The 72089-nt window shown below is 42.1% G+C and overlaps 1 protein-coding gene across 1 annotated transcript; it reads right to left on the bottom strand.

Annotated features, from left to right (window-relative positions):
• Positions 1-49874: 49874 nt before the first annotated feature.
• CACNG5 (calcium voltage-gated channel auxiliary subunit gamma 5) lies at positions 49875-70463 on the bottom strand. Its single transcript, XM_042452726.1, has 6 exons — positions 70445-70463; positions 67107-67345; positions 64523-64609; positions 57162-57302; positions 54597-54742; positions 49875-51443 (listed from the first exon to the last, which is right to left on the bottom strand). The coding sequence occupies exons 2-6, from the start codon at positions 67312-67314 to the stop codon at positions 51186-51188; spliced, it is 840 nt and encodes a 279-aa protein (XP_042308660.1). The 5' UTR covers positions 67315-67345; positions 70445-70463; the 3' UTR covers positions 49875-51185.
• Positions 70464-72089: the final 1626 nt, after the last annotated feature.

Here is a 72089-nt window from a genome sequence, read left to right as displayed (position 1 = left end):
ACCCAGACACAGTAGCATAATTCTGCACCTATAATGCCTAAAGACACATCCAAACAATTCAGTGGAAACCGTATGAGGATATGGAAGTTCCACTTCTGGTATGCAGCTTTCAGGTGTGGACTAGACTAGACTCGGGCTATTTGCTGTCTCTCCATACTCAAAACAAATAGCCCTAGTCTAAAATATGGCTAGTGGAGTGTGTGTGTATGTTTGTGTGCCTTCAAGTCACCTGCTTAATTATGGCGACCCCATGAATTTCACAGTTTTTTTGCAAAAAATAAGAGATGGTTTGCGATTTTCTGCCTCTGAAATATAGCCTACAGTACCTGGGATTCATTGGCCACTTCCCATCCAAATACTTACCAGACCTGACCCTACATAGCTTTCAAGATCAGACAAGATCTGATGCTTTTGGTCTAAAACACACTCCAGAAATAAACCAGTCTGAGACCACTTTAACTGCCCTGGCTCAGTGCTAGGAAATCCCAGGAATTGTAGTTTTATGAGACATTTGGCCTTCTCTGTCAGAGAGCTCTTGTGCCACAATGAACTACAGTTCCCAGGATTCCCTAGCACTGAGCCTGGGCAGTTAAAGTAGTCTCAAATTGGATTATTTCTGAAATATGATTTGGACCCTTAGGGTATTTAGGCCCTACTGGCTAACTTTTCATCATTGATACTTTTCATCATTGGGCAATCTTAGTGTCATGTGGTTTAGTGCTAGAGACAAACATTAAATTTGCATCTGAAACTTACAGGCCAAAGACTTACGTTGTCTTTTGTATTTGGATGCATGCTTTTCAGTTGTGTTTTTTTGCTGTCTTTCCATTTGAAACAGAGTGCACTTTAAAGTGAAAAGGATTGGACTGTCTACATATGGTCTCTACATAAATGAGCACTTTACAACTTTTGTACTCTTAAGTATTTTATAATTGGATATAATTCCCCATGTTTGAAAAGCAATGCCAGCAGCCACCCTGAGACACTTGTCATTTGAATGTACATTGAAAGCCAGTCACAACTACCTTTTGATCAATAATTATCAGGCTTTTTAAAAAAGAAAGTAAACATTACAGCTGGACATATGCCTCATCATAGACACCATGATAAAAAGACTACAGAGGACAACTGCTAAGTTGGCTGTTTCCCTCCTACACCTAAACCAGAGGCAATTGCTATTGGATTTACTATTTTTATTCACTATTATTCATTTATGACTCTGCTGTCACACATTTCTGCTCCATTGTCATATCTTCAATACAAAATTTATCTATTGATTTCCCCTGCATTTTTTCCAGCTTTAAATATATCAGCTTTCAAACTGCACAAACTTCCATCTGTACATTTTATGTCCACATACAAGCCAAGCCTCTCTGCAAACTTTGTAGTAAATGTATAGGGTAGATTAGTCGTTATTCACATGGACTTTCTAAATTTTGCATATCCAAGGACACAACAAAATATCATTCAAAGGCGCATTACAGATGCACCAAAGGGGTGTGCTAGGGTTAGGAAGGGGCGTATTAGCGCCCCTCAACCCTAGTACGGACCGAGTCCGTACAAAATGGCGGCATCCGTCCACACGGGGGGCGCCATTTTGATGTCGTGGACACGTAGCATCCAGACATCGCACGATGGAAGTGATGCTGCAAGTGCGCGATGAGCGCTTTGCGGCACCACTTCCAGAACACAGAAAGAAGCACCATTTCGGCACTTCTTTCGTGCTGCGCCTGGGAACCACGCTGTTTGGCCACTGCGGTTCCCAGATGTAGCAACTGGCGGCAGCAGCAGACCGCTGCTTTTAGGTGGTCTGTAACGAGCCATAATTACCCAAATATGGAACCCAGAAGCTTTGACAATAGAGCTATGCATTAAGTAAAACACCAGATTACCACAAAAAATAGCACTGAGGGATTAAGTTTTTTTTGCTCCATAACTTCCCATCAAATTTAACTGTTTCTCAATGTCATCATGTTATGCATTTTTCTGCCCCATTGTTGGTTACTGCTTCTTTTAGCCATTAGTTAAAACAAGAAGAGGTACAACATGATATGGGAGTGAGGGGAAAATCAACTATGTAGTCAATATGAAATAACTGAGGGGCAAACTCAACACACAACTGCCAGCCTAAGTGCCCCTCATTGCTTAAGGCTCCTTATTGTTACGTTCAATCAACTACTGTGTGTAAAATGATGGGCATTTATTTCAGGGTAACTGATTATGAACAAAAGATTTAAGTGAATGTCAATAGCAATAAAGAGTCTTGTAGCATTTTAAAGGCTAACAGGGTTAAGGGGTTTTTCTTTGTTTGCTTCTGCAGCAGAAGTATGTGGTGAGTAGCATGCCCCATCAAACACATAGAGAGTTCTCTTCAATTGGCATGTGCCCATGTATATAGGATACATATGGCCAAGTAATAATGGGACACAGTGTGTAATCGTACACAAAGTTTTGGACCAGGCAAGTCAGCATCCAACTGATAAGATGTCTTTGAATGTCACGCTCACCCAGGATCTTGGACAGATGCTTTTATGATTTTACGTTCCCATTAACATGAACACAAATTGTGCATCTGAAAGCACCCCCCCCGCAAAAAAAACCCACATCCAAGTCTGATGATTCAATGGTGGTAGACAATGTAACTGCTAAGCTACTGTGAATGTGCAATGTACGTGAGAAATTCTTCTCAGGTATTAATATTTAGAAGGAATTTATGCAAAAAGGCTCCAGCATTTTCTGTGTTGTGTGACTATTTCTGAGAAAATGAGTTTTGCCATAGTGTGTTGCAGTAAATGTATATTGATATGGTAGCTCTTAGCAAGATAAGCTCTGTGATGAACACTCATCCGGATTTATATTCTATCATCTTCAAAAGGGGGTTTATGACATATAAGTAGGGATCCTACGTTTTCTTAAGCAAGATATGTGGTCTCTTCCACATCAAACCTCAAGCTTTAATTTAAGCTGTTCTGCATATTCTCTCTCTTTTGCTCTCCAAAAATTATGCATGTGGCTTTTCTCTTGGCCTAATCAGCTACTTATGTAATGGGATGCAAGAGGAAATATATGGCTTTCTTCTGTGTGTAACTGGCATTTGAATTTAGTGAGTTTCATAAGCTGTTTTGTGTCTACATCACCTTGAAACAGGGATATGCTCATGAGTGTACATTTCTCTGTGTCATGTGCAACTTTGGCTGCTGAATTATGGTATAAAATGTAAGATGTGCATTTGAGGGTAGATTTCATGGCTCTCATATTGCATTTCTCTTACAGACATCCCCATTTAAAAGTCAATTAAGGTTGTATTTTCAAATAACTTCAGGATCCAAGACAAAATGAAAAGTTCCTATTTCTGTTCTTACTACCAGTTGCTTTGCCCAAGTTCATATAAAAAGCTGCATTAGGAGATGTGTGTGTTCTACTGTTATATACTTTGAAAAGTTGCAAATTCTAAAAGAGTCGATTTTTCTGCTTCTCAGTTATTTAATTGTGCCACTATATCATCAAATTATTACCTCCTGTCACCCTGAACCCCACCAGTCTTTTCCAATTTCAGAAGCTAAGTGGCATCAGCCCTGCTTAGTACTTGGATGGGAGGCCATTGGGGAAATCAGACCAGGGAAGAATCCTGCCTGCAATTTTGTAAAGAGTTGTTGCTGCCAATACTGGCGCTAAAGGAACCAATGGTCTGATGCAGTTAAGGGCAGTTCCCTAGATGTCTAATAAAAACTAGGGAAATTGTATCAGTATATTGTGTGTATATAGTGTGACAAAGGGCTATATAGAAATACGAAACCACATTCTTTCTTTTAAATAATGGCTACAAACTGGCCATATTTTCTATTGTTACTGCATTGTTTTTCCCCCTTACAAACACAAACACCCTTTGGGAAATGGGATGGTACAAAGAGTGACAGCCAGCCAGTGTGGCATAGCAGTTTGAGTATTGGACTATGACTCTGGAGACCATAGTTTGAATCTCCACTTGACTATGAAAGCCCACTAGGTGCCCTTGGGAAAGCCACAGCATAAGAGGAACAAAAAGAACAATCCCCTCTGAACAAATCTTGTCAAGAAAACCCATTAATAGACTTGCCTTGTTGCTGTTGTTGTGTGCCTTCTAGTCACTTCTAACTTATGGTGACCCTGTTACTGGGTTTTCCAGGCAAGATTTGTTCAGAAGGGGTTTGCTTTCACCTGAGTCTGAGAGTATGTGACTTGTCTATGGTCACATAATGAGTTTTTGTGGCTGAGTTGAAATTAGCACCCTGGTCTAACATTCACTGCACCACACTGGCTCTATATTTGCGTTAGGGTTACTCTAAGTTGGAAATGATTTGAAGGTACACAAAACCAACAAAGAATGGCAGGAGCTATGGAAAGCGAAATGTGACCAAGGAGCTATTGGTTCTGTTAGATAGACGTGATGGGATGGAGCCTTCTCTGTGCTACTCAACTACCTGAAGTTGGCGTGCCCCCCTCTCACCCATTTCTTAATAGTCAGCTGCTGACATCCTTTTTGTTTAAAATCCACAAATGGAAATGAAATATGTTTTAAGACACACAGATCTTCAGCAATCCAGAAGTTAAACTTGTTGTCTAGATCCCAAGCTAATGGAGTAGGCGTGCATACAGATGGCCAATGTAACATAACATGGGGTGCTAAATAAATATTTACACTAGTAACGATAGTAGGAGTAATATTAGTCACAGAAGAGAATCAGCTAAGGACTGTACACTATTCCTTGTCATTGGTGCAAGTTTCAGCTGTAAATCTGACTTGCTAAGTCTGTACCATGATGGACTCATAAAATGTATAGATTCTATCGACATGCTCTTTAAATTCATTATTACTCCACCACAGCAGTGGTAGAAAATTATGAAGCACAGTCCTAATAGCTACTACTCCAGGGAGCACTGAAAAACCAAAAACAAATAAAACAGGCAGTTGGATTGATCCACGTGAAGAAAGATACGCTTGACGAGAATAGGGGAACGTGGTGGGGATGGTTGATCGAAGCCCTGGCTCCACTACACCACCATTCAAAGGCTTTTTAAAAAAACAATCTGTTAATAATGAGCATTAGAATATTTTTTTTCTTTTGTCTGACCTGTGTTATCCCTAGGATCTAGTCCTCTGCACCCCTCCCCTGTGCCAATTTCAAATTGATATAAAAAAGGAATGACTGGAGCATGTAGCTGCAGGGATGCCCCAATGTGGGAAATTCCCTTGCCATATAAGGAAATCTGGCAGGGTCAGCATGGGGGAGCTCAAGATTGTGTAAACAGGATAGATTGATCAAGACCAGAATCTCTATAATCTCTGCACTGATAAGAGTGTTGATGGGTGATAGACTTTGTATTTTCATGTGAACAAAAATCCAAGCACACTCCCCATCTGGGAGCAATACTCTTTTGTCCAAGAACATTTGCACTGATAGTCCTAACTCATTCTTCCATCCTGGAAATCCTTTCACATCCCAAAGCCTGCCCCAGGATATGTTCTGCCCTACAAATATACCTGCCCAGGCATTCCCAATTTGGTGTTGTTTGAAGTCAGACAGTAACTCTGTCCACATCTCATCTGACTCCTCAGCATAAGCTGGCCATGCCAAGGCAGATAGAGAGCCATTTTCCATCTCACAGTGTACCCCTGATTGGAGCTACACGTCTGGAATCAGTACAGTATTTCCTTCTGCAAACACATTTAAGTCACTATTTGCTCCCACCATTTATATTGTTAGTTGTTGAATATGTGCAAGTGGGACTCTTGTGTGAACAGTGATTTCCTTTAATTATAAATAAAATTACATTGAACCTGCAGTCTGGAGTCCTGTTTCTTGAAACTTTATACACACGCTTTAGTTGCCTAAGCCCTCTTGGCTGCTGTCATTTGAGCTGATAAAATTCCTTCATTTGAATATTAAGTGTGGGTGCCCTCTCGGGACTCAGGCATTTGGGGTAAAATCTCTGTACCTCATCAAAAACAGAGAGGCACCTTAACAGCAACCTTAATATAAATGTACAGACTGGCCCAAAGCACCAGCCTGGGGCCGATTTTAGAGCTTGGGAGAGCAGAGCGTCTACCACACTGTCTGGGTACCATTTTGATGTTCATGCATTCACATGGTACACGCACCGATGACGTGCCTTGTGCGCTGCATCCATAGTTGCCGCACCATGTGGTCACCATGGCAATGATCCGTGGGAGAAAGGGGTGGCATCTTGCTGCCCCTTTCTGCTCATCTGTATCCCCCCTTAGTTAACTCAAATGGCCTGACTAATATGATAGCTAAAAGATAAGCCAACTGAAGAATTTTTGAAAGATTGGAAAACATTTGTGGACTTTCTGAGCAATAAGAAACCTAACAATGTAATAACCTGTGGCTATGGTTATTAGTAATTCTAGCAGGATGGTTTAATTGGATCTGTAACAGTAGAATAATAAATTTATTTTTCATCAATCTTTTCATTACAGTTAGAATTGGAGGGTCAGAGCCCTAATATCCTGTATATGTTTTGGGGTCATCTTTCTTTCTTCTTCCTCTCTTGGTTTTATTTATTTATTTATTTATTTATTTATTTATTTCATCTTTTATTTTTTATTTTTAATGTATTCTTTGAATGTATAGTATTTTGATTTTGACTGAAAATTAGATTGTCAGTGTTGCATGAATAAACAAACAAATACACCACACACACACACGCACGCACGCACAAACACACACACACCAGAGATACATGCAAGTAGATTTCACATGTCAAACAATAATAATTACTGTCAGCATGATCAACCTTCATGTGTTCAAAGTATTTTGTGAATTTGGTTTTAATAATTCCTAACACCTGTCTTGCAAGACAGGCCTGTGCTTATGTCCCCATTTTGCAGATGTAAGATTGAGGCCTAAGGCCTCTTACTGAGTTTATATGCTTTAGGCAAGATTAGAGGCAAGGATTTGCCAGCACCCAGTTTATCCTCTTAGCTACCTCAAGTTTTCAGACAGCGTCAGGTCCTTTTTGCCCATAGAGCATCAAAGGATGATCCATGTGTCAGAACTAAGAATGTTAAAAACGACAAGGATGAGAGCAATTGGTCAACTTCTTATGATACGTAACATATTGCTGTTGGCAGTCTAGTATATTTTGTATTTCTAATTTATGAGTTCCATGACATCTTCCCCCATATCCATGTTCCTTCCTATTCAGTTTTAAATCTCCCTTTGGTTTTTGATTGAAGGTTATTTTATTTGTATGGAATGCATGTTCTAGCCTTATTCCCAAAGACATTACCTTCTTACATCTTAACATTTCAGGTCTATCCACCCTATATGTGGTGTGGTGTGTGTATGTGCCATCAAGTCAACCCCATTAATTTGTAGGGTATTTTTTAAGCAAGTAGGCATTTAGTAGGGCCTGCAGCTCTGTGTGTGAAAGGAACTGTGATTTAAGACACTGAATCTTCCTAAAAAAATAAGGGTATCACACAAGTGAATGTCCTTCATTTTTATCTGTGGAATGCTATTTTGGCTGCCCTTTATGCGAAGGCAGTTTTTTCTTAGATGGCTGAACTGGAGACTGACAAAACATTTCATGCACTTGGAAGGTGTTTTTTTCCTTTCCAAAACAAAACCAGAAGCTTGATTTCCCAACACAGGCAAAGTTAGCTTAGCAGGAGGTCATTAGCTGTTTTGCAACAAAAAAAAAAAAAAAAGAAAGAAAAGAAAAGAAAAAGAAAAAGAAAAAAAAGAACAAATAGGGGCTGGCAGAGTAGAGATCTGTCCTCTTTCTGCTGACAGGGAAGCATGGCCTCTCCAAACCGCCATGACCCTCCTGCCTGCCAGCAGAGGAGGCACAGTTGGCAAAAAGCTTAGTATATTCCACTCCAATAATTAGTTCAGTGAAAAATTATTTTTGTGACTAGCTTAGTTTTTCACTAGAGAGTAGTCGCAGGCTTGTAAAAGAACGGCAACAATGAAAAAATTGAATAACAGCAACATTAGGCATTTTTAATGAAACTTCATGAGCTTTTCTCAACCAAGTTTAGAATCAGCCAGTACATGAGTAATTAGCAGCATCCAAACAGGGGCCAAAATATATTATTTAAAAAGGAAGTGCAGTTTGCTCACTCAAGTGAAAGATCCTATTAAAAACCTACAATATCTGCAAATGTCAAGGCCGCCTGGTTCAGTGCTGCATCAGGATATGGCAAATCTGCCTTAATGTCAGAGTTAGTGGCAATCACAACAGATTGAAGTGAGCTTGAACCATAGAACTGATGTGGCTTGGATCCAGAGTTCCCACAAATGGAATTCCACTCAAAAGATGTTTCTGATGGAGAAAAGAGGGCTGGGGTGGAAGGAATATTTGCTGATTTCTCCTGCTTCCTGCTTCCAGGAAAGCTGCTTTGGATAGATGGGAGGACCTTCTTGAACAGTGATGGAGTAGGGAGCCCACATGTCCTATGTTACAGTCCTCTACCTGAAGGGTTGACTCAGAACAGTCCTTTCATCAAAGACATCCTCTTAAAGCTGCCAAGTATAAGATAAAGGTCACTATCACATGGGAGGCAGGCATAATAAAAACATGATTAAAATGTGATAATAACATGATCAGGGGAAGATTATCACACACCCGTGTGCTTCTCCTGTTTGTGTCCTGTGTGTAAACTCTAATGGATGTGTTACTGAGTAATAATGGAAACTCCCATTATTACCCAATGACATGTTAATTATAGTTTACGCACAGGACACGAATGGGAAAAGCACCTGGGTGTGTGACAATCTTCTCCCTAATTGCTCTATTACCATGTTTTAACCATGTTTTCATGATGCTTGCCTCCTCCGTGTGATAGCATCCATAGGTACAGAAGAATAAGGTGGGAGACCAAGTATCCCAGGCTCCCTACCAGTTCTTAGCACACAGACAGCAGATACTAGTGGGCTCAGATATAGTCTCCTCCACTATGGCAAGTTTTGATTCTTTTCAAATTATGGTAATTCTTCCTCAATCTGCATCTCAATATAGGAATGGTCAGATGTAAACATAACGCAAGCCTGAGTCATCTTTTGCCATCATTTTCAAGAATGTGTGTCCTCTTTTTCCATCATGCTAATGGCCCCACATCTAGGGGTTGCTGGAGAGGAAAGGGAGAATCAACTAAAACAGCCTCCCTGCCTCATTTGGTGGAAATCTCCCCTGGCTTTGCCACTTTCACATGGGAAAGACAACTTGGTATTAGATCCTCCTTTTATTTTCATCCATCTGGCTTGATTAAAATTACCAAAAGGTAATTCACGTGGATCTTTTTCAGGCAATGGAAGTAGAAGGTGATCTCATTGGTGGAGTGGGAAGGATCTGTTGGGAAAAATACTTTAAAAGTCCCTATACAAAATACCATACTCTCCCATTTTCTGGATTGAATTCTACCTAGAGTAGTCCCTTTGAACCAACTGTTGAATGGTGAGTCAATATGAATCCCAGAAGATCTACTCCAAGGGTGGCTGGTAGTTTCCATGTCTGTGGGATGGTAAATAGCTCTGGGTTTTAATCTGAACTTTCAATGAACTAACCAATTTTTCAGGTGGGTTTGGCATGTTGGAGCATTCCTTTAAAATGCATCTTAAAACCCAGACTTGATTCACAGCCCCGCTGACATGGCAGACATCGGCTACTGACTGCTCTGTTGTAGATGGGGCTAACAGTGGGATTCAAGTCTGAAACTGAATGCAGGGTTTCACATAATGGCTCCTGAGAGTAGGAATGGGGTGGAGAAAGAAACAGCCAATCCCCCCCCCCCCCAAATCACCACTTGAAGATTCTATCCTTGGTAATTTCGTAGAATGACCTTTTGATCGGAAGTGACCTCAAAATGAAATATAGTGTTAGATGGTCACATGAATGGCCTTTGAGGAACCTGGGGCTGATGGCTGGCTGGCATAAAGAATGATCCTTTGCTAACAGTTTTCCTACTAAAGATGTCTAGAGGTAGCCGTGTTGACCATATAACAAAGTACAATGACATCCAAAAATCCACAAAAGAGAGATACCTCTTTTGGACCAACCAAAATGCTTAAAATACATGATGCAAGCTTTCAAAGCTCCTCTGGCTTTTTCATCAGGCAAAGGTTTTAAAAACATGCAAGAGAAAGAAATATATATATTTCCCTACTGACACCATTGGAAAGCAGATATTCCACATTGCTCTGCTGCAGCTTTCTGCCTTTCTTATTCAGACCAGAGCTTAAAAATTATTCACTGCGAACTGGGTGTGCTCAATTCAACCTTGCTTTCATAGTTCCCATACAAACACACCTTGATCTCTGAGTTGTCTCCATCTGTACAAAGCAAATTTACAACATAGCAGAGGTCTCTGTCTTGATTTATAATCTATCACAAACCCAAAGATAGGCTTCTAGGAGGTTTTCTGTAGCCATACATCAATCATATGCATTTACCTTCTGGCTCCATCAACAGATAAGTCAGTCAGTGTGCATTAAATATGACTAGTTTAATCATACACTCACAGACCCAAAAGGAGAACAACAAACTAGCTGGGTATGGGACATCAGATGCCTAGAAGTACTGGGAGCACAATTCAGGGACAAGCCTGCCACTTCTGCTTTTTCACTAAGCAGTTTACAGAGAAGCTGAGGATTCTGGGCAAAAATGATCAATTAGAAGAAAGCTGTCAATAACAACTCTGACAACTGCCTACCAGGGCCTGCATGAAGACATGCAATGTGAGCAGTAGCTGTTCTTGGTATTTCAATCTCTCTTTGGGGAAATGCACTCAAGAGTCCTATGCCTACAGGCAGCAAGTGCCAGGAGAGACAGGCTGTGGTAGGGAGAAGCAGTTACAGCTAAATCTAACCAATCCAGGCCATATACAGGCAGTCAAGAGAGTTTACCAAGGCTGCAAAGAGGTGTAGTAGCAATGTCTCAGCCATTCCAGAATCCAGCAGTTGTGATAACTGGTGCCACAAGGGAAAGACTAAGGAGATTATTGCATGTCATTTTTCACCTGCATGGGCTGGGCACGGGCTTGAATGGGTGAAAATGGGTATTATCACACACCCAAACGCTGCTGATGCTGCTAGGTGACTACAACCTGTCTCTAAGCCATGCTTAGCCCACCAGTTTTCAAGGACAGGGAGCTTCCATCCTTCAAAATTGAGGGGCTAAGCATGACTCAGAGATGGGTTCTAGTGGCCTGGTGGCATTGGTGGCATTTTGGTGTGTGATAACACCCATATTCACCCGTTCAAGCCCATGCCTAGCCCAAGCCTGGGTCAAGTGAAAAATGATGTGCAGTAATCTCCAAAGAGACATACAGAACAAGGAAGTCCAGCAGCCAAGAATCCAAAGAGATTTACAGTGTACCCTTGTTATATGCTGGGGTTTGGTTCCAAGATCCCCCCATGGATAACAAAATCCATGGATGCTCAAGTCCCATTAAATATAAAGACATAGCAAAATGGTGTCCCTTATAAAAAATGTAAAATCAAAATTTGATATTTGAAATTTGAAATTTATACTTTTTTTGAACATTTTCAAACTGTGGATTCTTGAATCCATGTATAAGAAATCCATGTATAAGAAGGGCCAACTGTACAAGCAGGAAGCACACAAAAAGACAACAAATAGTTGCAGGCAGCAAAAACTTTCAGCAGCAGCTTCAGGATTTATAGGTAATTGAACTTGAGATGCCAAGTGCTTGATTGCTCACCATTTCTTATTTAAGAGGCATTGGTTTATCTATCTCTGTTCCTTGTCATGATGATGTTTCAGAAATGATGGGGTGTCTCCTCAATGTCCCTCAACTCTGGCTCAGGTGAGAGTGCATCCCACTGAAGTTCCTGATCATTTGTATTGGTTATTAGCTGTTCATATATGGGGGTGGGCAGGCTTTTCTGTATCTGGCTGCTCGATATTAAATTCTTTGGATTCCATGGGATGAATTACGACATTTAGGGAGTATAATATACGACAAGGAGAGCCAGCATTGTGTAGTGGTTTGAGCATTGGACTACGACTCTGGAAATAAGGGTTCAGTTTCCCACTCAGCCATGGAAATCCTCTGGGTGGCTTGGATGAGTCACACACTCTCAGCCACAGAAAACCCCATTATAGGATCATCTTAGGGTTGCCATAAGTTGGAAATGACTTGAGGGCCCAAAACGACAACAGAAAGAGTAGGAAGCCAGAAATAATTCCAAATTGACCCAAGGAATCAGGAAACATTTTCATTTTGCATCACAGCAACCACATTTTCCTGTGACATAAATCTGTCTGCAGTCACTGCTCCGACTTACTTCCATTCGTTCTCATAAACAGTAATGTGGTTAAGAATCCCCATTCCACATGTGCTAAAAAATAATGCAGGAGAATCTACCATTCAACTATGTTTCATTATTATTTAATTATTCTTTATTGAAAATTTCTGATTTTTTAAAAAATGTCTTTGTTCTACCATCTCCCCATCACTCAGGCTTGCCACAGTTCTGCCATCTCTAATACAGAGAGTGAAAATTGTTAATAGAGGAGTGCTATGTCACCAAGTAGATTTGCCATATTTTAGTTCCTCAAATTTAGATAGCATAATTTCCATATTATACTGAGAAATAGTAAAGCACCCTATTAAAAAAACCTTTCCTCATAAGCAGGCCTGTTGAAGCAAAAAAAAAAAAAAAGTCTTCATCTGCCACTGTGAAGGGTCTAAGCCAAGGCATGCTAATCTCCTAAAGAAGCAAATCCCAGAGCCTGAGAGCAGCCACCAAGAAGGCCTTCTCCCAAATTCCCAACAGATGTGTCAGGACCCTGAGTGGCATGATCCAGAGAAGTGTCCAGCAACTGAAACACACACAACTATAAGGTTAATTCAAAATGACTGGTTGTTGTGTGCCTTCAAGTTGTTCCTGGCAGTCCTAAGGTAAACCTATAACAGAATTTTCTGAGGGCTGAGAATGTGTGACTTGCCTATGGTCACCTAGTGGCTTTCACAGCTGAGCAGGAATTCAAATTCTGGTCTCCAGAGTCTTAGTCCAACATTCAAACCACTACACCATGCTGACTCGAAAATGACTGGGCATGAATGAAATATGGTTGCATGGTGTACAGATGGCATGTAGAAGTGACGTGCCAAAGAGACCACAAGAGCCATCCAGTGTAACTCTCTGCCATCCAGGAACTCACAATCAAAGCACCTCCAACAGATGCCCATCCAGCCTCTGTTTAAAGACCTCCAAGGAAAGAGACCCCACCACTCTTCAAGGGTGTGTGTTCCACTCTCAAACAGTCAGGAAGTTCCTCCTAATGTTGAGGTGGTATCTCTTTTCCTGTAACTTGCATCCATTGCTCTGGATCCAATTCTCTGGAACAGCAAAAAACAAGCTTATTCCATCCTCAGTATGACATCCCTTCGAGCATTTAAACAAGGGTATCCAGGCTAGCCCTGTTGGAGCTGGACCTGCCTGGTCAACTCTCTCATAGGCCGGAAGATGACAGTTATGGAGGGAGGAGTCTCTTCTTCCAGGCTAGCCCTGATGGAGCTGGGCCTGCCTGGTCAACTCCCTCGCAAGCCGAAAGATGACAGTTATGGAGGGAGGAGTCTCTTCTTCCAGGCTAGCCCTGGTGGAGCTGGGCCTGCCTGGTCAACTCCCTCATAGGCCGGAAGATGACAGTTATGGAGGGAGGAGTCTCTTCCTCCAGGCTAGCCCTGATGGAGATGGGCCTGCCTGGTCAACTCTCTCACATGCCAGAGGTTGGCAGGTATACTTTGATTGAGAGTTCCTGCATGGCAGGATGCTGGACTGGATGGCCCTTGTGGTCTCTTCCAACTCTATGATTCTATGATTCTATGAAGATTCCCTGAATGCTGATATTCCAGACTAACACATCTTAACTCTGAATTTTGCTGCCAAGATAATGAGTTAGTTATAGTTTCAAAGATCCCAAAGTAGTTCATGGCCATTGCAATTAGTATTTTTAAAAGCAACTTTTTACCTACAAGGTTTTGAAAAGGAACTGAAATTGTTTCTTCAATTCCTTAACAATCTGAATGCTGCCAGTTTTGTGTCTGTAGCACAAACCAGTGTTCCCTCCCTCTCATCTCATTGTTGCCTCAACACCCACAACTGAGCATGATGCAGTGATAAGCACAGCAAAGCACAATCCAGCACTTGAACCATGTGATATTCCTCCTCAGACATTTAGGCAGGTTACAAACCGCCATATAGTACGTGACGAGCGCATACTAGGGTTAGGAAGGGGCGGTGCTTCCGCACCCCCCTAACCCTAGTCCACGCTCCGCGCCCACAAGATGGCGGCATCCACAGATATTTGCCCCTCAAAAAATATTCAAAAAGCAAACCTTGATTTTGCCATTTTATATAAGCTACACCACTGTACTATACTATTGTATATAATGGCACTTGAGCATCCACAGATTTTGGTATCCATCCAGGATAAGCCTGGGCTCTGAGGCCAGCTCAAAATGGACTGAGGCCAACTGGTGTTTCTTGGCCCATAGCTGGAGAAACCCTGCTCAAATCTGTCTTGCTGCAGTCCTCTGGAACCCTGCACTGAGCAATGCCTCCCTCCCCTAGATTGGTATAAAGGCATTACAAGGCTGGGTTTAAAAAATTTATATCTCCCTGCAAATAATTAATATCTAGCATGGAATTTGGTTTTTTTTCACTGCTGCAGAATATTGCACTGATACCTTCACTGGATCTGTCATGACCCCAAGATCACTTTCCTGGTTAGTCACTGTCACTTCAGTTCTATCAGTGTACATCTGAAATTAGGATTTTTAAAATAAAAACATTGTGCCAATATCCATCATTTTATACTTACTTAACATGGAGCCTCCTTTGCTCGCCTGTTCTCCATAGAATTTGAAAAAAATTGGGGGGAGGGGATTGGAATCTGATTACTGTACTACCATTCCAGCCTGGGCCCCTCCTTGCTCATTTCATATGACATTGTTTATGAAAGAGTCCCAATATACTGATCTTTGGAGACCTACATCTTCCTTCCCTCTGTTGTCAGAGGAACCTGTTTACTCTTGCTTTTGTTTTGCTTCCTGTTTAACCATAAGAAGTCCTGTCCCTTGATCCCATGCAAATTTTGTCTTGACACTTTTTGGTGAAAGTCTTGGTGAAAAGCATTTTAGAAGACCAAAGCTGTGACATCTCCTGGATCTCTCTATCTACTGGCCTGTTGGAACAGCTTCAAAGAACCCCAAATGACTGGTGAGGTAGGACTTCTGTGAAAGTGTTGTGGGCATGGGACATGCCTCTCTTCCCAAATATTTTATAATAGTAGGGTAACCTTGATTTCATCTGAGTCACTCCTGTAGTACCTCAGTGTAGTTAATAACTGAGGAAATAAGGAAAGTCCATTGTAATACAAGCCAATGTGATGATGAGAAATTTAAGTAAGTCACAGAATTAGTCCCAGTTCAATAGAGTTCAATGTGGATTTAGTTTTGTGTTATGTTTCTTTACTGCTACTTATACATCATTATCACTGTCAGCATCTCAACATCCATCACCATCACCACCATCATTAGCTTCAGCATGATGATGTAAAAGTGGTGGGCCATGTAGTGAAGTGTTGCTAAATACTTCAAGAAGGACCATCATCTGACAATATTACTTACCATACTCCAGATACTGGTAGTAGCTTCCACATCAGTGGGGTTGTGAATTTACTCTGAGTATTAGGCTACTCTATATCAACTCATTTAGTCATGGGATCAAACTCATTTGGTCAACTCATTTGAGATGTTGTGCTGGACATGAGTTCTGCAGATACCATGAACTGCTTCAAAAAAAGACCAATAAATGGGTCCTAGAGTAACTCAGGGCCAACTTCTCCCTGGAAGCAAAGATTATTAACCTGAGACTGTTGTACTTTGGACATATCATGAGGATACGACTCACTAGAAAAGACAGTCATTCTTGGTAAGACAGAAGGCAGTAGGAAAAGAGGAAGACCACGTTCCAGGTGGAAATCAAGGAACACAGCCCTAAGCAGGGCTGTTGATGACAGGGTGTCCAGGAAAGCTGCGAACTGACAGCTGATAAAAGTGTGCCAGGCAAAGATAAACAAAAGCAAGGCTTTACAGCAGCAAAGAAACAGTTCTGAAAGCATAAATCCAGTCCAGTGTCCAATAGAGCAAAACCAAAAGCCAGTCTAGGGTCCAGGGTTCCAGAGGGCAGTTCCACAAGTCCAGACCAGGGTCAAGAGTGCCAGAGAATAGGTCAATGAGCCCGGTCCAAGGCCTAGGTCTATCTGAGGTCTAGGAAGCAAGGAGTCCAGCAACAAAGTTTGAGGGAGTTAGAGAGAGCAGCTTTCACCAAACAAATGCAGATAGACTCTGACAAAGAGGCTCAGCGTCTGCCAAGTGTTTATATCAGGCCAGCTCCTTATCGCAGTTGCGGGGTGATTAATGAGCGTTTCTCAGCTAACCTTCAGGAACACTGAAGGCACACCCTTTCAATCCTTCTTTGGCTGAAGGTAGGTACCTCAGTATTGTGCTCCTCTATGTCTCCCAGGCCTGGAACCTCTACTAGAGACAGACTGGGCTGCTGAGCCACAGGGTCCACTGGAGGTGATACAACAGGGCTAGGGCCTTGCTGAGCCAAATCTGGGAGCTGGGAGAGCAGAGCTGGGACCTGGCAGGGCAGAGCTAGGGCCTGGCTCAGCCTCAGGTTATCCCTACACCTGAGGGGCCAAGTCCTCCTCCTCGTCCTCCTCGTCCTCCTCATGACTGGCGATGACACAGAGAGATATGGAGGTCTCTCTCTTATGGAGGTTGCCGTAAGTCATAGACTACTTGATGGCAGTTTACAGAAAGAGATTACTCTAAATGTTAAAGGAGCTATCCAACATGTTGTACCTATTTTGGGGAGAGGGCATAGCAATTTGAATAGCTCCTTTAATAATAATAATAATAATAAACTGTTTATTTCTATACCGCTTTTCCTCGAGATCAAAGCGGTTCACATCTGATAAAAATGACATGTGTCATAATACAATATAAAAACAATTATAACATTCAATTACAATTACAAACAATTCAATAAAATTATCTAAAAACAGCAAATTAAAAGAGTCAAAACTATAAACTATCAAAGTATCTTAATCTTTGAGGTTTAGGCTAAAACTTTGAGTAGATTTGTTGTCCCACTGACAAGGAAGCCTCCAGTTTCTACTGGGAATACCCATCACATGATGAGATAATTAACCAGCTCATCATTGTGGTGATATTGTACCATCTGAAAGTTCTGCAGTGTGTTGGTTCTGTTTTGTTTCCTTCTCTCCCCCTGAAAATTTCACTTCTGCTGGCCTAGAGAGAGGGAGTGTATGTTAACTGTTTGTGTGTATGTGTGCATGCATAGAACCAGCATGGTGTAGTGGTTTGAGCATCGGACTATGACTCTGGGGACAAGGGTTCAAATGCCCATTCACTCATGGAAATCCACTTAGTGATCTTGGGCACACTCTCTCAGCCCCAGGCAAACCCCCTCTGAACACTTTTTGGCAAGAAAACTCTCTGATAGGATTGTTATAAGTCAGAAGTAACTTGAAAGCACACCGCAACAATGTGCATGCTCACATATGGAGAGAGAGAGAGAGAGAGAAAAAAAAAAACAAGCACACAGATATACAACACAATTTAATATGAATCTCTGATTTTAATGTTTTCATGGTCTCAGGATGAGAAAGATGGGTACAATTCAGACATCTTTGTATGTGTATATGTATGTGAGTGGCTTTTGAAACTAGTGAGACAATTGCATTAGTGAAATGCCCACAACAACCTGACCTTGCAAAATTAGCAATATAAGTCATCTGTCTGTTCTGAGATAATCATCCTCACAAACCAAGGCCTTTGCACTCATTTTCTAGCTAGCCTCTTCAATAAGGAGTATCTCCTGCTGGGTATGCTAAGCCTGACAGAACAAGTTATTTATGTTTCCATTTAGAATCTGAGATCTTCGGTTCAGGCAGCACTTGGATTCAAACTGTAGCTGCTCAGTGCCAGAAAGTCTTCAAGTTAAACTAGTAATAACATCAAAATATGGCATAAAGAGGATGGCCTGGTTACTATACCAGCATTTTGTAAATGACATAGGAGATGGACATGAGGTTGCCTTTGCTGGTGCCACCTGTTTCTGAGATCATCCATCATCCATCATTGTGATGATCATCATAGGCATCGTTATCATCATCCTCACAATCGTCGTCAACCATCACTAAAAAGCCCAACAGGCAATAGGCAACAGCAAACCAACAAAGATCTGGAGTAATTACTGAAAATGTTCAAGGAGGAAATTGCCATGGTAGGCTGGATGTTGAAGATTAAGAATATAAAAATAATGACCATGGAAGATATGCAAGAATTCATCCTAGATAACAAGAAAATGGAAATACACATAGGAGATTATTGCACTGACAAATGCTGCCACGATAGACTCAGGTAAGACGAAACAGGGTTTTAATCACATGTGCCATCTGCATCTCGGACCTCAGCCATGCTTATCTGGCTGATTTTCAAAAACTGGAGTCTTCTGTTTTCAAAAAGAAACGGGATAAGCATGACTGACATCCAGGATGCAGACGGGTCGCACTTGCCCAGCAGCTGGCACATGCGATAAAACCTGCTTTCATCTTTACAATCCTGAGTCTATTGTGGCAGCGTTTGTCAATGCGATAACCTCGGTAGTCAAGGAGTTTCCTTACCATAGATCAAACATTGAATAGAATGGACACGACACTCAAGAAATTTGAAGAAGGCTACGATTGGAAAGGAAAGCTATGAAAAAACTGAAGAAGATACTAAAGTACAAAGATAAAACTATGAACACTAAAGTGAGGATCATCCAAACCATCATATTCCCCATCACCATGTATGGATGTGAGGGTTGGACAGTGAAGAAAGCTGAGAGAAAGAAAATAAACTCATTTCAGATATGGTGATGGAGAAGAATGCTGAGGATACCCTGGATGGCTAAAAAGACAAACAAATGGGTTTAAAACAGATCAAGTCTGAACTCCCTTTGGAAGCCAAGATGACTAAATTGAGGCTATCATACTTTGGCATGAACCATCAGAAAAGGCAATAATGCTAGGAAAGGTAGAGGTTAGCAGAAAGAGAGGAAGACCACATGTCTGATGGATATACACAATCAGGGAAAACACAAGCCTGTGTTTGCAGGACCTAAGCAGAGCAGTGGAGGATAGCAGAGCTTGGAGATGTCTCATCCACAGGGTCACTATGAGTTGAGGTTGACTTGAGGGCAGTTAATGACGAACAACAACAATCCTGTGGCCCCTAAGTGTTTTGGACCACAACTCCCAAAATCCCTGAGCATAAGCCATGCTGTCGGGAACTGTAGAAAGCTGCAATGTTTTAGAAGGATATAGATGAAGGGATTAGAGAATTAAGATACCTGAAACCCACTTTAAAGGCTTTTAAGATAGTGAAATGGGGCATCAGGAAAGAAAAAGATTGACAAAATTCTGAATAGAACACACGCACGCAAATAAAAATATTTTCTTTTTCCTCTTGAAGGGACAATGGAGTCACTGTCTAATAAGAACATTTTTCACATCCATTCACATGCACGCGCGCGCGCGCACACACACACACACACTACAGTAAAGAAGGAGCAGAAACTTAAGACCCCATGTGATCCAGTGCCAACCACCTCACCCCCACACTAAACAGAAACTATTTCTGACTGCTACAGAGCAATATAGTGAACTGAGAGGAAAGAAGGGGCTCTCAGGCATTTTACATAAGTCATATTCTTTCCTCAAAAGATTTCTGAGCCCCTCATAGAACATGGCCAAGGATTAGTCAATTAGTCAGTCCCCCAGCCTTCCTCCTTCCCTTCCCACCTTTCCCTTGCTTATGGAGTCTTCCACAGATAAGATGTTCACTTTGGTGATAGACTATCTCCTTTGTTTGAGTCAAAGTTAGGCGTGGTAAACTTTGTAGTAGAGCCTCTTTTGATTCAAGAAGCATCCAGTCCAGCCTAAAAGGTGCCCCGCTTCTGCCTAGATTTTGGATCTCAGCCAAATTGCTATTCTCCTATTATATATTCCCTAACTTATTTGAAGCATATGTTACAGTTAATACAGGAAGAGAAATATTATTTAGAAATGAAAATTTGCAAGCAAAGGAACAGGAAGCTTGAGTCAATAATGAACGTACAGTATACTGCATCTTCCTGAGATTTGACCTGATAGTGTCAAAAGGGAGGGGAGGATCTGCCTCTGTTGCTCTACTTTCTTGTAAAGTGGCGGCGGGGGAGGGGGAGGGGAGTGAGTAGGAATTATCTGTTTGCATAAAGAAAATGAAGTCACACTCAGATGCATCAGACAAATGTCTGAGAAGGGAAAAGGGCTGTGATGATTTTCCTGATTGTATGGCCAGACAGTTCATGTACCGGTGCACTCATGCATGAGCTTGCAAGCCCAGTCTTAAAATACATATATAATTATAGAGCAGAAAGGTTTATGAAATGGTGGCATGGCTGTCATTTCTGCTTCTTTGGTGTCTAACATCTTTTTAATGTTTGAACGCCTTATAATGAAGCCTGGCAGAATGTTGGTTCCCACTGTGCTTACAGCCCAGAGACTGCAATCTTCTGATAGAAATACACATCAATTGGTTATCTGCTAGCAGATGAGGAGTGGGAGGAGAAAAGCCTTTCACTTGAGGAAGACCAGAAATTTGCTCGGGTGTCATTCAACCTGTCAGTCTAAAAGTAGTAAATAGTGAAAATGGAGGCCTTTAGAGTTGCAGTCTGAGTGGTTTTTTATTTCGGTTGCTTGTGAGGCTTTGCCTTTAAGAAAACTAGGATAGATTGACAGAGAACCTGAAGAAGTTGTTCCACTAAGTAGTAATCCACCATATCGGGGAGTTTTCTTTGTATATTTAAGCTATATTTATTTTGGGCAAGATCCTAGCTAGAAGGATGGGGACCTAACACTTCACACATGCAGCTCTGTTTCTCTCTTCCCAAGCCCCAAGACAGCTTTTCAGCTCTTGAGTCCCAGCTATGGCCATTAACTGGCTGTAGAGAGGAGAGGAGAGGTGACCGGGCAGTCCTCAGCTGTGAGTTACTGACAATTCAGACAAGCCACCTCATTTCTATTCCCCTGGACTGCATCTGCACACTGCAGAAATAATGCCGTTTGACAAAATTTTGCCATAGTTCCATACTATGGGACTTGTAGTTTGTTGTGGCACCAGAGTTCTTTGACAAGTAAGGCTAAATATTCCCCAAATCCCAGAATTCCATAGTACTGAGACATGGCAGTTAGAGTGGTGTCAAAATGAATTATTTCTACAGTGCATATGCAGCCCTAGTTGTAAAACTGCAGCTAGGTCGGGGCCTGCTTGGTTGCCTCTTCTCTTCCTCTGGCTAATAACTGACCATGCCAATGCCCCCAAGTCTTGACAGCTGCCTTGGGAGAAGCCTTGGACACTGCACAAGGAGGTAGTGAATAGTGCCTTGAGCAACATCCAAAAACAGATATATACACATGTAACCCCCATTATGTGCCTGTCTATCACTGAGAGGATCCCAGAAATATTTTTTTCTGTTAGCAAATATAAAATGTAGTATCCACTTACTTCTAGGACCAAACACCATCTATTTCACAGAACAGTACTGTTTGACAGTGGAACACACTTCCTCGGAGAGTGGTGGAATTTCCCTCCTTGGAGACTCCCTTCTTTAAACAGAGGCTGGATGGCCATCTGTCGGCCATTTGATTAGGATTTCCTGCATGGCAGGGGGTTGGACTGGATAGCCCTTGTGGTCTCTTCCAACTCTATGATTCTATGATTCTATAATTCTGTCCATTCAAAGGTAAATTTCACTGAGTTCAATGCGATTTAATACTGCTTTTGTAGATGTAGGATTGCAGCCAAAAAAAATCATATAGAAGCCAGCAGTAAATCACAGGAAAGAGAGAGCTAGCTGATAAAAGAGGAGCCCATAATCACCTAATGAAAGGTGGAGGGTCAATCTAGTTGCTGCAATTAACAGGTTTTTACCTCTCACAATGAGATTTCCTCAGAGATGCATGCTTCAGCAATTAAAGGTGCAATCCTAATTCAAATATACACTGGCTATTGGGGGGCTAGGAATAGGCAGATGTCACGTGTGCTGGCTAAACTGGACTGTTTGTTTGGCAGTATGCTGACATAAGCCCCTTCCATCAGTTGATCTCAGAAATCAGCCAGCAGAAGGATGTCATGCCAGCTCTTGTGCTGACTGGGATCAGCTGACATAAAAGTAGTGGCAGGGAGAGGGAACATTTCTGATATTGTCTCTCAGTTGCCTTTTTGGTTAAAAAAAAAATCACAATGATAATTGTGAATAAAATTCTGAAGAATAATTATGGCCAAGATCAAAACAAGGTGAGAGATATGCCTCATTTTAGAGGAAAAGCAGCCCCCCGGAGGTTTCTAGAGAAATGATTCTTCAATTTCTGCAAAAAATAATTGTGGGTGATAGAGGGGTCTGGGGAAAGCTGCAAGACTAGCCTGCGGTTCGCATGAATCTCACCTCTATGGCTAAGAGCAGGTTATGTAAAATTTGAGATGAACCATGAAACTCCTTGTATTTATTAAAGGAGAGGCTTCTGTGTTGATTAAAGGTTGAAGAGTGATTCTTTCCCCCAGTAACTTCTGTTGTGTCGGGTTGTTTTTCTGCAAAAAAAGTCTCTGAAACAGTTCTACAAAGCATTCAGTTCCACAAAGATGTAAGTACTTTTCCAGAGGCATCACTAGGGGGCTGTAGGGGTGCAGACCACACCAGGTGACAGCTCATAGGAGGGTGAACATCGAAAGACCTCCCCCAGGTCTGCCCCCCTCTGCCAGCTAAAGTTTATCTGTTGTCAACTGGCTGTGGCTGCTGGTGAGGGTGGGTGCTGCTGCCACCTGGTAGCTCCTTCTGGGTCTGGCCAGGTTGCTGACCAATTGGGGAAAAAGGCTGCTGGGTGGCAGCAGCATCCTACCTCCACCGGTGGCCACTTCTGGGAATGGGCTGCCTTCTGGGTCTGCAAGGTCTGCTGGCCAGGTGGGAAAGAGGGTCACCTTCCACTTTCCCAGAAGCTCTGCCAGACTCAGAAAATAGTGGTGGGTGGCAGTGGCAGCCCACACCTCAGCGGCAGCCCACACCTTCCAATCAACTGTTTCCTTGGGACATTTCTGTACTAATGTTACTCATTAATTGTAATTCCTACATATCACTGACTGTTATGGTAATAATTGTGACATAAAACAACTAACAAAATTAAAATTATACCTTTAAATTACAATATCCTATGCACTGCCTCAACATATTCACATGTACATAGTTTCATGTCATTGTAGTGAAAATTTGATAAAGGGTTATTTTTTAAATAAAATTTTAAAAAGAATAGGACCATAAACCATAAAGATAAAAATAAAGATAAAAATAAACCATAAAGATGTAACACAGAGAGATACTACACAGTTACAGCCCTTTGATGCCACTTTAACCATCATGGCTGCATCTTACAAAATCATGGGAGTTGTAGTTTGATGAGATATCTCCAATTCTCTGCTTGTAATTCAAAGAATTCTAAGTACTGTACCTCATCAAGTGTGGATACATTCCAGATTCTGCAAGACCCAAAGATTTAAGGATGAATTGCAAAGTAATCAGCTTATTTTAAGAGTGCTTACAGCAATCCTATCTGTCTCTGGATCTCATCCCACAATAACTTTAGTAATGTGTTACACACACACACACAGAGAGAGAGAGAGAGAGAGAGAGAGAGAGAGAACAAAACCATTTCCTAAGGCACCTTCTGCCTTTCTAAGCATAATGATATTACGCTTTCAGCATACCTATTTAGTACATGGGGCATTAGTTTTTAAAAAATGATAATCACCACCACCATCACCATCACTCAGGGTATAGATGTGATGAATTGGCCAAGTAGGCGAGTCATCATGTGAGGTCTGAAATGGTGGCATCCTCCCTCCTCCCCACTGCTCTTCCTAAATGATACCACCTCTGAGTGAGCTGTCTGCATGGAGAAGGAATTCCACAATGGTGTATTGCTGCCAACATGAACATTTTCAAATTAATGCCAGCAAGACAGCTTAACAAAATTGCTTCACAGGCTGTGAGAAGAGTTTTGGAATATTTTCTGGAGAACAGTAGTGCGTCAACTGCATAGATTATCTTTTCACTGTTACTGTTGGAGACCCAAGAATAAAAACTCATAAACCCCAGAGATTAATGCTTTCTGAAGAGAGAGCACTGAACTGTCAGTACAAAGAGACTATGTTCATTTTATCTGGTGAGGAGGGGGATATATTTCAAACTCCGGAGAGTGTTTTGCCTAGAGTTTCTGCTTCTTCAGTGTGATGTCTTCTGCCATCTTACGTTCATTCAGTGTAATTATTTTTCAGAGAACTTGGTTTCCCCAAAACCAAAAGCTGGCCTCTTTTTCTCTCTCTCCTTGTAGCTCAATCTCACTTAAACACTGGCAGTGGGAGAATATCCTCCATCACACTTGAAGGCAGCAAGGAAGCTTAGGGGATGCACCCATGGTGCCTGGTAGTTTCTATGTCTGTGTGTGTGTGTGTGTGTGTGTGTGTGTGTGTGTGTGTGTGTGAATTTACTTTGGAGTTTAATCCCAACTTTAAATTTCCAAGCTTTAAAGGAGCTAGCCAAAGTTAAAAGGAATTAGCACCCTGGACAGCTGCTTTAGGATGTACAGTACACTAAAACCTGCAACAGAGTAAATTCTCCATTCCACTACATGAAAGCTGCCAATTGGCACTGTGTGCAAGGCAGACATATACAGTTCTGCCCTCTGGCTGAAGGGAATATCCAGAGGGTTGCAACCCCTTCTATACCATCTTGTATCTGCTGCAAGGAACCACTTTGTTGTTGTTGTCGTCGTCGTTGTGTGGCTTCAAGTAATTTCCAACTTATGGCAACCCTAAGTCAACCCTATTTTCAGATTTTCTTGGCAAGATGTGTTCAGGGGAGGTTTGCCTGAGGCTAAGAGCATGTGACTTGCCCAAAGTCACCCAGTGGATTTCATGTTCAAGTGGAGAATCAAACCCTGGTAGCCCAACACTCAAAACACTGTGCCATACTCATTTAGTAGACCTGGCTACAAAATATGTACACTTTGAAATAGTGGGAGGATTAACTGTACCTCCCAGCATAGCAGCTGCTTCATAACCAATGAGGCCCACAGTCCAGATCAATGCATTTGTCATGAGGTGGAAAACCTTCACATTTCAGTTACAATTTACAAACTCAACCAGACAGAGAAAAGATCTGCTTTGTGTGGCATGTGGTTTCTGGTGAACAAACAAGCCATGTATGTGCTAAGAATGATTATCCTCTCGGTCTGTTGATAAAGGAAGGGGTTTCCTCCAAAGGAAAAAAGAATGGAGACAGTAGTGTACAACTTGCTCATTGTAGCAATAGAAAATGACACGCGCATGTCGCTTTTTGAGTAGGAGACTCTCTTGCTCTTAGCTAAATTGATGAATCACAATGTTTGTTTCACATTGGACAGAGTTGTTCATCCAAACACAGTCACACCATCAGAAGATAAACAGTGTGGCATTAAATAGGGAAAATAATATCATTTATTGCAGCCCACAGACCAAATGCATTAAAAATATTTCCTGTATGTAGATAAATAGACTGCCTTTCAGATATGAGCCATGAATCTTTGTTTTGTGTTATGTTTGAACCATTCAAGGACATCTAAGAGGCCAAAAGGATAGTGATATCAGGAAGCTGTTTATGAACACATGTATTTCAAAGTACAGAAGCTGGCCTAAACCTTCTTGTTAGCCACCAAAGAGCACTTGTTTATATTCCATTGAGTCAGTGGGTCTATGTTAGCTGGGACTAATAACTGGATGTGGATCAACCAGCCTATCTCCCTCCATCCTTCCCTCCTCTACAGTGCACCATTTTTGAAGAGCCCAAGAGAGGCTATGTGTCTGTTCTCCTGCATTACAAAACTGAACATGAGAGTCACAAATGGGCTTCCATATCTGTGGTTTGTTTATCACAAGTAGCATTCCTTCTTATAATAGCTTCTACAGGCTTGTGAGATATTGCAAATGGTATCATAATATTCAGTCCTCCTCCTCCTCCTCCTCCTCCTCCTCCTCCTCCTCCTCCTCCTCCTCCTCCTCCTCTTTAAACATATCTGGGGGTAGCTGTGTTGGCCATACAGCAAAGTACAATAATATCCAAAAGACACAAAACAATGATACCTTTATTGAGCCAACTAAAATAGCACAAAATGCTTTTGTATTTTAGCTGTTATTGTATTTCTCTTTAAAGTTAGGCTTTGGGAATGGCTGCCTTACGTCTGATATGATGTGAATCTTATGTTGAGTTTGAGGTTTTCATTTTGATAGGCTAGGTTAGCTACTACATGCTGAAAAGCATGAAGCAAATGTAATAAATAATACCAACAGCCTACATTTAGGGATCCTGTTTCCACCCTATAGTAGAATTATGAAACAAATGTTAAGAGTGCTTGAATGCCACTATTAGTGTGGCACAAATGTTTGGACTAACAGGATTTTCTCAGCTGGATTATCACCTGGCTGATGAGACACACAATGATTTGGAATCTGGTTATAGATGAAAGGCCCTGCTTCATGCTGGACAGAAGGAAAAGTGTCACTTTCAGTGTCTGTACAGTGCCCAAACAACACATGGTTATCCTTAAACCAATAACAATGGTAGCAATAATCAATGTCAAGTAAAGGCCCATCCTTCAAAACAGTCGTTGATTTCAGCTAGGTAGCCACTAAGTATCTGTAATATATCTTGTAGCTAGATTTCTGATCAGAACTCAAAAAAGTTACTTTTTCTGGATTACAACTCCCAGACTCTCCCATCAGCATGTGCCAGATCCAGGTCCTTCTTAGGAAGAAAAAGGAGTATACAGGTGATTTGGAATTCCCCCCCCCCCAATCCACTTATTCTAGTGTTCTTCCGGAAGAAGAGCTAATCAGGTACCTATGGAAATTCAGGAGAAGAGGGTGAATGTATCCTCACCTGTTATGTCTCCAGCAACTTATAAAAAGAGAATGCCAAAACACCAGAAATTTTCATTTATGTGTGTTCTTCCACCCCCACCCCACTCCAAATAGCAAGTGAATAATGTGTCATTTCTTCCATCTGGGCTTTGTACTGATCAGTTAACTCACACTGATCCATTTTCCACTGGTGCATTCCCACCTTGTGTTTTGTCATGTTGAATCAGCTAACCCATATGGAGGGAAAGAAAGAGAGGCAGGCACAGCTCCTTTTGTATCATGTCTTTTTAGATTGTAAGACTGAGGGCAGGGCACTATAAAATTAATAATCTGTAAGCCACTCTGAGAGTCTTTGTGGCTGAAGAATGGGGTATAAATACTCTAAATAAATGAATGAATAAATAAAAGCTTTAATTATATGCCCACATGCTAAAAACCATCTCAGTTCTCTAAATATGTTTCCATATATAGTCAAAATTAAACCATTAAAAGCACAAGAAAGAGCACCTGCAGGCCTAATGGCACACACACATTTGTAGAAGTATCACCTTGTGTTAGGAGGACCCTAAAGGGAGAAGCTCTAAAAATGGCCATTGAAGAGCAAGTATGTTCAGGACTGACAGGATACTAGTAGACTTCTGGAAGGGAGAAAATTGGTAGCCTGCAGGAACTCAGAATGGAATGAGGTGTCCTACAAGGGGCAAGGCTCCATATTATAATATTTTGTTGGTGGTCCACTTGTATATATTGGCCAGAATCCTGTTGATTTACCCTAGGGTAACCCATAATTATGCTGGCATTAAGTACTTTTTGTGGGTGTTGCACAAGGAGGAATCCCGTACCTCCTCATGCACCACATTTCTCTTCCCTGCACAATAGTTGGATGCAGCTCTACACCCTGTCAATGATTGTTTTCAGGGGTTAATGCAGATGTTGTAAAGCTGGCATTGCACAGGACAGAAAGAAGGAGCCTCCTGGACCACCAGTGTAAATACACTGGCAGAACTCTGCTAGTAGTCCCATAGGATCTTGGCCTTTAAAGTGACAATTTATGGCCCAGAGTGGGTGTGGGGAAACCTAGAATATTGTTGTTGCTTTGAAGGATAACTTACTTTTAGCAAGGGAGATCTGTATTTGGGAACTCAAGAACAGTTATTTGTTTTTGTGCCTTTCCCCCCATGGTGAATTTACCTTCACTTGATGGGTTTGGAGGAGAGCAAGATGAAACCCTCCACATGCTGCATCAACACATATTTCAAAGTTCTTCTGGGATGTAATGAATGGAGATGTCACCATATGGTGGAGGGCTCAGGAGATCGTTTTGCCATGCTGGGGTTGTGCAGAAAAGTCAGCTGCTTTACTACTCAATAATTATTTAAATCATGAGGATTATCCTTATGGTCTTGTTCAAAATAGGAGATCTGTAGTAGGCATACTCATGATAAAAAAATATCTTTACAGCCCCAAACAAGAGAAGACCAAAGTTGTTGGTTGTTTGGTTATGAAGCCTTAAAGCAGGTCTATGTTGACTCAGAACAGAGTTGAGAAGAGTTACATTTTTGGACTCATGACTGCCAGAATCTCCCAGCTAGTAGCCAAGTTGTAGACCAAAAAAGGAACTTTTCCCCAGCTCAGCCCTACTGCAATTCTGTCTCTGAAACAATGTAAAAATAAGATCCCTGTAGCATAGGCATCTGGGGTCTAGCTGTCCAACAGAGTTCTAAGTAACAGTATCATTCCAACATTTGGAATCGAAATGTTAACAAGAATGTATACTACACAATTATAGCACATCAATATAACTTTAACTGCCATGCCTCTACCTTAAGGAATCCTACAATTTGTAGTTCAGTGAGAAACATTTTTCCCCCATAAACTCCTCTGAACTACACACTGAGGTTGTTTGGCAGATAATTCCCAATACTTCATGGAACTACAGATCCCACAATTCCATACAATAGACCATGGTCATTTCAGTGGTACTAAAATGCTATAGTTTTGCTTTGTGAACACACTGTCAGTCCAACACCTTGACCACTATACCACACTGTATCTTTTCAATACAGTTTAGATTTGGTTCAACAATTTAACCTCTTTTCTTCTTAGTCATGCAGGAAAATGATAATGCACAGTATCACATTCTCTGCATCTCAAGAATTATATTAATCTTCAACATATTTGTCCTCCAGTTCAGCTCTGTGGTATGCTTACTTGCTAATTAGCTTACTTGCTGTTCACCGCTATGATCTTTGGAATAGTGGTATACAAATAAAAAACAAAAAATTTTTTAATTGGAGTTATTTATTGTGATGGAATTTTTTTTGCCAATAAATTTTCGTATGGTGGCTCAATAAGAAAGTAACAGTAAAGACATAATACACATTCTAAATAATAGAAGGGAACAGAGAGAATGCAGTGTTATACATGCTTCAGATAATTAGTACTGTATAGCTGTGCACACCTTACGAAGGATAGGTGCGAGAACATTTCTTTCCCAATTCAGACTCACTCTCTTCCCTTTATTTCAACTTTATGACTTCATTCCTTTTTAATTCTGATACTTTTAAATCACCATAAGAATATAATTGTTGGCTTGCAGTGATGGCGAACCTATGGCACACGTGCCAGAGGTGGCACTCAGATCCTTCTTTGTGGGCACACATGCTGTCACCCTAGCACAAAGTTTGCCAGAGTTTGTTACTAGAAAGCCAGAGGGACATGGCACTTTGCAATAAATAAGTGGGTTTTGGGTTGCAGTTTGGGCACTCAGCCTCTAAAAGGTTCACCATCACTGGCTTAGGGTCATGCCAACTCAGGTCCTATTATACTTTGAACACCTGGTGAAAAAAGAGACTTTTTTATGACACTTATATCTGCAGGACTGGTACCCATAATTTTACTTACCCACATCCAAAAATATATGTTCTCCCTAGGCATTTCCTAGGTCCTCCAGTTCAGTTCTGTGGTATGCTTCCAGCAGAAGCTGGCCACAGGTTCATTCTGGAAGACCAAGAAAGGCCTCAAAAGGTGTTTTCTCTTGGAATCTCTAGGTCCTCCAGCACAACTCTATGGTCGACTTTATATAATTATAATTCAATCATATTTGCACTGCCTTTACTTTATTATAGAATAATTCAATGCAACTATTTCAATAATAGCAGGAATGCTTTTTATAAATGTAACAAAATAAAACCACATGCATTTACGGTGCCTTCTGTATGGATGCATGTGATTTTGAGTGCCCATCTTCACTAAAAGAGATGTTTTATGTGCTTGCGTGTCTCTGTGTGAAAAGAGTTAAAATAAAAAACATACTGTTCAGTTTATATGCCTTATTGATCTATAGATCATATTAATATATATAGTTTATTAATATGTCATCTTACATGGTGAGCCACAGGAGGAGAACCTCTGGGAAACAAAGCCCTTTTCTTCTAGGAAGCATTTTGAGTAGTAAAGTAAAATATTTGAGTTGGAAAGAAAGCATTCAATCAGGATTGCGTATGCCTTCAAGTTACCTGTAGATCCCCATGTAATTTATATGGTTTTCTTAACATGAAATACTCAGAGGTAGTTTTGTTAGTTTGTCATTACCTACTGAAAAATTTGCTGCAATACATAGTTTATTCATAGTTTATGGTTCATTGGGACACCTTATATTCAGTCAGTTAAAGTAATGGGGAGGGTGAGGAAAGGTTTTATAGAAAGTGAAAAAGTGGATTAATTTTAAAAAAATGAAGTTATGCAGTCTAATTATGTGATTTTTAATGGGTGTCTGTATTTTTAACTGTCTGATGTGTTTATTGGCTGCTGTATTTTAATCTGTGATTTTCCACCTTGATCCATTGGGAGAAATCATCATCATCATTATCATCATCATCCTACAGCATTTCCCCCATTTTTAAACTACCCTTGTTTTCTAAGAGCAGCATCTGAAATCTCAGAAGGTTATAAACTATATAGTTATAAAATAGCACAGATATAGATGCAGACAGATACGTGTTGAAGGCAATTGCAAAAAGGAAGTTAAAGTTTTGAACATGCTATTGCTTGTCTGGCACAGGTGGTGGTGCTGTAAAACAAGCACAAGAAAGGAAATACACTTCCAAAAGATTGTTAGGGAGGAGGGAAAAACTGAAAAAAAACATTCAGATAGAAAAGGATCCCCTCACCACTTAACAGGATTGTGTCACTTAAGAGCAGGGCATTCCCACACTGTCCTTCACAGGTTGACACACAAGATATCTTTTACTGCCAGTTCTACTATCTGCACAAACCATGACTGCAGTGTGGTGAGGATTAACCTTCTCTCTCCCCATGTGCATGCAATCTGGATGAAAGCCACCCACCCACCAAAAACCAGTGATGGGGTAGTTGCGAAAGCTGGCTCTGCTTCCAAGGGAACTTTGCAGAAGAATCTGTTGATGAAAAAGTCAGTGATGGGCACTTGGTGACCCATGGGCCAGATATAGCTTCCCAAAGTCATCTTTCTGTCTTTTCATGCCCCCAGGGATATTCAAAAGTTTGTCCCCAGTTTTCACTAACAAGAAAAAAGTGTTCATGTTAAAATAAGATATTGTACATTCTGGTAATAGATCTCTCTTCTGGACTATGTATGTAGCACGTGTAGCATGTATAATTGTGCACTTATATATAATAGCCTAAACACTAGCATGACTGAGTACTAATGCTATCAAGAAGTGTCAGTAATTTGACAGATGATGCTGGTGTTCCAAATGTACAGCAAAATACACTTGCAACCCATGAACCACTTATTTTTATTTGTTTATTTATAATCAATAAATTTTGACCAGAGTCCTGTATCAGCTATTCAATTAAGTATGTGTAACTAAGAAACCTCTCCTGGCCAGTCACTCCCCCAAACCTGATGGAAACATGGTTCCCCTATATTCTGGTCCCTGACAGAATGGACTCTCTGATTCTATTATTCCAGCATAACATAGGAAGATGCCATAATGCAATTGCATATGAGCACTTTAGCCTTCCACAGAAAGCTGGATAGAAGGCATGTGAGGGCAGCACAACATCATGCAAGGGTCAGCGTATGCTATGCAAACAAAAGGTCCTGGATTCAATTCCCAGATCGGGGTAGGAAAGACTTTTTTTCTAAAAGCCAAGAGAGATGATGCCAAGCACTGCAAAAATTATTAAACAGGATGGACCCAATGCCCTAACCTGATAAAGCCTTTTCTTGTCTTTCAGAGTTTCAGTGCTGAAGCTTCATAGAATCCCAAGGCTGAGAATCCTATATTGTCATAGCCATCTTTTTGAGAAAGCAGGATTACCTCCACACTAATTTATTCTTTGAATGGTCTATTTTTTATGTGTCAGTCATGAATTTTGAAAATGCCCATTTTCCCTATCACTCATCTTGCCCCACTTAGTTATGCCAAAGACTGCTAAGGACCCTTGATTCATAAATGTCATCTCTTGGCAAGAGAGCAAAGCAATCTTTTGAAGAATGGACAGGCCCTTATTGAGGCCATGAATATTTTATCTAAAACCTTTGCTGCCAACAGACAGCACAGCTGGTGCACTGAAGATACAAGTAATCTCCATCCTTACAATTGCCAAAGTTTTGGAATTCCCCATTACATCATAACTTTGAGCATGTCTGGAAAGTTAGGTTTTCCTGGGCAGTCACAGTGGTTGCAGCGAAAAATGAATACTGTATTATTTCTTTTCATCTCTTAACTTTTCTCTCATTCTTGTGGATCCCTAATGGAGAAGGGAGACATTGAGGGGGGAGCTGTGTGTGTGTGAGTTGTGTTTAGTGTAATTTCGGGCTTCCGGATGTCATTTGGCTGTAAGTCTCAGCAGGCCTTGACAACATGGGCAATGCTGAGTTCAATGAGATCTAAAAGACCACATGTTGTGTATCTAGGGGGCCATTCAGGCTACGAAAAAAACCGGTTTTCAAAGCGATTCTTGCATGTGAAGTTCATACTCACCCCGAATCTCACACAAGCGAATCCGAGGCTTGCACACCCGTTCCGTGGTAAATTGCCCCTAGTGCGGTGTTTTTGAAATCGGCACAAATACCGTTTCTTTTGGAAAACCCCGGGTTCTGGGAATGAGAACTTTGGCCTCGATCACGAAAGAGGCAAATTGAGGGAGGGATTTAGGTCAGAGGGTAGGCAAAGGGCAAGGCAATTCCTCCCCTCATTGGAGGGGAGGGGGAGGAGGAAAGAGCCCTGGGAAGAAGGGAGCAAGGGAAGGCATTCTTTAGGAGCCTCTTTTCCCTGCATCCCCTGCCCACAGCCCTCTGTCGCTGGGCATTCCTTCCCTTGCAGGAGGAAAAAGTTCAGGTCACGAACGGAGCTCACAACAGGCAACCCCCCCCCTTTTCAAATTTAAACAATTTTTTTTTTACCAAATATGCGCATTGTTTGTATTCCAGAGGCAGATACAGCCGGGCTTGCACTTTATATCCTTGGATCTCCTTGCTTACTGCAGAGGGGGAAGCTACAAATGTTGCAAACAATCAATGTTACATTTTTAACAATTTTTTTTTAGCAAATATGCGCACGATTTGTCTTCTTGAGCAGATACAGGAAGGGAAGCAAATGGAAAGCTAATGTTGCTTTTAAAAGCATAAAAAAAATGCATGACAATTCCATCCTTTGCCTGGAACAGGGGCAGATCTGACCCAAATGCCCAGAGGTTTATAAAAAAAAAATGACCCTGTGCCTGGCTCTTTAAAAAAAGGGAAGGAGGGGGAGGAACTTTCCGATCCCTTCAAAACGTCACCATGACGATCGCTTGATTGACAGCGGCCACTCGCCAGCAGACACAGAATGCATTCGATTTAACATTTGTAGTGGGCACTGCTAACGGAGCGATTCGGGGGAGGGCATCCAAATCAGCCCAGTTCCTCCAGGTCTTTTAGCCCAGTATGAATGAGGCCTAGAGGTGCCATATCTTGGACCTATACTGAGATATGGTAGCAAGATAAGCATGAAATATAGGGTTGCCAGTTTTCATAGGTTGTCTCCAGGTGGAGATGAGGGTGCAAATTTTCCAGTTTTGTTGGGCTCCGCTCTAGACAAGAGAAAGATACTCTGTGCAAATATCCAGTTCAGCTAGTGCACCAGAAACTGGCTACAATTTGCCAGGTCAATTGATCTGCTGCTGGAACTTGCAAAGACACCTCAGGGTGTGTAGCGGGCGAAGCTGACTGCCCCGAAGGAGTGGCTTTGTGCTGCCCCTTTGAGCACTGGATCAGGGCCGTGACAACCGCATGCTACGGCCCTGATCCATTTTTTTCTGGGCCAAAAAGAAGTGGCCCTTGCCACGGGTGAATGCCATGCCAAAGGAGCACCGCAACGCCGCCCACTATGCAGTCAGGTGGGCAGTGTGACTCCAACATCAAGGTGGTGTCAGGGTCTATGGCATCCAAATGTGACACCCCCACGCCACCCCAATTTTGGCAGTACTACCACTCTAATCAGCCTATATGTTGCTTTAGTTAACTTCCTCTTCCCCTCCCAATCATTGTAGTGCAAGGGCTTAGGTTTTGGTCTGCTCTGTATCTGCATTCTGGCTAAGTAGGCTATATTACATTTTCCTTGTCCCATCGTTCTAGGTGAGGAGGAATATCTTCTCCCTCTCTCCATTCTCTCTGTGTGTTTAGGTGATAATATAAATTTGCTAGCTGTGAGGCCATTAATTGTCTCCAAAGTGTGAAAATAACACTCTCAGAAAACAGCTTTGATAGTTTGAATTGGATCATTTTTTGTCTTACCTGCTTTTTTTTACTATGATTGTCTCTTTGAGGACTGTTTGAAGCTTGATTCTCTGTTGGATTTTGACCTCTATCTTTTATATCATTCCTTAATTTTTTATCCACATTGCCTTTAAAAAACAATATGCTAAGGCAAATAGTGGGTCATCCAAGGGACCATGTATTGCAGGTAATTGACATTCCCACCCATTCCACTTCTGCAAGTATTCTCCAGTGTGAGGGGGAGTTGTGACAGAGGTCCTGCTTATGGCTGTCACACTGGAGATCACTCATACAAGGGGTAGGACCATCACTCTGTTGCTTTCCAATTTCCAGGGGAACAGGCCCACATTGAACAGACTCACACTTACCAGCAGTGGCTGCTGCTTGGTAAGTGGGGATGGGGAGGGGTCAGACCAGGAATCACTGTGTAGCCACATAACTATGATGGTTATGCATTTGTAACTGTCCAAGGGGATTCCAGCCAATATGCTGAAGCAAACAGTAGATCACCCAAGGTACTATATGTAGCTAGATGTTCCCTGTAAAAAGTATACAGAAAATAGATATTTTTAAAAATCTGGTGCTAATTCACTAGTGATATGTTTATAAAGAGCATTTTTAAAAATCAGTAAAAGTTAGGATCAAAAACTCAAGAAAAGAAGACAGGCAGTCAAGAAATACCATGTTGCCTGAATACCATACATAAATACTTGCAAGAGCCAGAGTATCCTTCTCTTTAAATGAAAACAAGGTTTGGTCTAGAATCATAGAATCGTAGAGTTGTAAGAGACTGCAAGGGCCATCCAGTCCAACCCCCTGCCATGCAGGAAATCCAAATCAAAGCATCCCTGACAGATGGCCATCCAGCCTCTGTTTAAAGACCTCCAAGGAAGGAGACTCTATCATCCTCCGAGGGAGTGCATTCCACTGTCGAACAGCCCTTACTGTCAGGAAGTTCCTCCTAATGTTCAGGTGGAATCTCTTTTCCTGTAGCTTGCATCCATTGTTCCGGGTCCTGTTCTCTGGAGCCTTGGATGGAGTTCATCTGGTCCCGGAGACTTAAATTCATTTAGATTAACAAGGTATTCCTCTACTATCTCTTTACTTATTCTGTGCTGAAATTCCCCTATTCTGTCCTCTGCTCCATTATCCTCAGGTTGAGCACCCTTTTCCTTTTATGAGAAGACTGAGGCAAAGCAGGTGTTGAGTAATTCTGCCTTTTCTCTGTCCCCTGTTAACATTTTGCCATCCTCTCGACGCAGTGGCCCTACCATTTCCTTCTTCTTACTTTTGCTGCGGACATATCCAAAAAAGCCCTTTTTATTGTTCTTAACCTCTCTAGCAGGACTGAGTTCATTCTGTGCTTTAGCTTTTCTGACTTTACCCCTACACATGCCTGCTATTTCTTTGAATTCCTTTTTCGTGATTTCCCCCTTTTTCCATTTCTTATACATGTTCCGTTTCAAACTTAGCTCCGTTGAAAGTTCCTTAGTCATCCATCCTGGTTTCTTGAGACACCTCCCATTTTTCTTTTTCACTGGAACTGTTTGAAATTGTGCCTTCAGTATCTCCCTTTTGAGAAAGTCCCATCCGTCCTGAACTCCTTTATCTTTTAGTATTTCTGACCATGGAATCGCCCTCAATACTTCTCTAAGTTTACTGAAATCCGCTCTCCTAAAATCTAGAATGTGTGTTTGACTTTGCCTGGTTTCTCCTTTCCACTGTATTACAAACTCCAGGAGAACATGGTCACTTCCACCTAATGAAGCTTATCCCACAAGCTGTTGTCAGTCAGAAGCCAAGAATCAACAACCATTATCATGAGCAAATGATACCCAGTGTCAAAAAGTCCAAGGTCAAGAAAGCTGTAAATCAGACTCATAATTCCAGGGAACAGTAGTAACATCATTAAACAAGCCAGGGGTTGTAAATCTGTTGGTGCACTTTCATAATCTGAGTTGTCAAGAGGAAGACTGAAGTTGTTCTCAGCATGTTAGCTGGTGCTTGTAACTGCCTTGTATAGATGGCATGTTCAGCCAGTGGCCAGATCCCAGGCAGCATTTAAGGAGAGAGTTCCCCAGCTGTGCTCCTCCGGACATATTGGAGCCTCTTGCTTCATCTGCAGGGAAAGATTTGGGCCATATGCCTGAGCTCCACCTCTCTTTGGGACTAGGTGCCTCACTGACAGTTCTTCTTCTTGCTCTGATCCTTATCTGACCTGGTATACAGAAGGAGGACTGGGCTGGCTGTTAAGCATCTGCTGTGACTCTTTCATTTGTTACTCTCAGCAGATTGAAATTCAGTACAATACAATGTGAAATTGAAGGCTTTCATGGCCGGAATCGGCATCCATAGTTGTTGGGTTTTTTTTGGGGGGAGGGAGGGTTGGGCTATGTGGCCATGTTATAGAAGACTTAATTCCTGACGTTTCACCAGCATCTGTGGCTGATATCTTCAGAGAAGGTGGCAACCACAGATGCTGGTAAAACATCAGGAATAAGCTCTTCTAGAACATGGCCACATAGCCCCCACCCCCTCAAAAAACTATGGATGCCAATACAATACAATCGGCTCTTTGTATCTGGTGTGTGTGTGTGTGTTCTGCTCCAGACCTCAAGTCCTGTGGTTTTCAATGGCTATGTGCATGCACACATGTGCATAGCTGCTCTGCCATGGCTGCATGCATGCATGGACATTAGGGGTAATGGGACTTGTCATATGTGGATGCTTAAATCCATGGATGGCAAACCCGTGGGTGGGCTGTACCATGCAAGTCTTCAGTGGCAGCTTTAGAAATCTGACATAGTCACTTCTCTCTGACAAGACTGCAATGTGCTTCTTTTGCCAATTATTTGAGCAGTATAGAGCACAATCATACTTGAATCTGTAGCACAGAAGACCACCAGAGGAGTGTCATAAACAGCATGGGAATACCATACAGGGTATGGTGCTTATATTTGGTCTGGGACAGATTGGCAGGAAGGAGGGGCCAGAGGCTGCTCTGGCCACAAACAGCCAAGGACCACAGTGACCGCACAGCCTGTTCTGAAACAACCAGCAGACCCAAGCCATGCTGCCAAAACCCAGATTATTCTGGCTTCGTTTTGCTCTGATCTAAAGGACTGGAGTGTGGCCCCGGCACAGCCTCCAGTCATGTCGGAGGCATGTGTCATATAAACAGTGCACCTCCAAAATGGCTGGAAGCCACATCTTTATGCCCGTGTGCTCCAGGCCTCAGTCTCGTTTTAATTGAACAAAGGATACCAGAGGGCATTTGGAGACTGTCAGTGTTTAGAAATTTTAAAGTTGGAAAGGTGCAGAAGCCACAGCCCAAAATGTAAGTGACACATATCATCCTGGAAAATGGCTGCAAACCTCAGTTTCTTCTGAATTTCCCAGGCTGTTATGACCCAGTTTCACTGGCCTTCTATCTGTGATAATGCAAATGAGATATCTGTTGCATTTTTAATTGCAATAAATGTGTTTACATGAAAAGAACACTGCTTGTCAAGGGAGACAGTGACCTACTTTTTTCTCAGAAAGAGAGAGAGAGAGAGAGAGAGAGAGTGAAGAATGTTTTTATCAGAGGGCATTCTTGATTATGGGCTTTCAATAATAGCAGCAGAACTGGCAGCAAAACACATTTAAATTTTCTCTTAAAGGCTGAGGATGTTGTGCTAATCACCAAGAGTCACAATGGCCAGGTGAAAAAGAGGACAGAGCTTCTTCTGCACCTTCCAAAGTTAATAATAAAAGAGAATTCCAGAAGATGGAGCTTGTCCCGCAATCTACACCTGTCCAAATTCCCTCATCTACACAACTACTGATGGTGATGGGGCAATGTTGTCTGTATCTGACCACCCTATCCTGGAATCAAATGTTTTAATGGTGTCACCTCCCAGAGCTAAAAGGAGGGCTTTCAGAATAAGAGAAATAGGATTTTTATTTTATTTTTTTGCAATTTGAACATGAAGGGGTGCGAGAATTAGTCGAAAATAAAGCATGAGGGCTCTTGCTCCAATGATGTGAGATGGGATTTGTAGTCACATTTTCTGCTTATAGCTTGACTCCACTATGCTTTGCTTCTTTACTTGTAAACACAAGATCTATCATAAAAAAAAAAACTTCCTAAAGATTTGGGGTTGACTTGTCCAAAGGCATGTTCTTTCATATTGACCCAGGTATTGAGGATGGCAAAGGCAAACTGCCTCTGAACAAATTCTGCCAAGGAAACCATTTGATAGGCACACAACAACCACCACAACAAATTGACCCAGAACCTTAGAGAAGTAGAGGGTACCTAAGAACACTACACAGGCCCTTACTTTTCACCGTTCCAGTTACCCGTTACCTTGATTTGTACTGTTCTTTGGAGTCATATCAGGCTGCTGAAACCCAGGGAGAGCTGTCATAGTCTAACTGCACTGAATCCTGAGTGTTTGCATTTCCATGGAGCTTTCATAAACAAAGCTTTCAAACAGTATATTGCGTTTACATAATTTCATTAAAGTTTCTTCGTATTAGTTGTGCTCTATTTAATAGTGTCCCTTTCTATCTAGAGTGTAAATATTATTATACTGGATAGATCATGCTCTTGTCCTGCATAAATCCAAAGAAACTTTAAAAACCTACCAGCCTATGCAGACTGATCACACCACAAGAGAGGCATCAAGAGGTAGTGTGGTATAGTGGTTACAATGATGGAGTGGAATTTGGGATACCCACATTCTCGTCCACACTGAACCACAAAATCCATTGGACAACTGACTTTAGCCAGTCAGTTTCTCTTTACCTGTTGTGCCTCAAATGTTGTAAGGAAAAGGAATGAGGAGTCAAAGAAACCACCTGAAATGTACTTTCAAGATGAAATGTTTCACAGAGACAATAAAAATTCCCAGATGGATCACTGAAAACCCTCTTTCAAATAATTATTAAGTCTTGTGCACAGATATATCCTTGACAACTGAATTATCAGCACTATAAGAAATAAAGGTTTTTTTAATTTAAAAAAACATATCATTTTATTCATATGATCATATATTAACAAATATCTTTGTATTTGCCATACTTTGTATCTCTTTATGGTTCTGAGAAATCTATAAAACAAAACATTTGGGGCATTATCAAACTTTGGTTGAAGTTTCCTGTGCTTTTGCACCATGTTGAGGCTGCTAAAACATTTTATTTTTTCCTGTTTGCTTACAAGAAAGCAACCTGCAGCTTAAATATATGCATCCAGCAGAACATAATAAGAACAGCACAGTTCTATTGCCAGTACATATGAAAAGTACATGTGTTCATGTACTTTAGCACAAAATGTCTTAAAATATAACACTACTTGGTATTTTCATTTCCACAGAACTGACATTGTCACTTCACCCAGATTGCTGTTGTAGTAGGGGGTAGTTCATGCTTCTTTCAGTTTCTCTAGTTTGGGCTTCTAGAAATGTCTTTCTTTGCATACATCGCTGAATCATTTGACTTAGCATAGTATTGTAGTCTGAATACTGTTTGCTCATTCTCTGGATTATTAGAATTCTGTTTACCTCTGTTTAGGCTTCTACCGGTAATCTGCATTGCAGAAATAATGCCGTTTGACACTGCTTTAACTATCATAGCTCCATCCAAAGGAATCCTGGGATTTGTAATTTGTTGTGGCAACAGAGCTCTCTGACAGAGAAGGCTAAATATCTCAGAAAACTACAAATCTCAACATTACATAACATTGAGGCATGGCAGTTAAAGTGGTGTCACAATGCAGCATTGTTTCTTCTTCACACTGCTTTTTCCACCACCTCCGAACTTGGGGGCAGAACTTTATTTGGCTAATTCTGCCGTGGTTTGTTGGAAGGGTGAGATTTCAGAGCTGAGAATAATCAAGGTAGGTGTGCTGTGGAGGGGAGACTCTTCTCTTCTGGTGAGGGACTGAAGTGAGCAAGCAGGAGTTTTGTTTGAGACAGTGTTTGGAAGCTGAAGGGCAAGGACGTAGCCGGGGGGGGGGTTGGGGGGTCTGGTCCCCCCCTTCAGGCCTGGGGGCATTCAAGCTCCTTCCTCCCCCCCTCCTCCTCTCCATTAAAACCACGGAGCTCCGAGAGGGAAAGGGGGAAAGACAAAGCAAGCTCTTTCCCTTTCGTTTCCATAGGAGTCAGTCTGGCTTCCACTCCTTCTCCTCCTCCTCCCCCCCTCCTCCCTTGTGTTTTTGCCAAAATAAAAGTCTTCCAGGGAGGGAGGAGGTGAATCAAGGGGGCACTTTAAAACTCCTCCGTCCCCTCCATCAAAAGCACAGAGGACTAGAGGGAAAAATTCACTGGGAGCAGGGAGGCTGAGAGAGAGGGGGGAGGGAGGGAGGGAGGGCGGAAGAATGGGAGGGTGAGGAGGCTCTCCTCCTGGCCCTGGCAAAGCCAGGAGGAGCCCAAGTGCCACCCCTAAACTTCTGTTGTGGGGCCTGAGGGGAGGGGCCAAAAAGCCCTGGAGGAGAGGGAGCGAGCGAGGGAGGGACAGGAAGCTGCATCAGGCTGCATCCACACTCAAGAAATAACCAGGTTTGGCAGCGATTTAACTCTTTTGTGGCTCTTGGCTATGGAATTCTGGGAGTTAGCATGTTCTGGGGTCCAGATATCAAGGCTTGGCCCTTTTCTGCTCCTTCCAGCCTTGTTTTTTTCTCATTTTTAAAAGAAAAATAAAATAAACTACACTTAGCTGGCCCCTTTTCAGCTTATCAATGGGGATGCTTTGATTGAGAGTTCCTGCATGGCAGAATGGGGTTGGACTGGTGGCCCTTCGTGGGTCTCTTCCAACTCTGGATTCTAGGATTAATTAATTAACCTAAGGACTCAATCTAAAGATCTTGGCCTCTCTGCCCTCCTGCCTTGGAAGCAAAGTCCATTGGAAGACCTCTGGGTTTTACTTTGCAAGGAGTTTTTATTTTCCTTATTTTTGCCTTTTAAAGGAGTTTCCCCAAATTCTGCCAGAGGATGAATTGGGGCTCTGGAGTCCTATGGCTCTGCTCCAGGCAATGCTAGACTGCAGGTCCATCATCCAGCAGCACCACAGACTGCTGGGAACTGCAGTTAATAAGCTGCACACTGCAGAAATATCCAGTTCAACACCACTTTAATGCTTGGAAATCCTGGGATTTGTAGTATGTTGTGGCACCAGAGCTCTCTGACAAAGAATGCTAATATCTCACAAACTACATACCCAGATGTTGTTGTTGTTGTTGTTGTTATTTTCTTAAATCCCGCTTTCTCCCAATATACGACTCAAGGTGGTGATTTTCCATAGTTAATCTATAGTTATCTTTCTACAATGTAGAGGACACCTTCATTACATAATTTGTTGAGGTGTTTGACTGGGAGTTCCTGCATGGCAGAATGGGGTTGGACTGGATGGTCCTTCTAGGGGTCTCTTCTAACTCTATGATTCCATGATTCTGTAGCACTCTGAGCTTACTGTGATTTTAATTGTTTTTAATGTATAACATTTTAAAGTTATAAAGTCTTATAATGCAAGCCTGCACTGATGGACTATTGCACAATATTTTGTATTTATTGATTTTATACCCTGCCTTTCTCTCAAAACAGATTCTCTTAAAGGGGTTTGTTTTTTATAAAAGAAAGGAAGGTATATGTCTTGGAATTTAAAATTATGACAGACAGATAGCTAGATAGATAGATAGATGGTCTTGGATTAAAAATTGTGTGCAGTGTTGTATTAGAGTGTGTGTGTGTGTGTTGGAATTAAAAATCCCTCTTGGAAGTGGATGAAATGTTGTGTGGATGCACTGGGTTCTTAGCTCAGCTCAGAAGTTGGAATGCAGTGTCTCAAAGCTGAGCAAAGTGTCTCTGAGCATGAACAGAGTGGCTGCTGCTCATTGCTTGAACAGCTGCGCTTTGCTTTATCGGCTGAATTTATCTGATGTAAACGCCTTCAGAGGAGGACTCAGTTTGCATCTGCACGGAAAAAAATAATCCAGTTGTTTAGCTGCCCTTGGCACCATATTGTGGAATGATGGGACTTGTAGTTTGTTGTGGCACCTGACAGAGAAGGCCAAACAGCTTCTCAAAACTACAAATCCCAAGATTCCATAGCAGCACGGAGCCATAACGGAAGTTCAAGTGGTGCCATTCTAATGTAAACGCTCACCCCCCTTTTTGTGTCGGGGGGGGGGGCTCTTAGCCTCTCAAAATGGTGGCACTTAGTCTGGCCCCCCCCCCCCTTCCCAAAATCCTGGCTACGTCCCTGTGAAGGGTCAGTGACCTACAGACAGTGGCATTACTGCAGGGTTGCAGCAACACTGCATGACACCCCAAAAGAGGTTCAAAGGTTTCAAAGGACTTCTATTACCCACACCCACCCCCCACCCCCCCACACACTTTCTTTCTCTACTTTTAAAACATCTTACAGGTACTCTCATTCCAAGACTGAGCCATGAATATCAATAACAGCAGAGGATGACATTATCAATCGGTTACTCAGCTGGACAATGCACTATTAACAAAGCACCAAGTAATACCACAGAGCAAGTCTTTTGGGGTATGATTTAGTGGTAACATTGGTACAAAAGACATTACTAAGGATTCTGTATGGTGTGATAAGGGAGGAGGTCCGTGGATCTGTGTGTGTGTATGATAGCATGAGTTACTGCTCCAAGTGACACCAACTGTAGTGATGCCACTGCTCTTTGTTAATAATTTTTGCCTTCTTAATCTCACTCTGATATTGCTGGACACATGTCTTGGCTTTCATTTAAGAAATGGCATGAAGAAGGCCCCCAGGTTCTATCCTTGCCATTTCCAGGTAAAGCTAAGAATGGCCTCATTGGAAACTTACTGCTCTAAAAGGACTAATAGTCTGACTCAGTAACAAGGTTCCATTGTTCTTAGAATGAATGAGTGGAGCACTAAATCCAACATATTGCTGCTGAGCTCTTATAGGAGCATACACGGTTCCTGGGCCAGGAATTGTCAAACCTATTGTCTACTCTGATTCACACACACAAAAAAATCCTGTATGCAAGAGGATTTCATAGGGCTCTGGCACCTGTGTGCATTCAACTAGACTTCAACAAGGCTGAGGAAGTATAACTGGATGACTCACACCAGGGGAGGGCACCATGTGTACCTCCAAGTACTGCAGCTCCCATCATCCCTCACCATTGGCCATTCTGGCTAGGGCTGGTAGGAGCAGCAGTTCTTTAAAATACATTGTTCAAGCCTGCTATATACAGAGATGTATTGCAATAGCATTAAAAAGAACAGGTTAAAATGAGAAGAAGTAAAAAACTGTGGTAGTTTCCAGGGCTTCTCATTAATAGATATTTCTGTATTTTGAGGACCACACATTTCCTTATTATTAACATTCAGTTCCTTTCTTTCTCCCCACCACCACTCCCTGAGTGCCAGCTGGCAACAGGTTTTAACAATAATGCTGATGTATAATAGATTGTTCTGCTAGCTGCCAGATAAGCAACTACCATTACTAACCACATTTAAAATTGTCTTTAAAAGAAGATAATCACAGGGGAAAGCAAAAAAATACACTGCAGGATACTTGGCAGTAGCCCTTTGGGAGGAACCAAGAACAAGCAACAGCACTGATCATCACCTCTCTTCTAGCGTGGCTGCTGGTGTCCAAACGTAGAAAGAGCAGGATCTCTTTAAGAAAAGAGAGCAGGACTTGCCCATCCAACATTAGCCAGGCAGGTCACCAGGTCAGCCCGGTGTTTCTCATTTTTTTGTCTCCCAAATAATTTTGGACTTCAATTCCCAGAAGCCCCAGCCATAATGACCAATGACCAGAGGTTCTGGGAGCTGAGGTCTAAACCAACTAGCAAGCCAAAGCTGGAGCAACACTCTAATCCTATGCCACAGTGAGATGCTTTGCATCCCTTTTGACGTTATAGTAATAATAATAATAATAATAATAATAATAATAATATTTATTTGTATACCGCCCTCTGGCAAACCAATCCAGGCGGTTAACAACAGTAAAATATAAAATATGACAATTAAAAACACTTTATCCCTCCCCCCCTTAAGACAGTATTAAACAGTATAACATATTAAAACACAATGTCAATGCATAAAAACAACAATTAAAAACTAAAAACCCTGATATCCCTCTGTTGATCCTCGACCATCACTAAGATGGGGCCACGGGAGGAATGAGGGAATCAGGAACCTGGGCCGGGATGGTTAATCTGGAAAGGCCTGCCGGAAGAGATCCGTCTTGACCGCTTTTTTAAAGCTGTCTAATGATGTTATCTGACGGATCTCATCCGGCAGGTCATTCCAGAGTTTGGGGGCGACAGCAGAGAACGCCCTCTGGGAGGTCGCCACAAGCCTAGATTTTAGAGGCTGTAGTAAGTTCCTCCCAGAGGACCGGAGAGCGCGGGGAGGATTGTACGGGAGGAGGCGGTCCCTAAGATAGCTTGGACCCAAGCCATTTAGGGCTTTAAAGGTGATAACAACCTGCTCTCTTGATCCCTGTCCCTCGTGGTTAGCGGCCCAGGGGGGACCGGCGGTAACATCATTGTTACGCCGGATAATTAATACATCTTTGAGGGATGGGCGATTTCCATCGGATCTTAAATTGGCCATTGTAAAACCGATCCTAAAGAAGCCCTCCCTCGACCCCCTGGTGCATAATAATTATCGGCCTATTTCGCTGCTACCATTTTTGGGAAAGGTGATCGAGAGGGCGGTTGCGATCCAGCTTCAGGCGGTCTTGGATGAAACGGATTATCTGGACCCATTTCAAACTGGCTTCCGGGCGGGTTACGGGGTTGAGACGGCCATGGTCGCCCTGGTCGATGATCTCCGTCTGAGCGTCGACAGGGGAAGCGTGTCCCTGTTGGTGCTCTTGGACATCTCAGCGGCTTTCGATACCATAGACCATGGTATCCTTCTGGGACGCCTGGCAGAGGTGGGGATCGGGGGCACTGCGCTCCAGTGGTTCCGCTCCTACCTCTCCGGGAGGTCCCAGATGGTGCAGCTGGGAGACGTGTGCTCCGACGAGAGGCCCCTAAAAACTGGGGTCCCTCAAGGAGCTATTCTGTCTCCCATGCTATTTAACATTTACATGAAACCGCTGGGAGAGATCATCCGGAGACATGGGGCGCGGGGTTATCAGTACGCTGATGACACCCAAATCATCTTCTCTATGTCTCCGACTGATGCAGTGACTGGGGATGGCGTCTCCCCTCTCGTGGCCTGTCTAGAGTCAGTAATGGGCTGGATGAGGGAAAACCGATTCAAATTGAATCCAGAGAAAACGGAGGTACTAGTGATAGGTTCTCCTGGTCCAGGAATGGCGGTGGTTCCACCTGTCCTGAACGGGGTCACGCTCCCTGTGAAGGACTCCGTGCGCAGTCTGGGGGTGCTTCTTGACTCGTCGCTTCACCTGACTGCTCAGGTGAATGCGACGGTCAAGAGCACCTGTTATCAGCTCCGGCTGATTCGCCAGCTACGCCCATACCTGGCCCAGAGGGACCTAGAAACGGTTGTACATGCTCTGGTAACTTCGAGATTGGATTTCTGCAATGTACTCTACATGGGGCAACCCTTATACCAAACTCGGAAGCTGCAAATGGTGCAGAATATGGCGGCCCGGCTGGTCACTGGCGCTCCCAGGGCCAGCCATATAACACCGGTTTTAAAAGGCCTCCATTGGCTGCCCATTCGCTTCCGAGCTCAATATAAGGTGTTGGTGATTACCTATAAAGCCCTAAATGGCTTGGGCCCAGGACACCTAAAGGACCGCCTCTCTCCGTACATTCCGCCTCGCACCCTCAGAACATCTGGGCAGCAGCTACTGAAGGTGCCTGGGGCTAGATTAGCCTCCACATCTCGGAGGACATTCTCCATAGCTGCCCCAGCCCTTTGGAACGCGCTGCCCACAGAGCTCCGCTCGTCTACTACCCTGGCCCAATTTAGGAAGGACCTTAAGACCTTCCTATTCCAACAGGCATTCCCCAAATAAAAATCCTGTGGGCCTCCCTCCTCTTCCGTGGCTGAGAGGTTGGGCTATGGGGCTTTTTTGCTTGTTGTTGATTTTATTGTTTCTGTATTTTAATCTTGTATTTGTGTGTTTTAACCTGATGTAAGCCGCCCTGATCGAAGGAAGGGCGGCATATAAATAAAATTTTTATTATTATTATTATTTATAACCAACACCTTGTACTGGGCCCGGAAGCTGATAGGCAGCCAGTGGAGGGACCTCAAAACCGGAGTAATGTGGTCCCTCCTAGATGTTCCTGAGACAAGCCTGGCTGCCATATTTTGAACCAGCTGTAATTTCCGAGTCAAGCACAGGGGTAGCCCCATGTAGAGTGCATTACAGAAGTCAAGGCGTGAGGTTACCAGCGCGTGCACAACCGTCTCAAGATCCCTTACTTCCAGAAAAGGGCGCAGCTGGCGTATCAGCCGAAGCTGATAACAGGCACTCCTGACCGTCGCATTTACCTGATTTGTCATCAGGAGCGACGAGTCAAGGAGCACCCCCAGACTGCGAACACAGTCGCTGGAGGAGAGTGTGACCCCATCCAGGACTGGAGGTTGCAACCCAATTCTTGGTTTCGGGGCGGCTACCATGAGCACCTCCGTCTTGTCTGGATTCAGTTTCAATCTGTTTTTCCTCATCCAGCCCATTACCGCCTGAAGACATTCATTGAGAGAAGAGATGCCATCGGAATTCGAGGCCGACGAACGAGATACAGAGAAATAGATTTGGGTGTCATCAGCGTACTAATTACTAATGCTAAACTTGTACCTAAATTAGCACATGCAAAGTGGGCATCTAATTTGCATTTTATAAATTAGCATATATTATTTCTAAACATGAGCATGTTCATAGCTTATAACATGTGATATTTCCTTTATGAGGGAGACACATACATGCCCAATTTGCCTCTTTCATCCAAAGTAATTGGATGTTTTCATTTATTTCAGGGGTTATTTTTTCTGATAAATTAACTGAGCAATAAAAATATTCCTTTATTCCTCTCCTTCCAGCATAAGGAGGATTTGAACTGACAGTAGGTAATGGTTTACTTAAATAGCAGGGAACGTCTTTCCCAGAAACTGGAGTCCTCCAGTGGACTGGATGAAGAAAGAGACTAAGGGCATATTCAAGATGATTGGAAAGACCAGAAATTCCTAGAATTTGTTCCGGTTCTTTCCAATATTATTTGGGAGATGCATTTATGTTTTGTTTGTCCCAGAATATTTTCTGTCAACTCCCAGTATGATTAGAGACATTTTATACCCAGTATAAAATTGGAAAGACCAAGAACAAACTCTAGGATGTTTTTTTAACAGTCTGGATGCTCAGTAAGAAGATATTCCTACTCTGCTTGCTACTTTAGATTGATGACTGCAGGGGGCTGGGAGGGAAGGAAGGAAGACAAGTGACACTTAGGTGTTCACACAGGCTATTATTAACCCCTGAACTGAATCTGCAATGGAACTCCATGTCATTACTAGACTTCTCAGCTTCTTTCCAAACCGCAAGCTTATCTGCCTCCTACATGCTGTGTCTTCACTTACTCCTGAACAACAGAATAGCCTCCCAATGTCATGAACCCCTATATGTCCTCCAAATGGATAGTATTCATTTTAATCTACACATGCATCTCTCCATGGGAGGCTGATAAGAAGCAAGCATTTGGCCAGATGGGAGGCATAACAGCTCAAAAGAAAACAGCTTACCTTAAAATACACCACATTCTATTATTTTCTCGTTCTGGCTAGCAAACCAACCTGCAAGGCACATGCATTTTAAGATTAATGTTACCAAAGCAAAAATATATTGATGTGGCTGTATCTTTTCTGAAAATCAAGTCAAATGTAGCATTGTTTCAATTACAGAGCTCTGGATGTTAGTGTTTTTTTTTAAGTGTGAAGCATTACGTGTTACATTGAAGAGTGTCATGTTACTATAATTCAAAGACATAGCCGTGCTAGCCTAGAGCGTCCACTCCATCCCATGCATTTGAGAAAGTAGACTCAGGTCTAGGAAAGCTCATGCTACCAGCCTTCCTTTCCCCCCCCCATTAGTCTCAAAGGTGTGATAAGACCCCTTTACATACTGAAGTTACTATCATGTTACTTAATAGTTCTTGGTTTTACAAAAATGTAGTCATGAAGATTAAAATAGTATTTTTTTTTCAAAATGATCTCTGCAAATCTGTCAGATTTAGAAATAACAAGTAAAAGTTACTCTTTACACTCAAAGAAGAATGACTGAAAAAAAGGTTGAAACAAAAAATACTGTTACACTAAAAACATGGACTGCCAAAATCTTATATGGTACTCATGACATACATGTTTTCTACTCAGTGTACTTACATCCATATTTTAGATATCATAAGATGACATTTTTAAAATAAAAAAAAAATGCTTATTCAATTACCTGAAATTTGAAATTAGAATTCTGGAAGCTGAGCATTTATGATGGCCAGATGTATTCCATTATTGCATAAACATCTAACATATATCATCAATTGATATATCTATGAGAAGGTAAATATTATGTGTATTGCATGTATAGTTAGAATATGTCCAAGTACATATGTGTACATCTAGATATGATATTCAGTGAGAACAACATCATTGTTGCCAAAGCCCAAATGTTTTTGATTCTTTAATGTGTTAAAAAAATAAAATAAAACAATGACAAACATTATTAATAGGCTGTGAACAGATCAGAAGGCAGTATTTGTTCATAACTCAAGAAAACAAAACAAAAAAGAGTTATCAGTAATGATTTGTACAGCAATATTTTTCAAAGCAGTGAAAGTTCGGCAGACTAGTCTGTGTGCGTTTCTTTGTGTGTATGTAGATAGATGGTAGGTAGATAGATAGATCCATGAAATCCACTGGTAATCTTGCTCAGCCTCAGGGGAAGACAATAGCAAACCTCTGCTGAACTAATCTTGCCAAGAAAGCCCCATGCTAGGTTTGCCTTAGGGTTGCTGGAAATGACTTGAAGGCACACAACACACACAAAGATAGGTAGGTAGGTAGAAGATAGATAGATAGATAGATAGATAGATAGATAGATAGATAGATAGATACTGTAGATAGGGATACAAATACATACACAGAATGCATTTCTCTTAACAATCTAGTTATTCTTCAAACAGGTTATTATATACACATGATACAACATAAATATGAGCCTTTCTTTTCTGCATACTTTACTTACAAAGAGAAGAGCTGAATGCTACATGACTACTCAATCCTCTGGGTTAGAAATTGAACAACACAAGCAGTTCTGTCAGAAAGTAAATTGTCCAAAAGAAGGGAAACCATAAAATTAACAAAAAGTCATGCCACAGAATTTGGGCTTGATTTTGGAGGGATATAAATGATCATAAACTCTGCTCAGTCAGATATGAATGGGGCAATTGAGATGTTGGTCTACATGACATGAGCAAAATGGATTTTAACTCATTTTTATAGTATCAAATCTATATTATTTTGAATGTGATATCAGGAGAGAGAAAAATAATTTATACAAGCAGAGCACCAGGCACTTTATTTCAAGAAATTGCACTTGCAGTGCCAGAAGGTTTGACCTAATTGCAAAACTGCCAAATTGGAAGGAGGCCTAGCAGAATCAGGCTGGAAAGTGATTATTGGGGAGAGTTAATTGTCTGCTTCCCAGTGCAAACCCCAGACTTATTTGATAATGCAATATAGATGAGAGGAAGTATTCTTACATTGCAATCCCATACCCACTGAACTGACAGTAAATTCCACTGAATGCAATGGGATTTACATCTAAGTAGACATGTACAAGATTGTGCTGTTCAACGAAGACATATTGGCTTGAAATGTGGTAACCAAAAATTCATTAAAAACAAATGGCATTAAATGATTCAACCTGCAGTTTTCTAAAGGTTATGCACTAGGAATTTATATCTACTCATTCTAGTAATATGTTTTACATTAAAAGGATACTAATCCACAAACCTTTGTTGCCTATCACAGGATACTTATTTGGTTCCTGCTACTAGTGTCTTTCTGTTTTCAAGCTTTCATTGGGAATGATCCTGTCTCTCTTCCATACCCACTATCTCTCTCTCCCTCCAAGAGATCTGGGTGTACGGACCAGCTGCAGGATCAAAATGCTCAGTCTTTTACCAGATCTGCATGTGTGCACTGTTAGGAGAATACCATCCCTTCCCCCACATCTCTAGGTAATAATATCATTCACTAAATGTATAAACAGAGAGGGGCTGTCCTATACAAGTGGTTGTTTTAACAAAAAGTACAAATTCAGGACCTAACGGTCTCTGCCGATTTTTCATTCCTAAACGGTAAGGTTGTCTCTTGTCCTTCAACAAGGAGAGGAAGACATCTGGTCATAATCAGGACATTTCAGCAGAGCAGGGTAATTACTGTTCATTTGGAGGGAAGCATCACTTGAGATGTCTGAAGGACTGCGTCCACGGACCCAAGCATCTGGGTGGAGGAACTGGCCGGAGTAGTCAGAGCAGTTGCTGAGCCGTGGGCGGTAGAAGCCAGGATGAGGCCTGTACATCTCTTCAGCAGTGTATCTCTTCATGAATAGGTAGACAGACATGACACCTGCACTCTGAAGAAGAGAGAGGACAAACCCTATGATCATGTCTGTTGAAGAGACTGCAACTGTCATTAGTAATGGGGACAACACACTAGTTTCAAACATGGCAACTGGCCATGATATATCTCCTCTCAACCTGATTTCCATCTCCAGCATAGCGCCATGCTCGCATGAGGGAGTGAGCACATCTATACTGGGTCTGTAGGGCAGAGGTGTTGGGTGGTTTTTTGTTTTTGTTTGTTTTTTGGTGGAGAGGTGTTTGGGAGATTTTTGCAGCTATCTATCCATCAGAAATGCATTTTACTTCAAACATGGAGTTGTTGTGACTAAATTCCTTGGCTAGAATCCTGTTGGTGCTTTATGCACAGATATATTCCCCTGCAGAAACACTTGGACATTTTTGACTGATGCAGAACATTTGCATTCAGTTGGAAGTTTTAGAAACAGAGTTGCGAATGCAGTGCCATTGTGCATACAGATGCACAATTTCCATGGATAGACAGTATTTCAGTGATACACCTCAGCCATTGCTCATCTATGTATATTTCCACATTGCATATGATTGGTTGCACATTTGTCATCTTGTTTCACTTGTACAATGTTGCTACTAACACAAGGGTTGCACAGAGCAAGTCATGTACAGTGGGCCCTTAGTATCCACTGGGGTTTGGTTCCAGGGCCCCCTTGGATGCACAGGTGTCATTAAATACAATGGTGTAGTAAAATGTGCCTCTTATATAAAATGGCAAAATCAAGTTTTGCTTTTGGGAATTTATACTTTTTGAAAAATATGTTCAAGCTGCGGATGCTTGAATCTATGGACAAAGAATCCATGGCTACAGAAGTTCAACTGTATTAACTCTGCATGCAGGGATCTATGCTATACATAAATGTAGGATCTCAGCGCTTGATCCCACAGGTTATTGTCAACTACTACTGCCTCAGCTATGCCTGGCAAGTGGATATTCCATGGCAGGTAAATCAATCTGGACTGAACAACCCTAATCTGACCTTCAGGAACCGATAATAGGTAAGGTAAAGGTATTCTCCATTGACAAGACAGTCAAGTGGTGTCCGACCATAAGGGACAGTGCTCATCTCCGTTACTAAGCTGAAGAGCCAGCGTTGTCAGAGACTACTCTGTGATCATGTGGCTGGCATGATTGCACAGAATGCTGTTTACCTTCTCACCAAAGTGGTACCTATGTATCTACTTGCATTTGCATGCTTTCCAACTGCTAGGCTGGCAGAAACTGACTCTAGTGACAGGAGCTCCCCCCGTCACGTGGCTTCTGGGCCTCTAACTGCCAACCTGCCAATCTTGCAATCAACAGTCAGAGTCTTAACCACTTGAGCCACCGCGTTGCTTTCGAACCTAGAATGGGAGGGCATTTTTCTTACTCTGTCTCTACCTTATCAAAGCATTCAAATGTTTCTTAGAATGTTATTCATTCATTCATTTGTTTTATATGCCACCTTTCTCCCAAATTGGACCCAAGGTGGCTCACAAAAGAGGCTTAAAAATAACAACCATAAAACAATATAAATTTCAAAGCACAATTAAAACACTACATTAGTATTAAAAGTTTTTAAAAAATAAAGTAAAACCCTTAAAAACACTAAGCTAATAATATAAAACCATGAAAAACCTATCAAAGCAACACTCCAGTAAGAAGCCTCTCTGGGCACAATTATGTACTAAAAGCCTGCCTGAAAAGAAAGGTTTTTGTCTGCTGGCAAAAGGAAGCCATCCTTAGAAGGCAAAACGATGCCCCACAGGAGTTGTCAGAAACGACTGGCACAACTATATTGATAGATATTAGTTGAGTCTTAGCACTGGTGCAAGGGACGACAGCACTGAGGTCTGCAGATTATATAAATCACTTCTTCAATTATATGGTACATCACAGAAATGTGATGGAGGCTTCTGCTCTGATTTCTTTTTGCTGAACTAAGCATAACTAAGGGGAGCTTTGAGGTTTTACATGTGACATAAAGGTAGTGAGCATACAAGCTACCAATCTACTGTAAGACAAAATCATTATCAGCAAAAGCTCTGGCTTCTCAGTAGACCAGGCAGTGGTGAAATGCATCAAGTCTGGACAACAAGAAATCCAAGCAGGATGTTCTTAAAATGTACTTTTATGGACTGTAAGCTTGCCTGCATCGCCCTGCACGTACCAAGTTAAGCTCCTGGCAAAAAGCAGTCACTCCTGGGCCTGCATGCATAAGTAAGCAAATGCTCCTTGTAGGAGGACATGCTCAAAATACATCCTCAATATACTAAGTGTCATTTCCCAAACCTGGCAATACAGTTATGCCTTTTGCCAGAGTAATGAAGGTTCTGCCACACGCACTCCTTTGTGATTTAAATGTAATTTCAGAAAGCAATTCATTTGCAATTGGGCAGAAAAACAATCCATCAAGATCAAGCTACTTCATATTTTGGCCTGACAAGCCTGTTCTTGTAGGTTTTGCAATTTTGTGATGCATGAAGGTGCAGCAAGGAGCCAATAGCTGCTCAGCTTCAGGAATGCTTGCTGCTCCACCACTCTGCTCATGCAAAATGTTCAAGGCATTCTTGAGAGTTTGGGTGGATCAGAATAAAAGTTAGCAACAGTGTACAGTAAGTGAGGAGTGGGACTTGAGTGAACTTCAAGCAGAGGAACAAACTAGCCCAATCCATTTCTGCTTTTATACACACACACACCCCCCCGGTTTTCCTTGCCCAAATGTAATCTGTTTGTTCCCTCGTTTGGTTCAATAAACTATAGACTCTTGACCATTATTCTGCAAAAGAAACTCCATTACAGTACTTTCAAAGAAGCTTCCAGAAGAAACAGGAATGAACCAGAGGTTCAAGTTGGCCATGTAGTCCAATCCCTCCCCCAATTTTTCCAAGATCTGATTCTTCTCAGTGAACTGAGAAATTGTGATACACAGACATCCAGACAGTTGCCCATCTACAAAAGATAGCATTACAATATAATCTCAATGGGTTAGATGTAGCTTCTCTTCTACCAGCAGGAGCATTTCTTGGGCAGAATACTCCTGCCAGTGCAGGGAGAGGTGCATTTTAAAATATAAATCCCCCCCTCCGTTCTGATGCTGTTAGCCCCTCCTCTGTTCTGGACAGGCAGTCCAAGCAATCATAAGCAAACTTACCTCTGTCAGGAGGAAAGAGATAGCAGAAAAAGCAAAGGACCATCCATATTTATACGTGAAATAAGTCTCAGAGTCCTTGGTTCTGTTGAGCATCTCATCATTGATACTGGAGATGTACAAGACAAGGCCCACAACCAGAGATAATCCTGAGAAAGAAGAGACCTCAGGGTCAGAGATGGGGTGGAAATCGCTCTTGCAGAGAATGAAGGCATCATCCTAAAGCAAGGTGGGGAACTGGGGCTCTTCAGGTGTTGTTCCATCACCTGTGACCTTTGGTTGCTGGGGACTGATGGGAGTTGTAGTCCAACAACACTTGCAAGGCTACAGGTTTACCCTCCATGTTCTTAGAGGGCACATGAAGGACATAAGCAGGAGGGAAAGCATGAGCCATTATAGTGCAGTGGCATCAGTAGTCATTCATGGAGAAATGAGCTCCCTGCACTGAATTAAGCAAAAGATTTATATTCTTAGGCACAAATCTTTTGAACTTCAAGTCCTCAGTGTAAGTAAAAGCTTTTAAGCTCTGCAGTCATATTTCGTTGTTTAATATCCCCTTAATGCTATGAATAAAACATGGGTTTCTCCTCACACAGGAAAACATGTTCACATCTAAGTTTCAGATCTCCTCCATCAACTCAAGTCCATCATCAGAAAACACAATGACCGTTGTGCAAGAGTTTAAAGAAACCAGGTCTAGAGCTGTGTGGAGCTGAGGTGGCCCTGTTTAACCTTAACCAAGTATTTTACTGGTTGTTTTCAACCATCACAGGATGCCATATTTATTATGGAGTGATCTCCTCCTAGAAGCTGTTTAAAATTCAAACCTGGTGTTGGTGGGGCAACACTGAAAGTCCCACCAAAGGAAAAATATGTTATGCAGAAGTTAAAAGATTTAAATTTGAAAAGGCTAGGTAAACTGATAAAAGTCTAGGTAAACTCTGATTTGAGTGGGGGAACTTTGCAAAGAGGAAGGTATACAGTACTGGTATGTAATGTGTAATTTTTATGTTTTCTATGTTTATTAATGTATGTGCTTTTATATGCTTAATAAAATTTATTTTTTAAAAATTAAAAAATTAAAAGTCTAGGTAAACATAAAGATGGTGCCAAAAGACAGTAATATGGGTGCTGAGTGAGCCTCTCTAGAGATGGTGCTCTATAACTGGGATGCTATCAATAAAGAAGCCCTTTTTCTACTAGCCATCCACTTAATCTTGTCTAAGTGCCCTAAAAGCACTAGATCCCATCTGATCTTGGAACCTAAGTAGGGTCAGCCCTAGATAGTACTCAGGTGGGAGACCATCAATGAATACCAGGTGCTGTAGATTATATTTCAAAGGAACAAACTGATAGAAGTGGTTTTGCCAGTATTTCTTGTTTGTATTCCTTGCCTAGGAAACTGCCTAGGAAATTCATGGGGTCACCATAAGTCAAAAGGTGACTTGAAGATGTGCACACACACACAGAGGCACACTTGGGAGTTTATCACATGGGAGGAATTTCTCTTAATTTCGAATGAAAAGAAAGTGGGGCCAGAACGCATTCACATGAATTCGCTAATTTAGCAAATTTATGTGAATTCGAATTGCATTCGAACTGACTTACCATTGCCCGAAAATAGCTTGCCATTGCCCGAAATTGTATGTGATCACCTCTCACGCAATAATGTGAAACCCCATGATTGCATTCGGACTGACTTCCTATTGCCCGAAATTGCATGTGGTAGTCTATCAGGCAATAACATTAAACCCCATGATTGCATTCAGATTGCCATTGGATTATACTTCCAATTTCCCTTGTCTGATAAACTCCTTGGAAGATGATATTAGATGATATTAGAGTCCAGTTAGGGATAAATGGTGAAATGGAAGGTGCTGTGGATGGGACATGGGCACAGCTTGGGAAGTTACATTTAAGCAGAATGGGATATAATGACATACTGAAATCACCCAAGTGGCAAACCGTATGGTGTGCAGCTCTGTGTATGGTTCAGTCATCAAGCATGGATGTTCTAGCATCCAATATGGCCATGGTGGAAAAGATGGCTTCCTGAAAAATGCTTGCCAGTTCCTGGGTCAGCATCATAGAAACTGGCACTCATATAGAGGTATGACTGAATAAAGGCTCTTCCTCAGGGAGCACCATGACCAATGATTTTCAAGGGGTGCACTGACATCCACCCTCATAAATTGGGGGGGGGGGGTTAAACTTTGAGTTGGGTAAGAATCAGAAACAATTACGGGCTCAGGACTGTTCATGGTGATTGAAGGTTTTGAACCTGTATATTCCCAATTCTCATGTGATACTCTAATCACTACAACCACACTATATTTGTGGTGATTTAATAGCACTATTGAGACTAATGCAAAATTATGGCATCCTATTTGACCAGCATTAGACATATTATCATAATACATGGCAAAGTCAAAATCTGCCAAACACATGATATACTAATTGGTGTACATCCTTTCTTCTCAGATATGTGCAGAAGTGTTGACTTCAAATTCAGTGTAAGGAGATAGGAAATGTAGACAATTAAAAAAATGCTACCATCTTAAAACTCACCAGACAAAATGAAGAAGATTCCAGACACAAATGCCAGGATGGTTCTGTGGGGCCTAATATGTCCAATGTTGCTCAGAATGAATCCAATAAACATGAAAAAGAGGCTGACTAGTGGGAATGGGGTGGCAGAACGAATCATCTCTGTTGAAAGAAATAAGGGAGAAAAAGTGAGTGCTTCCCAGTAGGAAATGAACCAATAACACAGTAAGTAGCAAAAACATTTTCTGCACATACAATTTATTGATCTTTGGGGGATCTTTGGTCTTTCTTCCTGTTTTGTTTTAATTGTGCATGCGCTGTTGCTCTCACAGAAACACAGCCAAAAATACAGAGAAAGACTGCCTATGCCCTATTTTCCATGGCTTTTACCATCAGTTTTCTTATTCTGTTTTTGTTAGCACAAAAGGATTTTATAGTCTGAGACATTAGAGTCCATCAAGAAAACTCAGGCTATTGCCACACTACAGAAATAAAGCAGTTTTACACCACTGCCATGACTCAGTGCTGTGGATCTTTTGCATCTGATCTTTTGAGGATCCCTGGTGGTTCAGTGGTTAAATGCCAGTACTGCAGCTGCTAACTCCAGCCAGGGGCTCAGGGTCATCTCAGCCTTGCAACCTTCCAAGGTTGCTAAAATAAGTACCTAGTTTGTTGGGGTCAATAAGTTGACTGTTGTAAACGGCTTAGAGACTGCTTCGTGTGGTATGAAATGGTATATAAAGGAAGTTGCTATTGCTATGGAATTCTTGGATTTGTAGTTTTGCAAGCTATTTAGCCTTCCATCTTAGATGCTCTGGTGCCCCACCAAACTACAAATCTGAGGATTTCACAGCATTGAGCCATGGATGTTAAAGTGATGCCAGAGTGCTTTATTTCTGTAGTGTGGCAGCACCATAAGCCCAGTCCTGTGGCCACTAAGAAACACAGGCAGGAATGTAGGCAAGGTTGGTTCAAAACATTTTGCTGCTTAAAGCAAAGGGCAAAGTGGAATGCCTCCCATCACATTTATCCAGAAACTGGCTAGACAGCCAGAAGGATCAGAAGCCAAGACTTACACTGTGCATGTGGAGCATTCCGCTGGCCTATCCCTCCTGCCCCCATAGATGATAGCTTCCCAGTGCTGGTGTGTTTCTCCATGGCAAATGAGCCAGAAGAAGAGAAAAGCTGTCACTTTCCTGACTCTCTGGTGAGTACATTAGAGTATGCTGGCTGGAGGCAGAGTCATAAAGCTGGAAGGATGGAAGGGCCATCTTTTCCACTCCTTGCCATGCAGGAATACACAACCAAAACACTTCTAGAAAACAGGCATCCAACCTGTTGAAAGGTGTCCAAAGAAGAAGAGTCTACCAAGGCAATTTATTCCACTGTGAAACAGCTCCTACTAGTGAAGAGTTCTTTCTTATGTTTAGTTAATCTCCTCTGCAGAGATTGAGAAGGGACTTAAGCAGAATGACATGCTGAAATAATCCATAACAGGGGAGGGGAAGGGGTGTTGCCCTGGGGCCCAGACCATAATCTTTCCTTTTGTATGGTTTCAGTGCAACATTATATTAATTCTTTTTAAAATCACCTTCCCAAGCAGTCTGGCCTTAGCTGCCAAAATCCTAAAGTCAGAGCAGGAAAAAAGGAGGCATCTCCCATGGGTGCATTGAGCAAGGGTTTGAATCTGCATTCTCATGAGATGTGGGAGGATGGAGATGTGGCAGTTTTGTAAGCCAGAGTTTTTTACTCTCTTTACTCTGACAACAATGGTTTAGGCCACCAAACAAAATCCAAACCCATTCTAAAGGAAAGGCACTGCCCATGCCACCTTCCACCCTACACACACAAGCCAGGTAGCATATCAGCATAGGATTGTAGCTTAATATACAGTTGCTGAGATCCTCCATTGGGATTTCATAGCAGAAATTCCCACAGGGAGAATTACATGTTGCTTGCATTATGAGTTGCTTTTCTTTAATGGCAATCCTGCACAATAACAGGATGCACAACTGGATGTGCAAAGAAAGGTACAACTGAATATCGAAAAGGAGCACTGTCACCAATTTCAGTAGGGTCAAATGGATACGCATCAGCTGAGAACACACAGCTGCAGATACAATGGTACCTTATGCATAGTTCCCTCAGCTTGGGATTGAATATGGAAGCTGTGTACTAGGCAAGTATATCCAGTCACTTCTATAGGGGAGCTTACTCACACATAAGGCACTGACTGGTTTCTGACATATATTTTCGTGTAATATCATTGGATGAACATTCAGTCACTTATGCCCAAAGTGTCAGCCCTATGGAAATTTGGTTCATTGCACTAGCAAATATTTGAATTTAATATTTAATGTAGTATTTGTATGCATTAGTATTTAATAGGCTATGGCATTTTGACCTTTACCACATCCCTCTGGGAAAGGTAAAATGCCAACCACTGTTCAGGAGAGGGGGGAGCAATCTTTGGCAGAGGAACCACTATATTCTAACCCCCTTTTTGTCCTTTAAAAACATACACATCCTCTAATTGGCTCCCATTAGATGGCTAATAACTATGAGAGAGGAAATAACCAGGGCTGGACCATTTATTTATTTATTTATTTTATTTTATTTTATTTTATTTTGCCTAAGGTAAGACAGGGTTTTTAATCTGACAGAGGTGTTTATCATATGGAAGTTTTTGCAGCTCTGATCCGAAGCCACTGCGAATCCAATGATGCGAATTCACATGATAATGTGATGTATTATCACACATGATCGCTGTCTATGGGACGTCGTTCCGAGGCGCTTCCGCAGTCAATCCAAAGTGACTCCTCATTTTGGTGAATTCGGTAACAAGCGAATTCACAAAAATTGCTTCTAAGCTCACTTTGATTTCACTCCAAATTGGTCTGGTGTGGAATGCAACTTTGCTTCCATCCTGGTACACCCCCCCCAAACCTTCAAGATCCCACATTTCCCATGATGCAGCACTGCAATTTTGCTCCATCTGATGCCAAGGGGGAAATGCCGCTGGGGAAAGGGCAGAGAGCTACTCGGGAATGAATCCACGATTTAAAGTGGACAGAGCTGGGGGTGGGCAGTGGGTGCTGGTTTGAATGCAAAAACGGACTCCAAAGCCCATAGAAAAGCCTGCTGGTTAGGATGAAAAAACGGACTCCAAAGCCCATAGAAACGGCTGCTGGTTAGGATGAAAAAACGGACTCCAAATCCCATATAAAGAGTGCTGGATGTTTCAGGGAGGAATGGAGGACTGTAAAAAGGGTGCGTTTGGATGATGCTGGCAGGGTTTGGGGGGCTGGCAAGGATGGCACATTTGGATGTTTCAGGGAGGAATGGAGGACTGTCCAGGAGGGCATATTTGGATGATGCTGGCAGGGTTTGGAGGCTGGCAAGGATGGCACATTCAGATGTTTCAGGGGGAATAAAATAGAAGGGAAGAGGAAACATGAAGCTGCCATTCATGTGACACTGAAACCAGGACGTGGCCTCCTTCTTCACCCCAGAAGTGCAAAGGTTCTCGATGCATTCAGACACCCACTGAGCATGCATAAGGGTGCCGATTCGAATCGTTGAATCCGCATGGTATGTACCAGTGTTACCACACTGGTACAATGTGCACTCACTCCGCTTTGACCCTGTAATTACCACAATTTCGTTCTTCATGTGTGATAGTTCATCACGTGAATTGCCTTGGATTCAAAGTGACTCTGTTACGGAAGCGCTTAGGTTTAGAGTTCCAGTCTCATGTGTGATAAACACCATATATAAAACATGCTTCAACCCCCTCTGACCTCCATCAAGGCCAAACTTCACCCTTACAGAACTTTGTGCAGAACTTTGAAAAAATCCCATTTGCACTACATCACCTAGAATTCCCCAGCCAGCATGGCTAAAGGCTCTCTTCACAGGTGGATATGGAGAGATATGGGACATATCTACAGAGACCATTTAAACGTCATGATACCCTGTCTTCATGACACAAGGCTGAAGCCCCAATTCAAGTTGAGACTGTCTTCACAGCATAAGACCAGTTCCTCACCCAATCCGCCCAATCCCTGCCTTAAAATGGATTAAGAAGACTAACCTTTTCCTCTGGATTTTCCAGGAAAATCTGGTGGACTTTGTAGCAACACCGGATGGCTATTATTATTATTATTATTATTATTATTATTATTATTATTATGCTTTATTTATATAGTGCTGTAGATATTTACACACACATCCTACTGTGTCACCCAGCACCTCCACTAATGGTGCAAATCACTTGCTCTGAGGTCACAACAGTGCATCTCGCCATGCGATCAACACTGGACACTTCCTGGTGACCGCAGAGGGAGCAACTTGCATCAGTGGTGGTACCATGGCACACATATACTCAGCAGCCCAGTGCTGCTAGGGTCTGAGGAGGTAATGGGAGAATTTGAGGCAGCTTTGGGGCCACATAATGGGGGGAAATTGGGGCGGCATTGTACAAGATACTCTGAAAACAGCCCAGAATATTCTGTCCAGTGTAGAAATGTCTATAGTCCTAAAAAGTAACTTTTTAGTACCCTGTTGCTGTCAGAACATCAGTAGGGAAACATATGCAATGGTGGATCTAAGACTATCACAAAGGACTTCTCTCCTCCTTCCCTCCCTTCCTCAGTGGTCCTGGAGGGGACAGGCTCCTGGGATGCCCTACAAGGGGCAATAGGACTGCAGCATAAGGATAGTGCAATGAAATATCAGTGCCTGCAAAATATTTATTCATTTCTCTGTTCTTCTATGTGAGCATCAAATATAAAACTACCTTTTCCAGAAATAGAGACATGGGTTGCTATAGCAACAGAAGAAGCTTTCTGAGTGTGAGAAGGAAAAAAATGTAGAATAGCTTGCCTGTGTCAGTTCTCCTAAAAATTATTTCAAATATTTGTGCCTAACTAAAGATTTTAGAAACATGAGAGGGAGAGTTTGAGTTTTTAAAAACTGTTTGAGCAGATTGTCTTTGACAGTAAAATGTCAAATATTTAGACAATTCCAAAAGGTTTTACACCCATCAACATTGAAAAAATTATAATATAGGTGTGAAGTGTGTGTGTGTGTGTGTGTTATATAAGATTAAAAAAATTCCAGTCCAAAAATGTATGGCTGTGTATGCTTTCCACTCTATTATTAACAGGAGCTAGACGATTAAAGAATTTGGATTAGAATTATACAGAATTTGGAGAAATTGTGAAGTCGAAGGCTTTCATGGCCTTTGGAGAAATTACTTTTTTTAATTGCAGCTCCCAGAATATTCCATGCTTGTTGTGGCATACTGGAAGCTGTAGTCCAAAAAAGTAAAATTCCCAGGCTGTGGCACCATGGGGCCAAAGCAAAAATTCTGCCCCCTCTCCTTCTGTACCAGTGTCCAAACATCCTTGCACGCCCACTTGGGTATTCCAATCTCAGAACGTCATTTTGCAGTTTAAATGGATATAGAATCTTTTCTCCATTTGAATGGGTCAAAGCCTGAAAGACTAATCCCTGATATACTAATCCAGAAACTTTCCATGCTCTTTTACTGCAATATACCTTACATGGGCTGCCTTGGAAGATGTTCTGAAAGATTCAGCTGACAGGGAATGCTCACTTGCTAATTAGCTTACTTGCTGTTCACCGCTATGATCTTTGGAATAGCGGTATATAAATAAAACAAATTATTATTATTATTATTATTCTAACAGGTACCAGGAGGAATGTACATATTCCATTTTTTCCTCCGCCCATTTTCCCTCCGGAGGGAGCCCACAGCAACCAAACCATGCGGGCTCCCTCCACTCCAAAAAAGGACCCACTAAAACTGGGTTCTTTTGGGTGCGTGTGGGCACCGCCATTAGTGTGCCATTAGCACACTGTGTTGCATCAATGACACAAGAGCGGCACCCCGACATGCACACACAGTGCCGTGCTTGCATCATCATTGCGGCTTCTGTGTGGACAAGAGGCAGCCATGATGACACCGCCACTCTGTATTAGGGTTCGGGAGGGTGGGGTTGCTGTGCACTCCCGAACTCTAATTTTGGCCCGAGGACGGCACTTCCCGCCCGTCTGTCTTGGGCCTAAGTTTAAAAGAGCATAATTTCACAATCTACTTTGCTACTCAAATTGTGGAGGACTGAAGCAATGCCACACTTTGTACTTTAGTAGTAAGCAAAGCCTCAGTTTAGGAAGAGGACTACTGGAAGGACTGCCCATTTCTCCCCATTTTTCCAATCTGTTTTTGGATTGAAATTGTTTTTTTTTTAAATGCAATCAAGATTTCATGCAATCTTGAGCTGCTTTTGGAGAAAACAACAAGCCAATCAAACAAAACAGCCCTCCTCATCCCTGCTTCAAAGTATGGATGCAGCCTCTCATTCAAAGGTAACTATTTTGTTTTATCTCTTTCCTACTTAGTGTACATGCTGGCCAGAATATTCCAGGAGCAGCCCAGAGTATTTTGGTCCCAGAGCTGACTCGACATCCTGCCATTACATGAGGCACTCTGTTGTGATGCTGGGTGGCTGTTCATACATATGTCCTGCTGTACTGCCCACTGCTGATGCACATCACTCACTCTGAGGTCCAAACAAAGTGCCCAGCATCGCTCAGATGGCTGAGCAACTTGTTCTGACTTCAGAATGTGTGAACCTTACCACACAGGGGCTCCACAGAATGGGATGAGAACGGAATGGAAGAGGCTGGGAATGAGTGGGGAACGAGTGGGGGATGCATTTTACTGCACACAGAAGTCCCTCATTAATTCCGTTTCCTTCCCATCCCAAAGAACGCAAATTTTGAGAACTGTTCAGAACAATTGTCAAAAATTGCCTCTTCTGGGACGGATTGGGAATGGAAGGATAGGAAATAAAATGAGTGAGGGACTTCTGCGTGCAGTAAAATGCGTCCCGCACTTGTTCCGTTTCCTTCCTGACTCCTTTTGGACCGTTCTCATCCCGTGCCAGGAGCCCTGTGCGGTAAGGTCCAGTGATGCACGGCAGTGGCAGAGATGCCAGGTGGCACAACAGAGGATTTTATAACTGTTGCACATTGTAAACAGCCACCTAGCATCACAAGAGATGGCTCTGGATCTTCTGGGAAGATCTGGAAAAAATGTGAGTCTTTAAAATATGTTTTAAGAGGATATACAGTGGGTTCAGTGCCAAACTGACTGGATGTCATTCAGACTGTTAGCACCAGAGCCAGGAATTGGACCATATGTCATCAAGACTCCTTAACATGCTAATGGGGGGGAGGACATTTTATTTGGCCCATACAGAAAGGGCCCTATTCTGAGAAAATCAAAACTTAGAGGCACACATGGATGCATTTAAAAATCTCCCTCCCTGGCGCACACAACAGAAACTACATACTTAAAACATTGACTGTTGATTCAGATGTCATCTGGACATTCATTGGCATGACATACTCAATGGTGAAACATCTTCCGCGTTCTTCACCTGCAAGGGGAGAAGCCAGGTTTTATTGTTTCTTGGGAAACTTGATTGCTTTAATTAGATAAACAAATTTCATTTGCTTCAAGCACTTTTAATCAATAACTTACATCCATTATTGATTTTCTTAGTTCCTAAATGTTTCAAAGATGAAATCAAGCAGGATGCCATTCACACAAGTAAGGACTGAGGTGGGTACCTAAACTTGATTGGGACTCTGGAAATAGAGTGTGGATGCTTTATCCTTTGGGCCCTTCCCTCCCTTAAAGTATGGACCAAGACTGCAAGGAGGAGGGAAAGAAAAGTACTTCTCCTTTTCTTGACATGGGTCCCAATCAAGATTAGGCTTCTCTGTACCCACTGTTCACTTTTTAAAAATCTTTAAAATTGTTTATTGTACAAACTGAATTGCCCTAAAAACAGAGGCTTTAAAACATCATAAGTAAAAAAGAAGAAAGAGGGATATTATACATTGCTTTAGCTGGAGGGTGAGAATCAGTTGGATCTCCAGATGTTGTTAGATGAAAATTTCCAGGACTGCTAACCAACACAGTCAATGGTGAGAAATGATGGGAGCTGCAGTCCAACATCTGGATGTCTTCATGATTCCCTCCCCTGCTTTAGCTGATTGTATACACTGTTTAGACAAATATAAGTTCCATTGATACAGTATAACTATATAGAAATCTTAACTATTTTGATAGTATATAACTAAAAGCCTATGGATTAAATCAGGTGTTGGAAACTGCGGCTCTACAACTTCCATAAATCCTAGTCAGCATAGTCAGTGCTGAGGATCATATGAGGTACAGTTCAAAATAGCATCTGGAGGGCTACAGTAATCCGTATCTGGACTAAACATAAAATAGCTGTTTGTTTGTGGTTTGGTTTTGATTATATATAATGAATGGAGGGGTGTGGAAAGTGGGAGGAAGGTCAGGATTGTTTCATCTCTGCTCCTACACTTGTTAAGGCTCAGTGGTTTTCAACTTGAACATTGACAATAAGCAGTGGAAACAGGTGAACATTGGGCTCTTTCAAGGACCTGGCAACCCCGTCACATCCATTCTGGCAGCTCACCCCTCAGTCTGTTACATCTGTTTATTTGAAAGGGATTCTCACTGTGCTTAATGGAGCAGACTGAAGCCTAAAATGTCAGAAAACTGATTTGGGTTTTAATGGCCAGATTGACGTTGCATTCACATTAGCCTTGGCTACAACTCCATGATATTTGCTCCGGCTGTACTTTCATAAATAAATAGATTTGGACAAAGTTAAAAGAGATCTCCACTGCTCTGTCATCCAAAGGAAAGTAACCCTATAAAACAAGTGACTGGTGGGGGGGGGGGATCATGCATGCCTCCAGATGTTCTTGGACTGCCAGTCTCATCAGAATAATGGTGAGAAATGCTGGGACCTGCAGACCATCTATATCTGGAAGGCTGCATGATTCCTATCCTGGATTTAAAAATTCCTCGAACATCTCACTCTTCACAGGAAGGGAGAAGGAAACTCTATTATTTCAACACTAAATGAGAAAAACGATTTGTGAAACAAGCAGGAGATGAATACAAAAGTACTGTTCCAGATAAAAATTACACTTTTTTTTAAATTAACATGAACTAAACCTCCTCAGGAAATCTGAGGTGGACTGGTGAGGTCATTTTCTCATGTCATGAATTAAAAAAACAACAACAGGTGTGAGATTCTATGAGGAAAATATAGTATCACATGAAAAATTCAAAGTGGGATAAATGTGTTGTTGCAAATTTTGTGTGTCAGCCATTGTAGTTAGTGTTGAACTGAGACAGGCTATTCAAATTCAAGTCCCTGCTAACTCTGAAACTTTTTGGGTGATCTTGAGCCTACTACACAGGATTGTTGTCAGGATAAAACAGGGAGGATGACAGCTATATATACCAACCTAAACTTAAATGGAGGAAATGAAAGATATAAATGTTAACTGATAAATAAAATAATAAAACAATGTCTTTCAGCTGGTGATGTGAAGTACAAAGAGGAGCTCCCTCTTCCTCAGAGCAGGTCATTGGAGAAGTAGCCAGAGATGTGCTCCCGCTTGGACATGTTACTTCCTCACATGCTATTCCACACAGCAAACCCTGATCTAGACTGATCTAATGCCAATCACAGTTATCTAGCTTGCTTGACTACTTATCCTTACCACATAGATGTGCTACATCAGTTGACATACAGACTTGCATGTGTGAATCAACCTAAATGACTCCCAGGACAGGGTACACAAGTCTTTCCCTCTCTTTAAAATGGACCAAACAAAGGACATTAATGTTTTTGTTTTGTGAGTCCATCTACTTACCTAGCTAGATAGCTATTTAGCTATCTACACTTAGTGATATGAAAACAGCCACTGTTTATATATTTTGTCTTAATCTGTCATTAGAAAGATCTGCTAGCATGATTAACCAATGTTCAATGAGCAGAGGCATGGGAAAATCCAGATTTCATTTGATTTGAAGCACCATACCAGCCAAAAAGCAAACTCTCCAGAGGCCAGAATGCAGAGACATCTTGACTTCTGTGCTCTGGTTTTGGGGCAAGATGATCCCTTCTTCTAGGTACAACCAGTAGTCAGTGCTCACAGCAATTCCCAGCAGCCCCAATCCACAGACAGCAAACACACTGCTGAGCAGAGTCAGGGCCTTCCTGCCACAAGTGCTCATTCCCAAAAGCATCAGGGTCCAGTAAGAGAACAGAAGAGAACTCCTGGGTGGAGAAGAGGGAGAGAGAAAAAAAGAGAAATTTGTTAGCAGAGAATATGGTCACTGTTAATGCTGTTAGCCAAAGCTCCATCTGTTCCCTTTCCCTTCTGTACATGCATCACTGGGGTAGCAGCACAAAAAGACCCTGATAAACTGAAAACAGAAATAGCTCCAACGCTGTGGCTGCATCTGCACTGCAGAATTAATGCAGCTTGACACCATTTTAACTGTCATGGCTCAAAGGCTATGGAATCCTAGGATTTGCAGTGTTTGGGAACCAGAGTTCTCTGAAAGAGAAGGCTCAGAAAACTACAAAATCCCAGAATTCCATAGCTTACTCATAATTTCAGAGAGACACAAATATGGAGCTATACTCTGTCTGAGAGACTGTGCAGGCCATCAGGGTTTTCAGACCTTTTCTCCAGGGAGAAAACTAGATGTTCATACAAAATCAGATCACCAACATTCATACTAGATCTGAATGCCCACTGCCTTAGGCTCTGAAAAATCTCTCCTCAGCAGATTCTTGATATGATAGGGAAGATGTGGGGCTCAGCACCGCAGTGCAATTAAGTCCAGCAAATTATGATGTTTTTGGTAGTGTTTTGCGTCCTATCATTTAGCTTCCAGACAATTATCCCCTTGTTGGCATTAGTTCAAAGACAAGCACAAAATGATTGCAAGCTCGGACATGTGTAACGTGCAGTCTGTGAACTGCTTCCCTGTCCTTCCTTCCTCTGCCAGTACGCATAATTCTCTCCCTAGAAGGAACTGGCCATGTACACTCCGGGAGAAATAATTTTCATGATATCATCTACGTTATTTATGAAGCACCAAAAAAATTACGGTAGGTGCTGTACAAAGGACATCTTATGGATGGCTCTCTGCAATCGGACCACAATCTGCCTTAGAACATAAAAGTTCCAAACGTCTTGTTCATCCAGAAAATTTGAAATTAAAATTGATGCTGACACAATGCCAAGGTCACCACAGATCAGAAATCACTTTCTTGGAATAAATACCCTGGTCTCAAAGTTTTGAAAAGTAGCGCCTTCCTCTGGATAAAATGTCTCTGAATAAAAACACTCACAGAACTGGAGAGTTAGTTAGGTATAGCAGTGGTGTGTAAAGCAACAAGATAGCTAATAGGTAAAAATCTGGTAATCTGTTACCAAGAAGGGAAGGCTGAATGGAGTACCTGCAAAACATGGTACCTCTTTATCTTCCCATTGGCTCTTCTAGGGGTCAGCTGTTGGCAACTCACTTGACATTTGGTTGCACCAAGGTGACCCAGTAACAATCTAAAAGCAACAGTTTATGGGGAGGGCAAACTACAAATCCCAGGTTTCCATAGCATTGAATGATTACTGTCAAAGCAAACTGCATTAATTCTGGAGTGTTGCAGCAGTCTAGGGATGCTTGAAAAAGCATTGTCAGTTGAGGAGAGTATCACAGTCAATCTACATGAGCAATTTTCAACCTACTGTACTTCTGTGAGCATAATCAAGGGGTCTCTTTGGAAAGATCAGACAGGGTGGATGTTCCCTGTTCACACAGTCTTGTGCTTGGCAGAAGCTGGTTTGCCTTTGCCGCCTGAGAATGCACCTTGCACTGTCACAGAATCCTGTGCGACATGTTGGGATTCCTCTATTTTCTCAACTAGAGAAATTATCCTTTCATCTCCACATTGAGGAGTAAATCTATTTTTGCAGCAGAGCTTCAGTCAGTAACTGAAGTCTGCATGGGAAAGAGAGCAAAAGCAATCAGCTTCAGCAGGGGAAGGTATAGGTGCTGTGATGAATCAGCTGCTATGGTGAGTGGCAACAGAAAATGAACATGGATGCATATCATGAGATTACCCAGGCAAAGATGGTTTTCTTTGCCACATAGAGAGTGCCAGGATATAGGAGAAGAGATTTGTAGAACCTGAGATATTTCAAGAGACCCATATTCAGAATTAGAGGCTACTTCAGAAGGGTGTTGCTCAGCTAGGGTTGCCATAACTGTCAACCTCCAAACTGGGACAAATGTAAAAAAATGTAGGACAAATGTAGGACAAAATTTAGCCCGAAATGTAGGGCATATTTTTAGAATGGAGGACACACGAAAACATTTAATAATTTAAAAAAGTATTAATATAGACTCATATTTCTTAGGCATACTCAAAATGGAGGACATTTTGGCATTATTCCTAGAAAGATGGCAGAAATGTACTTCCATTTCTGGCCAAACACCCCCCCCCAATTCCAAAACACACACAACAGCACATTTGGGCATTGAACATAGCTTTATTGAACATGGCCTCTTGCATATTTCAGAGGCTTATTCCATAACTAAACCCTTTGGGTTTAACACTGAACATGGGTTAACATGGCTATGCATATTTAACATGCCAAGGTGGTTTAACAAGAAGTGGATTTGCCCTCGGTTTCAGGTTTCTTACCCCAACTGTACTTCTCAGAAGTGTGTACTTAGTCAAGGGACTTTGGTTTTTCTTCACTGCACATGAGTTTGTAAAAATCAGAGCAACTTACATTGGCCATGCCACAGAAACTTGCTGATATCAATATCACCACCATCATCATCATCATCATCATCATCATCATCATTAATAATAAATTAATAATAATTTCCTTTATTTATATACTGCTATTCCAACAGCAAGTAAGCTAATTAACAAGTAAGCTAATTTGCCCCCAACAGTCTGGGTACTCATTTTAGCGACCTCAGAAGGATGCAAGCCTGAGTCGAGCTTGGGCCCTTTTGCTGGTCTTGAACTCGCAATGTTGTGGTTTTGAGTGAATGGCTGCAGTACAGGCATTTAACCACTGCGCCACCAGGGCTCCACTGTCACAACAAGGCAGACTTGTTAGCATTAAAAGCACCAAAAATATACAGAAAACGCACTTTGGAAAGTCACACTGTCTCGGCTTCAGAAAGAGTGAGCGCAGGCCTCAGAAGCTGATTGATATCAATATCACCACCATCATCATCATCATCACTATCATTGTTAAAAGAAGGCAGACCTGTTAGCATTAAAACCACAAAAAATGCACAGAAAATGCATTTTAGGAAAAAAAAACCTTAGGAAATGGGCACCCACCTCTTCCTCCTCCTTTTCCTCCTCCTCCTCTTTCTCCTGCTACTCTTCCTCCTGATCTTCCTCTTCTTCCTCATCCTCCTCGTCCTCCTCCTGCTACTCTTCCTCCTCCTCCTCTTCTTCCTCCTCCTCCACCTCCTCCTGCTACACTTCCTCCTCCTCCTCCGCTGGCCGCTGCTGTCTCGCTGGGCCTGGGCCGGCCCACGTGGGGACCAAATAGAGGAGCTCCTCCTCTTGAGGCTGGCTGGCCAATGGGGGCAGACTGGAGCTACAACAGCCCCGCCCCCTGCCAGCAGCCATTGGCCACCCAGCCTCTGGAGGAGGAACTCCTCCTGCTTAGCCCTGCAAGAGTGCGCAGGGCAAGTGGAAGTGCTGGCCGGTGGCAAAGGCCGCAGCAGTGGTGGTGGTGGCAGCAGCGGCAGCATGCTACACACAGTGCACAGCGCACCGCGCAATGGCTGCAAGAGCGGCTACCCAGAGCAGCAGCCGCAGCAGCAGCCATAACTACCCGCAGCGGCAGCTGACCCAGGGCAAACTTGGGTCCATGAACGAACCGGGATGGGACAACCCCGCCCGGTTGAAAAGCGGGAATGTCCCACCCCCAGGCAGGACATGGCAACCCTATGCTAAGCCCCCTTGTTCAATATATCCTAACCTCATTGTCAGTTTTCTCTCTCAGGCCTCCATATACTATCCTAGCCAACCTTAAACTGACCTGCCAAAGAATCCCCACTACCACCACCAAATTCTCCGTACTGACCAATCTGACCTGGCCCCTTTCAAAGCCTTGCTGGGGGAGGGGGGGTTGATCTAGCAATGCCAGTGGACCTCCATGACTCTCCAAATAGTTATTGGATACCTTGCCTAGTTTCTCAAGCTGTTCTGTATGCATTTATTGCAGGATTACCTCAAACATCCTCCAGGATGTTTGAGATAATGTACAGTATTATCACCTCTCCCATCCCCATTTTATCTTTAATAGATTTTTAAAAATAGGTTAGATGGACTGATTCATCCATCTAGACAGTGGCATCACTAGGGTTGATGTCACCCAGTGTGGAAACTCATGGTATCACCCCCCCCCCCCCATTGACCTCTTTCCATACCACACTGTTCAGAATCCTTAGTAACATTTTTTGTACTAATGTTACTCATAAATCTTAATTCCCGTATATTACTGAATGTAATGGTAATAGTTGTGACATAACCAGTAACAACACAAAGGCCCAAAGTAGATGATGATAATCACTTCCATGGCATTCTGGCAATATTGTGCATAGTTTCTGGTATGTAAGAAGCACCCAAAGCCAAGCTAAAGCAGAACTCTCTCTCTCCCTTCAAGTAGCCTTTCAACTTATGATAATTCCATGAATTTCATAGAGTTTTCTTTGTCAAGAAATCCATAGAGGTGGTTTTGCCAGTTCCTTCCTCTGAAATATAGCCTACAGCACTTGATATTTCTTGGTGGTTTTCCATCCAAGTAATAACCAGAGCTAACCCTGCTTAGCTTCTAAGTTCATACAGGATCTAATGCCTTTAGGGTATTTAGGTCCTTTAAGAATGGTAGAGATGACGTTTGCTTGCCACAGTCCAAGCAAAAGTCCTTTCCCACATAGCGGCCATTTTTATTTCAAGGGAAGTTTTCTGT

Source organism: Sceloporus undulatus, chromosome 2 (genome assembly GCF_019175285.1).
Source record: "Sceloporus undulatus isolate JIND9_A2432 ecotype Alabama chromosome 2, SceUnd_v1.1, whole genome shotgun sequence".
In the NCBI taxonomy this organism is placed as follows: Eukaryota; Metazoa; Chordata; class Lepidosauria; order Squamata; family Phrynosomatidae; genus Sceloporus; species Sceloporus undulatus.
Note: the sequence above shows the minus strand (reverse complement) of the source record. Positions and strands in the feature narration are given on the sequence as shown.

Coding starts and splice junctions, on each gene's coding strand:
- CACNG5 (XM_042452726.1), bottom strand. CDS start 67,314: ATGCTTTTGGGAATGAGCACTTGTGGCAGGAAGGCCCTGACTCTGCTC. Junction 57,303..64,522: donor ATCAACAGTCAATGTTTTAA/GTATGTAGTTTC, acceptor TTCTTTCAACAG/AGATGATTCGTTCTGCCACC. Junction 54,743..57,161: donor AATCTTCTTCATTTTGTCTG/GTGAGTTTTAAG, acceptor CTTCTTTCTCAG/GATTATCTCTGGTTGTGGGC.